General features: G+C 43.1%; 1 long non-coding RNA gene across 2 annotated transcripts; it reads left to right on the top strand.

Moving 5' to 3' along the window:
- The first annotated feature begins 43,498 nt into the window (after positions 1 to 43,498).
- LOC143412710 (uncharacterized) lies at positions 43,499 to 45,958 on the top strand. Of its 2 annotated transcripts, none has more exons than XR_013093247.1 (3): positions 43,499 to 43,638; positions 44,567 to 44,715; positions 45,418 to 45,958. It is a non-coding gene; the product is annotated as an uncharacterized LOC143412710 (long non-coding RNA). The 2 variants fall into 2 exon arrangements; XR_013093248.1 differs by lacking the exon at positions 43,499 to 43,638 and adding an exon at positions 44,325 to 44,448.
- The last annotated feature ends 26,131 nt before the right edge of the window (positions 45,959 to 72,089 follow it).

Below are 72,089 nucleotides of genomic sequence, written 5' to 3'. Positions count from 1 at the left end.
TAGGTAAAAATGAAAAAGGTTGAGGTTTTACATTTAGTTCAGTATTACCTGTTGCCTGTGTCCTCGTCTTTTGGGAAAATACTTTACACAAGTAATGGCTCAAAGAGGATTCCTTCTTACTGTGCTGCAATTGTTTACTGGATTATTTGTGCCATTAATTAGTGTCAACTAATTTTTATTCAATCTCCGCACAGGATATGCTTGTGAAGATGGAATATGGGGGAGAGCAGAAGTGCGTTGAAGTTCCACAAAGGGATGAATGAAGGACATGCATATTGTATTGAAGAAATAAGTGATGAGAATGCTGTTATTTGCATTTACCAGCTCACCTATGTCAGACCTTTTGATAAACAAAATTCTAATGAAAGTGAGAACATGTATACTGTTACATCTTTCAGAAAATGTTTTGAAATTGTGGTGCACAGTTCAGAATAAATGTTTTTCAAAAACCATTGCGTCTTTTTAGTAAATGTTTATTTCCAAAAGAAATTTCTAGAAGTTCAGAACAGTAAAATTCCCGCTTTTTAGAATGAATTAGAAGATAACTCTTACGTAGTTAAACTAAAATACTCTTTGAGAGTTAATATATAAACTCTTAACACCAAGTGTTAAATTATCAACTCCAGACAGATTTGGTGTTTAACACTAAATCAGAGTTAACGTACCAACTCTCCAAAAAGAGTTAAATTAACAGTCTCTGGTGTGGACCCATAGACACTTTAATAGTGTTGAAATCAAATCCGACAGTGTTAATTTGGACATGCTGGATTTGCTGTGTACAAAGGAGCAATAATATTTTATATTTGCCGACATAGAGGAAACCTAGTTAATGTCTTTGCAAGATATTATCCACCTGGTAATTGGAAATCTAATAATTATTTTGAGAAAATGGCTGGGATTAAATCCTGCTCCTGTAAAGCCCAAACAATGAAAACTGAACCTTCTGACAAATTAGATAATGTTAGGATCCAAGTGATTTTGTAATGTTTTTCCACTGCCTGCTTGTGTTTACTTGTGCCTCCCTTCTTCATCTCACCCTATTCACCTGACATTGTTATGTGAAGGCTGTATGCAGGCAGGAATGGTGGACCCAAAGTGTAGACGCTTGGAGGCACAATGTAAACTCAAAACAGCTTTAATGCTGAACTCAAAAAAAGGTAACAAAATTGAGACTTCAAATGAACTCAGGCAAGCAGACAGAACACAGAGCATAGAAAATGGTAGATCGTAACATGGACACAGAGAAACACAGGGCTTAAATACACAGAGGGAGCAATCAGGGAATGAGTAACAGGAGGGAAACACAGCTGGGGCAAATCAGGCCTAACGAAACAGGGGAAACAAAACCAGATACTTTGGTCGTGTCCAAATTCATGGGCTGCATCCTCCTGAGGACCCAGCCTTCGCGGTCTACGTGGGCTGGGTCCTCAGAAGGTCGGGTAGGCCGGAGGTAAACGGGCGTGAAATTGGACGGTTTAGCCTTCAGATTAGCATCACCGCTGTCTCGGTGGACTTTAATAAACCTGGCCGTCTGCTCCTTGCTATCTAAAATATAACAGGACACTGGCGTAAATTCTCGACTGTCTCATACTTCTGTTTAATCAGTTTTGTGTTTGACGTTTAGTCAGCTGTGTAAAAACCAAGGAGGAACCCACCCGGGGGATTAATAAAGTTTTATTTTATCTAATCTAATCTAATAACTTTAATCTCAGCCAAAACGATTTACTCACGAACAAACAAAACACTGAAAAAAGCCCAACAATAACAGTTTTAGGTTGTCTAAGTGACTTATATATTACGTTTAACCCGAGCAGCGAAAGTCCGCGGTGATCTGAAAATGATGTGCCGGGAGTTGTGCCGTTCTCAGCCGCATCAGTAACCCTCGAGCTCCCGGCTAGCTATCGAGCTGGTGGGTAGCAGACGTCTCCGAAAACGTCGGAGCACTTTTGCAAATATGCAATATCTTGATAAACCGAGCAGATATTTGATGTTTACACAGCTACTTTCTCGCCTGAAAATATGTTAAAAGTTTATTTTGTGACCCAGAGTAATTTTAAAACTTAGTAGCGGCCGCCATTGTTGGAAACTGGAGTTTGGCTGGGCCGCGCTATGAATTCTGGGATATGGTAGGCCACGAAGGACACACCCGACCCATCCTTCAAATTCGGGGAAAAGGAGGACGCATTTGTCGGCTGCATTTGGAGGAGTCTACGAATTTGGACAGCCTTCGGCACGTCGCTGTGACGTAATCGGTCTACAAGTGCGGCCTCAGGAGGATGCAGCCCATGAATTTGGACACGACCATTAACATCAGACATGGACCTTCAAAATAAAACAGGAAACAACACAGACTGAACTAAAGACACAGACTCACATGCAGGCACTGCAACAGAGGGAACCGAGACATAAAGCATAAGACAGAACACAGACAAAGAAACCAAAGACTAGAAATGATAAATAATATAATAAACTCAAACCTCTGGGTCAATGACCCAGGCATCCTAACAGACATCCATCAACAGCAATGAGCGAGGCTGTAGAGTACATGAGACCAGCGCTGCCATCATTTCTTCCCTAGTCTGTCAGGTATCACATGGTGGTAACCAGGCTTCATTGCATCTTGTGTTTTGCTCATTACTTACCACGGTTTACCTGTGTCAACAGTTCTCATCATCAAGTCACTGCTTTGCTCACCAGCAGAATACCCATATAAGATCCCATATCATATAAGTATATGCACCCCACCCACTTATCATCCTCTCTGAGATTGATATAAGACTTATGTTATTATTAGGTGATAGCATGTCAAAATGCTCCCTGATGATATTTTTCACCTTTTTGGTGGCTCCATAATGTGCCTACAATCTCCTTGCAAGCTGGCCTCATTTATCTCTGGTCATGTAATATTCTGAAGAACAATACAGGCCTGAACACAGGCTTCGTTTGGACACGTCCCCCTTTACTTGACACAGGACTCAGGACTTCAGTGTCAGACGTAACATCACTACTCACTCACCTTTCAACCTCCGTTTTTCCTTGTTTCCAGTAAAATGTATTGATCTTATCACTGTTTGTGCTTTGTCTGAGCTTGGGTCCACTGTCATGTACTGGCCTTTTTGACAGATAAATAATCATTTGCATATGAGTTTTAATTTGTCTCATATTTGGTGGCATTTTTTTTAACTTATTGCTTAAAATGTTTAGTGCAATTTATTTGAAATGGGGAAAAAAATCACACCACTTATTAGTGATGGGATTTCCGGCTCTTTTTAGAGAACTGGCTCTTTCGGCTCGGCTCACTAAAAAGAGCCAGCTCTTTCGGCTCCGAACCAGCTCTTCAGGTTGTTTTGTTGCTTTAATTAATTTATTATTTAACAATAATGTAAAATTATGTACAAAAGGAATTACTAATGTAAAAAAAAAAAAGGTTTTATTTATATATATTTTATATATAAATATATGCGGTGGCCCCTAGAGACAAAGCACATCCAAATTCCAAAGCACATACAAACTCCAAAACACATTTCTAGTGTTAACTGAACTTCCTAAGCAGAGCTACCTAGATCACTTAAATTACACAATTGAAGGCACATGTGTATGGTTTGTGTATTTATACACAAGCACTCATATATATTCAAATAATTAAAAAAAAAAGTTCATTTACCTGTTACTACCACGCACCAAATCCGGTCATTGTAGTGATGGGATTTCCGGCTCTTTTTAGAGATCCGGCTCTTTCGGTTCGGCTCACTAAAAAGAGCCAGCTCTTTCGGCTCCGAACCGGCTCTTCAGGTTGTTTTGTTGCTTTAATTAATTTATTATTAACAATAATATAAAATTATGCACAAAAGGAATTACTAACGTAAAAACAAGTGGTTTTATTTATATATGTTTATATATAAATATATGCGGTGGCCCCTAGAGACAAAACACGTACAAACTCCAAAACACATTTCTAGCATGAACTGAACTTCCAAAGCAGAGCTACTAGATCACTTAAATTACACAATTTGAAAGCATGTGTGTATTGTTTGTGTATTTATACACAGGCACTCATATATATATTCAAATAATTTTAAAAAAAGTTCATTTACCTGTTATTACCACACACCAAATCCGCTCGTTGGTACTTGCTGGCTTGTGTAGCCACAAGATAACAAAGGCTCAACACTGCGCCCAGCATCCTGGAGCACTTCTGTTGTCTTTTGTATGTGTTTTGAGTTTTTATGTGCTTCTGAGTTTTTATATGCTTCTGAGTTTTTACGTGCTTCGGAGTTTGTACGTGTTTTTACGTGTTTTGGAGTTTTTACGTGTTTTGGAGTTTGTACGTGTTTTTACGTGCTTCGGAGTTTGTACGTGTTTTTACGTGTTTTGGAGTTTTTACGTGTTTTGGAGTTTGTACGTGCTTCAGAGTTCGTACGTGATTTGAAGTTTGTATGTGCTTTGTCTCTAGGGGCCACCGTAAATATACTTTTATTTATTCACTCCACATAAAATGTAATAAATAAATCATATAATACAAAAATCAACTATTCACATTTCAAGTTTTAACTATTTAAATTTTCAGCTTTTTCCTTTCACAAATTTAAAGTGAAAAGAACACAAAACACTGCAAACCACAACACAATTAAATATAAATTATAATATGAAAACTAAAAGAACATGCATATTCTCTGTCATATGGACCTGCATGAATAAACTTTCTCAATCCTTTATCATCTGCAACCGAAAATAGTTGTGGATGATTACTATACCTTTCTAATGTTGTTGTCCCTGCCTCTCTTTCTCTCTCTCTGGCTCTGTTCCTGTGCTACTGAGTGTAACTACCGCCCCTCCCCCCTCTGCCCAGCGTAAAGCACAAGGCTCGCGTGCAGAGTGAAGCGGAAAAAAAAGTGCGAGAGAGAGGCTGAGAGAAAGAAAAAAAAAAAAACCCCACGTGACGGCTCGCGATAAGGAGCCGGCTCGCGTCGTTCACGTCAAAGAGTCGGCTCTAAGAGCCATTTCGTTCGCGAACGACCCATCACTAGGTCATTGGTACTTGCTGGCTTGTGTAGCCACTAGGTAACAAAAGCTCAACACTGCGCCCTAGCATCCTGGCACACTTCTGTTGTATTTTGTACGTGTTTTGGAGTTTTTACATGCTTCTGAGTTTTTACATGCTTCTGAGTTTTTGCGTGTTTTAGAGTTTGTACGTGCTTCAGGGTTTGTACGTGCTTCAGAGTTCGTATGTGTTTTGAAGTTTGTACGTGCTTTGTCTCAAGGGTCCACCGTAAATATACTTTTATTTATTCACTCCACATAAAATGTAATAAATAAATCAAATAATACAAAAACCAACTATTCACAGTTCAACTTTTAACTACAGGGTGGGCCATTTATATGGATACACCGTAATAAAATGGGAATGGTTGGTGATATTCCTGTTTGTGGCACATTAGTATATGTGAGGGAGGCAAACTCCTCAAGATGGGTGGTGACTATGGTGGCCATTTAGAACTCGGCCATCTTGGATACAACTTTTGTTTTTTCAATAGGAAGAGGGCCATGTGACACATCAAACTTATTGGTAATGTCACAAGAAAAACAATGGTGTGCTTTGTTTCAACGTAACTTTATTCTTTCATGAGTTATTTACAAGTTTCTGACCACTTATGAAATGTGTTCAATGGGCTGCCCATTGGTGGCGTTGTCACTTGGTGTTCGCTCGCTCTGCGGTAGAGTATCACTTCCTGTTCCTGCTCAAACACAGTGGTGTTTCTGAGTAGCTTATTTGCTTAGCAATTTAAATTAACAACTTTTAAATACATTCTTTTTTCATAGTATAATCTTCACGTGCTTCATCCGAAGCACACTTTCTGTGTACTCACTACCTAATTTATAGCCAAAGTATTCACTCACTGTCTCTGTACTGTTTCGCTAGCTTAGCTCATAGCCGACTCGTTAGCACCATGGCTACTTCACCTGTCCCTCCTGCACTTTCTTGCTCATTGTGTCAGATGTTTAGTTACTCCTCAGCCTCCTTTAGCAGTAATGATATCTGTAACAAATGTAGCATATTTGCAGCTCTGGAGGCCAGGATTACTGAATTGGAGACTCGGCTTCGCACCCTTCATTCACCCGTAGCTAGCCAGGCCCCTGTAGCTGGTGCAGCCGAAGATAGCGTAGGCCCCGCTAGCTGTTCCCCGGCAGACCCCAAGCAGCTGGGGAAAGAGGGCGGCTGGGTGACGGTGAGGAGGAAGCATAGTCCTAAACAGAAGCCCCAGGTACACCACCAACCCGTTCATGTGTCTAACCGTTTTTCCCCACTCGGCGACACACCCGCCGGGGGTCAAACTCTGGTAATTGGTGATTCTGTTCTCAGACATGTGAAGCTAGAGACACCGGCGACCATAGTCAATTGTCTTCCAGGGGCCAGAGCAGGCGACATTGAAGGAAATTTAAAACTGCTGGCTAAGGGTAAACGTAAATTCAGTAAAATCATAATTCACGTCGGCAGTAATGACACCCGGTTACGCCAATCGGAGGTCACTAAAATCAATATTGAATCGGTGTGCAACTTTGCCAAAACAATGTCGGACTCTGTAGTTTTCTCTGGTCCCCTCCCCAATCAGACCAGGAGCGGCATGTTTAGCTGCATGTTCTCCTTAAATTGCTGGCTGTCTGAGTGGTGTCCCAGAAACGAAGTGGGCTTCATAGATAATTGGCAAACCTTCTGGAAGAAACCTGGTCTTGTTAGGAGAGACGGCATCCATCCCACTTTGGATGCAGCAGCTCTCATTTCTAGAAATATGGACAAATTTGTTAAACCCCCCAAAATATGACTATCCAGAGTTGGGACCAGGAAGCAGAGTTGCAGTCTTACACGCCTCTCTGCAGCTTCTCTCCTCCTGCTACCCCCCCCAAAAACCCATCTCCATAGAGACTGTGTCAGCTTCCAAAAAGACAAAAAACAAATTAAAAACCAGCAACAAACAACTTAAACATAAACAATTAAAAAGAAAGAACAATACAGTATCCACATCTGAACCACAGAGTAAAACAGTGAAATGTGGATTATTAAATATTAGGTCTCTCTCCTCCAAGTCTCTGTTAGTACATGACTTAATAATTGATCAACAAATTGATTTACTCTGCCTTACAGAAACCTAGTTGCAGCAGGATGATTATGTTAGTTTAAATGAATCAACACCCCCGAGTCATTCTAACTACCAGAAATCTCGAAGCACAGGCCGAGGGGGCGGTGTGGCAGCAATTTTTCACACCAGCCTAATAATTAATGAAAGACCAAGACAGACTTTTAATTCATTTGAAAGCCTGATGCTTAACATTGTCCACCCCAGCTGTGAAACTCAGAAACCAGTCTTACTTGTTATCATCTATCGTCCACCTGGGCCTTACACAGAGTTTCTGTCTGATTTCTCAGACTTTATATCTAATTTAGTTCTGAGCTCAGATAAAAATAATTATTGTGGGTGATTTTAACATCCATGTAGATGCTAAAAATGACAGCCTCAACATGGCATTTAATTTGTTATTAGACTCAATTGGTTTCTCTCAAAATGTAAAAGAACCCACCCACCACTTTAATCACACTCTAGATCTTGTTTTAACATATGGCATAGAAACTGAACATTTAACAGTGTTTCCTGAAAACCCTCTCCTGTCTGATCATTTCCTGATAACATTTACATTTACACTAATTGATTACACAGCGGTGGAGAGTAGACTTTATCACAGTAGATGTCTTTCTGAAAGTGCTGTAACTAAGTTTAAGAATATAATCCACCCACTGTTATCATCTTCAATGCCCTGTACCAACATAGAGCAGAGCAGCTATCTGAATGCTACTCCAACAGAGGTCAATTATCTTGTTAATAATTTTACCTCCTCACTGCGTACGACTCTGGATACTGTAGCTCCTGTGAAAACTAAGGTCTCAAATCAGAAGTACCTGACTCCGTGGTATAATTCTCAAACACGTACCATAAAGCAGATGACTCGTAATCTGGAGAGGAAATGGCGTGTCACAAATTTAGAAGATCATCATTTAGCCTGGAGAAATAGCTTGCTGCTTTATAAGAAAGCCCTCCGCAAAGCCAGAACATCTTACTATTCATCACTGATTGAAGAAAATAAGAACAACCCCAGGTTTCTCTTCAGCACTGTCGCCAGGCTGACAAAAAGTCAGAGCTCTTTTGAGCCAACCATCCCTTTAACATTAACTAGTAATGACTTCATGAACTTCTTCACAAATAAAATTTTTATCATTAGAGGAAAAATTACCAATAATCATCCCACAGATGTAATATGATCTACAGCTACTCTTAGTACCATTGATGTTAAGTTAGACTCTTTTTCTCCAATTGATCTTTCTGAGTTAACTTCAATAATTACTTCCTCCAAACCATCAACGTGTCTTTTAAACCCCATTCCTACAAAACTGCTCAAAGAAGTCCTGCCATTAATTAATTCTTCAATCTTAAATATGATCAACCTATCTCTAATGATCAGCTATGTACCACAGGCCTTCAAGCTAGCTGTAGTTAAACCTTTACTCAAAAAGCCATCTCTAGACCCAGCAGTCTTAGCTAATTATAGGCCAATCTCCAACCTTCCTTTCATATCAAAAATCCTTGAAAGAGTAGTTGTCAAACAGCTAACAGATCATCTGCAGAGGAATGGTTTATTTGAAGAGTTTCAGTCAGGTTTCAGAGTTCATCACAGCACAGAAACAGCTTTAGTGAAGGTTACAAATGATCTTATGTCCTCTGACAGTGAACTCATTTCTGTGCTTGTCCTGCTAGACCTTAGTGCAGCGTTCGATACTGTTGACCATAATATCCTATTAGAGCGATTATAACATGCTGTAGGTATTACAGGTACTGCACTGCAGTGGTTTGTATCATATCTATCTAATAGACTCCAATTTGTGCATGTAAATGGAGAGTCCTCTTCACACACTGAGGTTAATTATGGAGTCCCATAGGGTTCAGTGCTAGGACCAATTCTGTTTAGATTATACATGCTTCCCTTAGGCAGCATCATTAGAAGACATAGCATACATTTTCACTGCTATGCAGATGACACCCAGCTCTATCTGTCCATGAAGCCAGATAACACACACCAATTAGTTAAACTGCAGGAATGTCTTAAAGACATAAAGACCTGGATGGCCGCTAAATTTTTGCTTCTTAATTCAGATAAAACTGAGGTTATTGTACTCGGCCCTGAAAAGCCTAGAAATTTGGTATCTAACCAGATTCTTACTCTGGATGGCATTACCTTGGCCTCCAGTAACGCTGTGAGGAACCTTGGAGTCATTTTTGACCAGGATATGTCCTTCAACGCACATATTAAACAAATATGTAAGACTGCGTTCTTCCATTTGCGCAACATCTCTAAAATTAGAAATATCCTGTCTCAGAATGACACTGAAAAAATAGTTCATGCATTTATTACTTCCAGGCTGGACTACTGTAATTCATTATTATCAGGATGTCCAAAAAACTCACTGAAAAGCCTTCAGCTAATCCAAAATGCCGCAGCAAGAGTGCTGACAGGGACTAGAAAGAGAGAGGATATTTCTCCTGTTTTGGCTTCCCTTCATTGGCTTCCTGTTAAATCCAGAATTGAATTCAAAATCCTGCTCCTCACATACAAGATCTTAAATAATCAGGCCCCATCATATCTTAATGACCTTGTAGTACCATATCACCCTATTAGAGCACTTCGCTCTCGCTCTGCAGGCCTACTTGTTGTTCCTAGAGTATTTAAAAGTAGAATGGGAGGGAGAGCCTTCAGTTTTCAGGCCCCTCTTCTGTGGAACCAGCTTCCAGTTTGGATTCGGGAGACAGACACTATCTCTACTTTTAAGATTAGGCTTAAAACTTTCTTTTTTGCTAAAGCATATAGTTAGGGCTGGACCAGGTGACCCTGAATCCTCCCTTAGTTATGCTGCAATAGATGTAGGCTGCCGGGGGATTCCCATGATGCATTGAGTTTTTCCTTTCCAGTCACCTTTCTCACTCACTATGTGTTAATACAGGGAGTGCAGAATTATTAGGCAAGTTGTATTTTTGAGGAATAATTTTATTATTGAACAACAACCATGTTCTCAATGAACCCAAAAAACTCATTAATATCAAAGCTGAATGTTTTTGGAAGTAGTTTTTAGTTTTCTTTTTAGTTTTAGCTATTTTAGGGGGATATCTGTGTGTGCAGGTGACTATTACTGTGCATAATTATTAGGCAACTTAACAAAAAACAAATATATACCCATTTCAATTATTTATTTTTACCAGTGAAACCAATATAACATCTCCACATTCACAAATATACATTTCTGACATTCAAAAACAAAACAAAAACAAATCAGCGACCAATATAGCCACCTTTCTTTGCAAGGACACTCAAAAGCCTGCCATCCATGGATTCTGTCAGTGTTTTGATCTGTTCACCATCAACATTGCGTGCAGCAGAAACCACAGCCTCCCAGACACTGTTCAGAGAGGTGTACTGTTTTCCCTCCTTGTAAATCTCACATTTGATGATGGACCACAGGTTCTCAATGGGGTTCAGATCAGGTGAACAAGGTGGCCATGTCATTAGTTTTTCTTCTTTTATACCCTTTCTTGCCAGCCACGCTGTGGAGTACTTGGACACGTGTGATGGAGCATTGTCCTGCATGAAAATCATGTTTTTCTTGAAGGATGCAGACTTCTTCCAGTACCACTGCTTGAAGAAGGTGTCTTCCAGAAACTGGCAGTAGGACTGGGAGTTGAGCTTGACTCCATCCTCAACCCGAAAAGGCCCCACAAGCTCATCTTTGATGATACCAGCCCAAACCAGTACTCCACCTCCACCTTGCTGGCGTCTGAGTCGGACTGGAGCTCTCTGCCCTTTACCAATCCAGCCACGGGCCCATCCATCTGGCCCATCAAGACTCACTCTCATTTCATCAGTCCATGAAACCTTAGAAAAACCAGTCTTGAGATATTTCTTGGCCCAGTCTTGACGTTTCAGCTTGTGTGTCTTGTTCAGTGGTGGTCGTCTTTCAGCCTTTCTTACCTTGGCCATGTCTCTGAGTATTGCACACCTTGTGCTTTTGGGCACTCCAGTCATGTTGCAGCTCTGGAATATGGCCAAACTGGTGGCAAGTGGCATCTTGGCAGCTGCACGCTTGACTTTTCTCAGTTTATGGGCAGTTATTTTGCGCCTTGGTTTTTCCACATGCTTCTTGCGACCCTGTTGACTATTTTGAATGAAACGCTTGATTGTTCGATGATCACGCTTCTGAAGCTTTGCAATTTTGAGACTGCTGCATCCCTCTGCAAGATATCTCACTATTGTTGACTTTTCTGAGCCTGTCAAGTCCTTCTTTTGACCCATTTTGCCAAAGGAAAGGAAGTTGCCTAATAATTATGCACACCTGATATAGGGTGTTGATGTCATTAGACCACACCCCTTCTCATTACAGAGATGCACATCACCTAATATGCTTAATTGGTAGTAGGCTTTCGAGCCTATACAGCTTGGAGTAAGACAACATGCATGAAGAGGATGATGTGGACAAAATACTCATTTGCCTAATAATTCTGCACTCCCTGTAGACCTCTCTGCATTGAATCATATCTGTTATTAACCTCTGTCTCTCTTCCACAGCATGTCTTTTATCCTGTCTTCCTTCTCTCACCCAATCCGGTCGCAGCAGATGGCCGCCCCTCCCTGAGCCTGGTTCTGCTGGAGGTTTCTTCTTGTTAAAAGGGAGTTTTTCCTTCCCACTGTCGCCAAAGTGCTTGCTCATAGGGGGTCATATGATTGTTGGGTTTTTCTCTGTATCTATGAAGCGCCTTGAGGCGACTTTTGTTGTGATTTGGCGCTATATAAATAAAATTGAATTGAATTGTGTTGGATTGTCAATGCAACCCTCTTCTCCCACTCTTCACACACTGATAGCAACACTGCAGGAGAAATGCCAGCACAGGCATCCAGTATCCGTAGTTTCAGGTGCTGCACATCTCATATCTTCACACCATAGACAATTGCCTTCAGATGACCCCAAAGATAAAAGTCTAAGGGGGTCAGATCGGGAGACCTTGGGGGCCATTCAACTGGCCCACGACGACCAATCCACTTTTCAGGAAACTGTTCATCTAGGAATGCTCGGACCTGGCATCCATAATGTGGTGGTGCACCATCCTGCTGGAAGAACTCAGGGAACGTGCCAGCTTCAGTGCATAAAGAGGGAAACACATCATCATGTAGCAATTTCAAATATCCAGTGGCTTTGAGATTTCCATTGATGAAGAATGGGCCCACTATCGTTGTACCCCATATACCACCCCAAACCATCACTTTTGTTGTTCCAACAGTCTTGGAGGGATCCATCCAATGTGGGTTAGTGTCAGACCAATAGCAGTGGTTTTGTTTGTTAACTTCACCATTCACATAAAAGTTTGCCTCATCACTGAACAAAATCTTCTGCGTGAACTGAGGGTCCTGTTCCGATCTGGGTCACCCTCGTTGAGATGCTGCAGTAGCTGGAGTTTGTAAGGGTGCCATTTGTGAGTAGCTAATATCCGCCGAAGGGATGTTCGACTAATGCCGCTCTCCAGTGACATGCGGCGAGTGCTACGCTGTGGGCTCTTGCTGAATGAAGCTAGGACAGCCACTGATGTTTCTTCATTGGTGCCAGTTTTCTTGCGTCCACATTTTGGCAAATCCAACACTGAACCAGTTTCACAAAACTTAGCAAGCAGTTTGCTAACTGTAGCATGGGAGATGGCATTTCTCCTGCAGTGTTGCTATCAGTGTGTGAAGAGTGGGAGAAGAGGGTTGCATTGACAATCCAACACAATGGGCAGCCCATTGAACACATTTCATAAGTGGTCAGAAACTTGTATCCAAGATGGCCGAGTTCTAAATGGCCACCATGGTCACCACCCATCTTGAGGAGTTTGCACCCTCACATATACTAACGTGCCACAAACAGGACTTTAATATCACCAACCATTCCCATTTTATTACGGTGTATCCATATAAATGGCCCACCCTGTATTTAAATTTTCAGCTTTTTCCTTTTAAGCATATTTAAAGTGTAACAACACAAAACACTGCAAACCATAACACAATTAAATATAAATTAAAATATGAAAACAAAAAGAACACGCATATTCTCTGTCATATGGGCCTATATGAATAAACTTTCTGAATCCTTTATCATCCACAACTAAAAATAGTTGTGGATGATTACTATACCTTTCTAATGTGATGTTGTTGTCCCTGGCTCTCTTTCTCTCTCTCCCTCCCGCTCTTTTCCTGTGCTACTGCTTGTGTAACTACCGCCCCTCCCCCCTTCTTCCCAGCGCAAAGCACAAGGCTCGCGTGCGGAGTGACGCGGGGAAAAAGTGCGAGAGAAAGGGTGAGAGAAAGAAAAAAAAAAAAACCCCCACGGCTTCTGATAAGGAGCCGGCTCGGTCGTTCACATCAAAGATCCGGCTCTAAGAGCCATTTAGTTCGCGACCGACACATCACTACCACTTATGTAGAAGTCTCAAAAGCTCACAAACCATCATAACCATCATAGCAGAGCATCTCTCCCACCGTCTGTGACGGTTTTCACATGCATGGAATTTGTTTTTAACTGAAATTTTTAATGAACAGAAATTAAGTATTTTATATTCCACAATAATGGAATTGTAAAGCGCTTTGGGTGCCTTGAAAAGCGCTATATAAATCCAATCCATTATTAGTATTATTATTATTATCCGGGAAATCAGTGCCCCAGGCCTGTAATCCTGGTGGCTGTTAAGTACAGGAACGAGCCATGACATCTTCCACGGCACTGGGACCCTTTGCAGACTCAGACTTATGAACAATTCATGAAACCCCCCCAAAGCTGTGGGGCACAGGCCCTGAGGAGGTCCAGCAGACTTGCCTGAGTGGAGTCTTCTTCATGAGGAAAAGTGACAGGTGGTGTAGGGGTGTCGGGACTTTTACAGGAGACTATGGTGCAATGTGAAGAGGGAGGGAGTAAGTGAGGCTACGTCCACACTAGCCCGAATAGATTTGAAAACTGCGTTTTTTTCTGAAAACGGTCCGCATCCACACTAGCGTTTTCAGTCGTTTTCACAAAGTTGTGCATCCAGATTGATGTCCATTGCCCTCTGTAGTGCTCCAAAACGGCCTTTTAATCATCCAAAGGCACACTCGATCACCATTCTGCATTTACATAATGACAACCCAAAAATACTGTTCCTGATGAGAAGCCCCTCCACTAACATACTCTTTCATAACATATGGCAGTGGGGGGTATGCCGGGTCACTGAGGAGGAGAAAAACAGGAACAGGATCCTCTCCCTCCACAATTACGTTTGGACAAGAAGGAATCTTGCCATCTCTCAAGTAGGCGCTGGTGTTAGAATTAGCAAATATGTGGGCATCATGAATGCTCCCAAATAAACCAATGACATTTTGACTGATCATTATTTGTATCCTTCTGTAACTGTACAGAACTGTACTGAGATAAAACCTCCAAAATTTCAGAAGCAATACGTCTTTGGACGGGGGAACAAATTGTGGTAGAATCAGCCTGGTATTATTTGTATCCCACTGTAACTTTACTGTATAAAGAGCTAACATCTCCAAAATTTCTGGAATAGTTAGTCATTATAAGAAGTGTTTATGAACTAAAAATCATGAATGTGGGATACTGTTAGTCCATAATTTCGACAGGCCAGTGTATGCTCCCGACGCAGGGGAAACTGAATGAACTGGATCTGAGGTGATTCCGAAGATCATCACGAGTTTGAAAGGAGATTGTAAGCACATTATGGAGCCTCCAAAAAAGCAAAGTTATATGATCTGCATTTTGGCTGCAAAGAGCAAGGGACCAAGCAAGACAGAGACAATAAAAACATGGGAGGGTGTTTAGGAAAGTGGAGACAGCTGAGAACACAGCAGGCACAGATCAGGAGTAACAAGACTACGACATGAATGCTTTAAAAGCATCAACATCAGCTCTTCTCTGACAGCATGGTGGGAGTTTCTAAAATTGACGGCGTCTTCATTAATCCCATGCAAACGTACACCTATCTGGAACAACCCTGACATATTACAAAACAATAATATGATAAACTTTTCAGATTGGAGTGGTAAAGGAATCAAATATTTAGAACATATACTAGAAGGAACAGAATTTATTTCATTTGACCGACTAGTTACACAATATGGAATCAACAAGAAAAGATTTTTAGAATATCAACAAATTAAATCCATAGTAAAAAAGAAATTTAAACCAGGTCAAGTTGAACTACAAACACCACCAAGTGTGGTTCAATTTCTTACTCTTAAAACCCCCAAATTACTATCCAAAATATACAGAATGCTTTCTAAAACAGATGAATCAATATCACTTCCTATTGCAAAATGGGAAGCGGATTTATCAGTTAACTTAGACCTAAACTTCTGGTCTCAGATTTGCTTAAAAACCTTTCATCTAATTAGAAATCCCAGTCTTCAATTAATTCAATACAAAATATTACATAGAGTGCACTATACAGGTCATCGGATGTTCAAGATGGGCTTTACGTCTACCAACAACTGCCCACACTGCCAAACCAATTCACCGGACAATTATATCCACGCTCTTTGGTTCTGTCCACCAGTTCAGAAGTTTTGGCGCGAGATATGTGAAGACTTATCGAAGTGTCTGAAATGTAACATTCCAACTTCCCCCTTAGTGTGTTTGTTGGGCAGCTTAGATAATGTCACTTCAGAAAAGAATATCGCCCATATGGTTTTCACTGCCCTATGCATAGCCAAGAAAACAGTCCTCATGAACTGGAAAAATAAAAATAATCTTAATTCTAACCAATATAGAAATTATCTATTAGATTACATTAGTCTTGATACAGCCTCTGCCACCACATCAGATCAATTGCTCTGGGCTCCTTTGATCAGCTCCATCACCTAGTGGGGGTGGGGGGTCATAGTTTGGTCCCGCCTTCACTGTTGTGATTGGTGTGGGGGTAGGGACAGGCTTAGGGCGTCGGGGGGTTCCCCGGAGGCATCTTCCTTGGGGGGCTCAACCCGGGGTAGCGGTCATGTCCGGTTAGGGGCTCTGTTGGCTCTCAGGTGACTGTTTCCTCACGGCTGCGTGCAGCGGGGCTAGGGGAGGGTCTGTGCTGACGGACGTGGGTTACTGACCTGGTAGCCTGGCTGCCCCTGGGTGGGTCCGGGATGGGCGTGAGGTTCTGGGGGCGCTCCGTCTCTGGGCTGGGGCCCGGGCCGGGCCTCGGGGGCTTGGGTCCTGGTTGGTGTGTGGGCGGGTGGGTGCATCGAGCCACCTGGGGGGCTCTTCAACTGGTGGGGGAGATTGTCACATCTTGCAGGAGCTTTCCTCTCCTCGGGAGCTCTCTCTGCAGGAGGGGGAGATACAGGAGAGGTGGAGGAAGACCTCAGCCTGGGTGTTTATTGTCTTATGTAGTCTGGAAGATGAGTGGATGGTGGGGTGGGTGCAGTTTTCTCTGTGGTGGGGTTGGGTGGACTGTCCCGGGCTCTGTGGGGCCGGGGGGCGCTGCTGCACTGGGCCCCGGTCTGGATGGGCCTGGGCCCCCTTTCCCTGGCGGGTCGCGGAGTATGGGGGTGCCTACTGGGGTCAGCGGGGGAGCTGGCCCCAGGGAGGGGTCACCTGCCCCTCCCTTCCTTCCCTCCCCATCTCCAGCTGCCTCCCTCTTCCCGCTCCACCACAACCACCCACACATGCAGGACCTTGGAGTAGGGGTATGTCACCAGGGTGCAGAGGAGGCATCCCCCCCCCCTTCTGGCTGCCTCTGCCTCAATTTTATCCCACAACTTAGACATTCACATTACTCACACTCTCATTACACATACATATAGGATCTTGGGGGTGGGCACGATACACGGAATCCAAAGTACCATCAGGGTGTACACCCCACCCCTGGCGTCGTTGCCCACCTCTCAAGGTTAAATACACGTAGACATTGAGGGCTAGCAGGAGGGACCATGCGCTTACCTGCTGCTCTCTGGCAGGTAGCTCCATGCCCTCCTGGGTTTTAAATGCACCTTAGAACACACATGCATCAACACTACAATGAGCGGGTGGAGGGAGGTTTGGAGTCTTCTCTCACCCCCGTTCTCTGCGACCTGCTGGAGCGGGGGGGCTAGGAGGAGGAGTTGGCCGTCCGACTGTGGTCTGGAGTGTGGGGCCTCCCTGCTGCTGCGGAGTCGGGGCCGTCTGCCTCCCCCCACCGCAGGGAAAAGGGTAACACCACCTGGGTCTGGGTGCAGTTCCCCCTCCAGGGGTAAGGGTACCTAGACCCGGTTTGTAGAGTACGCTTGGGGAGTGTGATCGTGTGTATGTCTTTATGTCTGTCTCCACGTTGGTTGAGTGTGGAGTAAGTGCATATGAAAGCATGAGGGTGGGAATGGATGTTTGTATCCGTGTGTGCCTGTATTTCTGTGTCTATATGTCAGGTTGGGTGTCAGGCGCCACCTCTCTGGGGACATCTCAGGCCCTCCAAGGTTTGGAGGCCTATCTCCCCCTACCACCACTTCCCCTGCCAGTGGCGGACTCCCTCAGGTGTCGGTGCGTTGGTGGTTCTTTGTGTCCGGGGGTGGGCGTCCAGGTACACACCGGCTCACTCCTTGGTGGCCGCTTATCGGGGCCTGGAGCCTGGGGCTCGCTCGGGCCACTTCGGAGGTGGGGTGCCCCCGGCCTCTCGGCCTGGGGCTCGGTCACTCAGGCACGGCTGGCTGCCGGCGGAGCTCACGGGCGCGTCACTGCAACTCCCCCTGGCTTCTGCTCCGCGGCTGCTGAGTGAGCCCTCATCTGGGACTCTCCTCAGCTCTTTCTGGGAAAGTGGCGCGGCTGCCCCTCTGTTGGTCTTCCTTGGTCTCTTGTGTTCTGGGGGCCTCTGGATGTCTGGAGTTTTGATCTCCTCCATACCTGCTTCATGCCCTGGAGGATGGGGCTGTGGCCCCCCCACACCCTCTAGCAGATCATTACATGAAGGAACCTTTTAAAAAACAAAAAACAAACGCGTCCATGCTCACAGGTGTACACACGGGTGATCACACCCACAAACTACACCCTTTGTGGCTCCTACCTCAAAGCACACTGTTCTGTTGATCTTATGTGCTGCACAATAATGTTTAATATTTAGTATTTACTGTCCCATATATCATTGTGATGCTGTTTATTCTATTACTCTTGTTCTCTTCTGCTTGTTTTCTTTTTTCTTTCTCAGCAGGTGATCCAGGTGATTGATATATGCATTTTTTATTTCTTTTTTTCTTTTTCTGCTCATTCTGTTGGTTTTTGTTTTTTGCCCTTCTCCCCCGTCCCTCTTCTCAGCTGTTTCTCTATCCCTCTTTCTTTCTCCCCTTCTTTCCCCCAGTCAAGTCTGTCCCATATTCAGTAAGTGAAAATAAAATAAACAATAAAAGGTGAATCAAATGGACCATTACGGCAAGGCTGGGATGGTCAATTTGGTAAAGTAAATCCGTTGGGCATCTTTCTTTGCCTTTAGACAACAATTCTGATGGCAAAAGAGCCAAACGGGACAGGCAAAAAAAAAAAAAAAAAAAAAGGAGTAACAAGACTAGGGAAGCAAAATAGAACATAGTACACACAGGAGAAGAGGCTCTGAAAATAAAACAGGAAGTAACAAACACTAAGACCAGGACTAAGACACACAAACCATGGACACGTAACAGACATGATTGAAATACAGAGGTGAACAGAATGGGAATGCAAAATAAACCTAACAAAAGCAAGCAGGGAACAAAACATGATAACTAAATATTACATAAGCAAGATAACGAGAAGCTAAAATAACAAACTCAGGAGTACTATGAAAAACAAAAGGAGTCAAACCCAGACAAGTCTAATACACAATGCAAACTAAAAAATAGGTGAGAGGGAGGATCATAACTTAATATAGATGGACGGAACAGACACAGCATGGTAAAATTTTGCTGTGAAAGATTCCTAACTGATGAAGTGATCTAGTGACAGGTGAAATTCCAAAAGACGACAGACTAAACCATCCTTTATGAAAGCCAAGTAAACAATTTCACTTCAATGCACCACCCAGCTGTTCAAAAAACAAACCACTATGATGCTTGATAGCAGGTTCCATGTTGTTCTGAGGCTGGTTACTGGCAGATAGTTAACTGGATTCATCCGTTCTGGGGATTCTTGAGAATTAGGATTGTCCGGCCTTCAGTTAGCTATTCTGGATGCCAGTCATCAGTTAGCAGCTGGTTTATTGTATATATATCTTGTCTGCCTTCACACGTTTAGGGTTTGATATAAAGTTGGCCCACTCTTTGCAGCTATAGCAGCCTCAACTCTTCTGGGAAGGCTTTCCACAAGGTTTAGAAGACTATTTATGGGGATTTATGACCATTTATTCATATATGCATTTGTGAGGTCAGACACTGAAGTAGGACAAGAAGGACTGGCTCACAGTTTCCACTCTAATTCATCCTAAAGTTTTCAATCTGCTTGAGGTCATGACTCTTCAAGCCAGTCAAGTTCTTCCACAACAAACATACTGTTTCATGTGTTTATGGACCTGACTTTGTGCATGGTGCATAGTCATGTTGGAAGAGGAAGGGACCGTGCTCTTTCCACAAAGTTGGGAGCATGAAATTATCCAAAATGTCTTGGTATAAGGAAACAGTAAGAGTTCCAGAATTTCCTTAGGGATTAATAAAGTTTTCTGATTCTGATGATTCCCTTCACTAGAACTGAAGAAATGAGCATAATCCCTGAAAAACAACCCCACACCATATTCCCCCTCCAAAAAAAAAGCGTCACACTTGGCACACTGAGGTACGACAAGTATTGACAAGTACTGACAAGTACTCTTCTCTGGCTTGAATGTGTAAGATCATCAAACAGATTTAAATATTAGACAAGGATGCCACAACAGTTAACATAAATTAACTGGTGTATCACATCTTTGGGAAGCTGAGTTCAATTTTCATTCATTCAGATGTTGACACACTGAGCTAATAGTTGTTTTGATTTTTGTGTAGATGTTGGGTCTTGATGAATCCATAGGTCCCACATCTTTTTCATCTAACTACTTTTAATGGAGACCAAGGGTTCCAAGGGTTAGGGATTCTGCAGGTGACCTAGTATTTAAGTGACTGCTTGTGGAAGGTGAAGAGACAGAGTGGGACTGGCCATCCTACCTGTGTCAGGAAAAAAAGAGCCTGAGTTAGAGCTAGGGCTTCAAATTTTATCATTTGTTTTTAACCTAAATTCCTTTGTATATGTATTAAGAGAGGTGGGTTATCAATGTTCACATTTTCCTGGTTGCTTAAAGTGCCTAAACCAGGAGTTAATCCTGGTGATAGACTGGATGAACTGAAAGATATGGTCAAATCATTCATACAGTCTCAGGCAACAAGAGACAAGAGAATGGACAAAGAATCAGCCCGACAGGAACAAAGATAGACGAGCATGCAACACCAGTTTCAGCAAATTCAAGCTCAAGTGAAAGAAATGAGAGAAGAGCAGCGGGGATAAGAGGACTTCAGGAGGGATAATGGCAGCCAAAATGAGGAGAGAGGTGAACCCAATGAGGGGGCTGGTCTGACCAGATGTGGTCCCTGCCAAGAAAGGAAACAATCCATCAGAGAGATCCCAAGTTATTACCACTCACTCCAGATGACAATATGGAGGATTTCCTCACTACTTTTGAGAAAGATGGCTCAAGTCTGCCGTTGTCCTAGAGAAGAGCGGCAGTTTGACTGGTATGTCTGCTCACACGTAAAGCACATAGTGTTTATGTGCATATGGACACTGCTGATTCTGAAGTCTATGATAAAATAACAGATACCATTCTTGCAAAGTATGAGATAACCGCTGACACCTACAGGTTTCTGTTAGATTTGTATTGTTGATTGTCATATATGCTTAGAGTTGTATAATCAATGTCATGTTGGTAGAGGTTTGATCATTAATAGGCTGCAAAGACTTTGTGTGCATTCCAGAGTGCTCTGGCACCCACATCCTGGGAGCATGGGAGAGGTCGTACCTTCTCTTATTGTTTTGTGGTAGGATAAACGTATCTATGTCTGTTTTAGGCTAAGTGCCTTTTGTTTAGATGAACTGCTGGACTTCCAGACCAGCAGGTTTAGGGAAGTCGTTTATGGGGTCACACTCTGACCCCCCCCCACACACACACGGTACTCTTTGTTTGTATGTAGACGTCATATGTTAATGAACCTATGCATATTCATGTAACCTCAATAAAAGAGCAGTGTTACGGGGGAGCGGATGAGAGAAACTGGGGTCAAGCGAAGGAACGGCGTTTGTCCAGTTCTCTCCCGTGCACGAGAAACATGAAGAACTTTGCCTACTCGGGTCCTGCTTTGCTGTATAATTAAATTGTCCTGAACGTTCCAGCAGATAGGTTTGTAGAATAAACCTATCAGTTTCGAGCCGTGGATATTCACCCAGGTGAAACGTCAAGGGAACTCTATATGCGATTAAAATATGTTTTACATATGGGCAAAACCTAAAAAAAAAAAATCTACAGTGAAAGATATTTCTGAACTGATGATCTTGGAGCAGTTTCTGAGGATGGTTCACCCAGATCTGGAAGTGTAGATTAGGGAATGTTCCCCCAAATCTGCAGAGGAGGCTGCACAGCTAGCAGAGATCTTCATTTCTGCAAGAACAGGGTCCATAAGAACCACCTTTGGCCGAGATAGTTTTATTGCTGGACAAAGTAAGTCTGATGGGGGTGTAAGGGGTGGTGGTACAGGCCAGAGTAGAAGCTATCCTAGTGGCAGACATTTGTTTCTGGTAAAATTAATATGAATGTGACTTGTGCTAACCATGTAACACAAGTCACATTCATGTTCAAATATCACTGTAATTGTCACACATTGGAAATTTGTGTTTGTTTTATTTTGATTTTGTTTGCATGATTTTACTTTGATATTTGTATTGCATGTTTATTGTGATTTGCACGATATTGTTTTAATCCACTGTGGGCTGGTTTGAAAATAAACACATATATAAAAGAGTATAAAATGTGTAGTGAGGGGTTGGCGACTTATCGTGGTTATTTTTTAGAAGGTAAATACCGCAATAAACGAGGGACCACTGTACTGAGATTTTTCTGGTTGCTTCCTTTGCAGGATGTGGAGCAAGGGAGTAAAAGCAACTCAATCACATGCTTATGAGCTTCTGAAGTAAACCAATGTGCCAGGTTAGGGGAGTCTTGGTTAAGGTGTTTTTAGTTTATAGGTAAGTGAAGTCTCTATGTCATTGGATCACTTATAGGACTTGGTATGAATATACACTCAACAAAAATATAAACGCAACACCTTTGTTACTGCTCCCATTCCCCATGGGATGGACGTAGAGACCTAAAATTCATTCCAGATACACAATATAACCATCCCTCCCAAACAGTGGTCACAAATCAGTCCAAATGTGATGCAGTGGGCACATCTGCCATATTGAGATAATCCATCCCACCTCACAGGTGTGCCACATCAGGATGCTGATCTGACATCATGAGTAGTGCACAGGTGTACCTCAGACTGCCCACAACAAAAGGCCACCCTGGAATGTGCAGTTTTTTGCGCTATTGGGGGTCTGGGGACCCAGAACCGGTCAGTATCTGGTGTGACCACCATTTGCCTCATGCAGTGCAACACATCGTCGCATGGAGTCTATCAGATTGTCAATTGTGGCCTGTGGAATGTTGGTCCACTCCACTTCAATGGCTGTGCGAGGTTGTTGGATATTCGTGGGAACTGGTACATGCTGTCGTATGCGCCGGTCAAGCACATCCCGAACATGCTCAATGGGTGACATGTCCGGTGAGTATGCTGGCCATGCAAGAACTGGGACATTCTCAGCTGCCATCTGCCCTGAACAATGTGAACCATGATTCATCCGTGAAGCGCACACCTCTCCAACGTGCCAGACGCCATCGAATGTGAGCATTTGCCCACACGAGTCTGTTACGGCGACGAGCTGGAGTCAGGTCAAGACCCCGATGAGGACGACGGGCATGCAGTTGAGCGTCCCTGAGACGGTTTCTGACAGTTTGTGCAGAAATTGTTTGGTTGTGCAAACCAATTGTTCCAGCAGCTGTCTGGGTGGCTGGTCTCAGACGATCTTGGAGGTGAACCTGCTGGATGTGGAGGTCCTGGGCTGGTGTGGTTACACGAGGTCTGCGGTTGTGAGGCCGGTTGGATGTACTGCCATATTCTCTGAAACGCCTGTGGAGACGGCTTATGGTTGAGAAATGAACATTCAATGCACGGGCGACAGATCTGGTTGACATTCCTGCTGTCAGCATGCCAATTGCACGCTCCCTCATTGCTTGTGGCATCTGTGGCATTTTGCTGTGAGACAAAACTGCACATTCCAGGGTGGCCTTTTGTTGTGGGCAGTCTGAGGTACACCTGTGCACTACTCATGATGTCAGATCAGCATCCTGATGTGGCACACCTGTGAGGTGGGATGGATTATCTCAATATAGCAGATGTGCCCACTGCCACACATTTGGACTGATTTGTGACCACTGTTTGGGAGGGATGGTTATATTGTGTATCTGGAATGAATTTTAGGTCTCTACGTCCATCCCATGGGGAATGGGAGCAGTAACAAAGGTGTTGCGTTTATATTTTTGTTGAGTGTATGTCTTTCATGTGTTTTATTGTGGTCTGATGTTTGCTTATGTAGGTGTTTTTTTTTCTTATTTGGTTTGCTAACCCCAGACCTGGGCTATCCCAGATTACCTGAATCAGGTAGAGTATAAAAGGAAGCCAGTTGCTTTTAGAGGGGTTAGGTTCTTTGTGTGTATGTTGGCACGGAATCTTTAATAAAGACTACCAGTTGATGGAAAAAACTTCATTCCTGTTTTACGCAATTTTTTTTTTAACCTACACATGACTGCCGGCCAAACTGACACCCCTTTCCCCTGGGATTACATGCTTAGTAGCAACCCAGTAGTTCATTATTCTTGTCCCTGGTCCACACATGCCACCTTGTTCTAATAGCCCACATAAACACAAGGAAAACATACAAACTCCACACAGAAAGGACCAAGGCTGGATTTGAACCCAGGACATCCTTACTGTAAAGTAACAGTGCTCTCCACAACACCAAGCAATTCATTTTCAGTTTTCTTAGATATACCATTTTAATATGTATGCTACTATTTACACAAGCATTTCAAGCAATGTTAAAACCACGACTAATCTGGAATATTATTTGCCTTTAGTCACTTGTCAGTGGCATCATATAATTAAGATTTTAGCTCTGATTTTAGCTCTTTAACTGAAAGTACATTGTTATTACTCGATTCCTACTGTAAGTTTAAGGCTTGTGGTTTCATTGTAGTGTTAGTGGATAATCAAGATTATCATTAAGTACTTACTCAGTAGTTCTAGTGATTACCACAATCTGATTCATATAATAGGCTATAATTTCACATTTGGGATGTACGGTTTGACAGTAATAGCACCCATGAAATGTGGTTGTAAAGACTGAACTTCAATTTTACACTGAGAACTACACTGCAGTTGTCCCTCCATTCATTCGTTCTCTTCTCTTTATTCTTATCAGGGTCGTGTGGTGACTGGAGCATATTCCAGCTACCATAGGCCGAGAGGAAGGGTACACCCTGGACAGGTCTCCAGTCTGTCAAAGGGCTAATACACAGAGATAGACAATCATTCGCGCTCACATTTACACCTATGGGAAATTTAGAATCACCAACTAACCTAACCGAACTAATTGTATGTTTTGGGCTGTAGGGGGAAGCAGTTAATTAATCTAAACAAATTGACTGGTGTTCTTGAAGTTTAAGATTTGCCCAAGAAAAGCGACCAGCATAAAAACCAGTTTGCTTTGTTTATTGTTTACCATTTTTTTCCATCTGACTAAAACTAAATCTGCCGCTGTGGTGAGAGAGTGCAAGGCATGGGTTCTACATGAGAATTCGACGAGAGCTTAACTCTAGATCCGTCCAAGGCTCTCTATGTCATGAATCGCTGTGTGGCAGGCAGGAGTTGGACCCAAAATGCAAGACTCACAGACTCAGGGGATGAACTCAAAAATCACAGCTTTATTTGCTGGTAGGACAAACATACAAACTAAACTAGGAAACAACAAACTAAGAACTCACAGAGAGACACAGGGCAATCCACACAGCATGAGGGACGACGCGACACTGACTCAGAGAAACACAGGGTTTAAATACACTGGGAAGTAACGAGGGGAATGAGGCACAGAAGGAGGGCACAGCTGGGAGAAATCAGGACTGACGGGACAAGCAAAGCAGGACAAGCAAAGCAGGACACATTCACATAAGACACGAACCTTCAAAGTAAAACAGGAAGGATCACACAGAGACGCGAACTTGACACAGTGGAGACAGCAACTAAGAAACACAGAGACATAAACCATAAGGCAGAGGACTCTAAGAACCGAAAGACACAGAGGGGAACTCAAACATGCAGACACAGACTTACACAGAACAGAGGGGACACAGACAAACATGAAGGGCAAGGGATCGAAACTAGAAACCATAGAATAACTCACACAAGTACAATAATACAAACATCACAAAGAACTAAAAACGCTGGGTCAGGAGACCCAGGACCGTGACACTCTAGCATTGCATCTCTTTTTTAATGACATGCCAAAATGACTCAACAGTAGCTGTCAGTGTGACGTACTACAATTACATTTAAATAATCAAGCATTAATATCCAAAACAAAATCACAACCCATGTCAACTGATAAATGATAGCCATAACTAGTACCAGTTGCTTTCAGATGATTTTGTTACCTGTTCATAGCAATCAAACAGGTAGAGTATGATGTTCCAAAGATTCCTGGGGATTAACTGATGAGTGGAACAAATAGAAAACACATTTCCTCCAACTACCTTGGGACAGCATTGGAATATCTAAAATCAAGCATGTCTGTCTCACAAAACACACTCATTAAAATTAAAAGCTAAGAAGAGCCTTCAGCATCAGTTCATGTATTTTAAAACACAATCATGGCAGACTTCTTTTTTTGCTGCAACACAATGGCAGATTAAAATATAAATGAGGCACTCAGATCTTGCTGACAGCATAAAAGATGCAGGTATGATTTTAAAAATAAATAAAACAAATATACAGCTCAGATGAATATAAGGTTTGATGTGATGGGATAATACAGGAAATGTAGGAAAATTAAAAAATGTCTTTTCTGAGCTAAAACAAAATCCTGTTGTCAAAAAACTACCGACAGCATACAAAATAATGATCAATACTTACATTTGGGGTAAGGTTTATGACATGTGATGAATAGGATGTGATGAAAAGGTCCAGTAATAAACCTCTTTTCAATTATATTTCAAATCTGCTTAACTCTTAACTGTCCCTGTTTCTGGAGTTGGAATTGAAAATCCAGTGGACATATATGCTATATTGCCAGAAGTATTAATTCACCCATCCATAATTGAATTTAGGTGTTCCAATCACTTCCATGGGTACAGGTGAATAAAATCAAGCACCTAGTGATACAGACTGCATCTAAAAACATTTGTGAAAGAATAGGTCACACTCAGGAGTTTAGGGAAATCCAGTATGGTAATGTGTTTGAATAAGATGGATAGGATGCCACCCGTGCAACAAGTCCATGAAATTCCCTGGCTACTAAATATTCCACACTCAACTGTTAACAGTCAAAATGTAGTACACAAAGCTTATTTCTAATGACAGCTACTCAACCACAAGTCAATGCATGCTGAGGCGCATAGTATGCAGAGGTTGCCAACTTTCTGAAGAGGCAATAGCTACAGACCTCCAAACTTCATGAGGTCTTCAGAGTAGCTCAAGAACAGTGCTTAGAGAGCTTTGTGGAATGGGTTTCTATGGGCAAGTGGCCACATCCTTGTCTTGGCCCCGAAGGAGCCCCGAAATTTGAACAGGATTTGATTATTCTGGATTCCTAAAATGCCCAGAAACTCCACACATTATACACAACTTGATTTCTCATCTGAGTGGAGAATGTTGATGACACAGCCTAAGATGGACTGAAAAGCCAAAATTGGCTAGTGAACAATGAGAGATTTACTTAACAGAAGCTTCTGAGACTTCGTTTCTCCATGAAATGACCTGAAGTGCACTGTCTCATAATAATCATTTAACCAGAGGTGGGTAGTAATGAGTTACATTTACTCCGTTACATTTACTTGAGTAAGTTTTTGAAAAAAAAAAGTACTTTTAAAGTACCTTTTTTGCACGGTACTTTTTACTTTTACTTGAATACATTTGTGAAGAAGAAACGGTACTTTTGAAAAAATAATTAGTTTAACACATTAGATAACATGCCGCCAGTGGAGTTTCCGGTAACTTTCCGGTAATCAGATGTAGCCATGCAGTCACATGACCAGTTTGAAACTGTGGCGGGCAGAGCCGCCCAAGCGTTTCAAAGTAGCGGACACACGGAAAGAAGAAAACATGGCAGAGCTAAAGCAGAGCTGAAGAGGATGAACACCCTTGGCCTCATATACAAAGAATGTTTTGCATAAAAGCAGTACAAAAGAACAGCTTTGTCTTCAGTGTCGGTGTCTTCAGTGAGAGCCAAAACAAACCAACTTTTCAGCGTGAAAAAACTTGAGGTTACTCTATTCCGTAACCCCTGTTCTCTGATAACATGAGTGAGGTGTCTCACTATGGGGAACGCTCTCTCAACCCTCCTCCCTGTAAAAGGGTGTGACACAGCGTCACCCGTCATTCAAGATAAGCTCACCTCTTCCTCGCTTCGTGCAAGGAGGGTGATCTGGTGAGACACCTCACTCATGTTATCAGAGAACAGGGGTTACGGAATAGAGTAACCTCAAGTTCTCTTTCAAACATTCGTTTCGGTGTCTCACTATGGGGATATGCAGACTCCCGTATTGCCAGATAAGCCCATCTGAATGACTGACTGCCAATTTAGGAGGTCTCGTGGGGACCCACACTTAACACAGTGTGGGCTAGAGATGGTGCAGTGACATCCAACCTGTAAAACCTTGCAAAGGTCAAAGGTGAAGCCCAGCTCGCAGCTGCACATATCTCTTCTATAGAGACATCCCTAAAAAGGGCCCAAGAGGTTGCCATCCCTCTGGCAGAATGAGCACGAAGTCCCTCCGGGGGGGGCAGACCCGTGCTGGAATAAGCCAATTGGATCGCCTCAACAATCCAGTGGGAAATGCGTTGTTTGCTAACGGGCTTGCCAAGATGTGGTTTAGCACAGGAAACAAACAGCTGATCCGATGTCCTGAAAGCCTTCGTTCTCTCTATATAGGTACATAAAGCCCTAACTGGACAGAGAGCATGTAGGCGCTCCTGTTCAGGGGAGGAGAAAGGAGGAGGGCAAAAAGCTTCCAGCTCCAATGGGGTGCATTGGAGAAAGGATTTTTGGGCACAAAGGCCGGATTTGGCCTGAGTGTGACTCTAGAGTTATCCCGCGTGAATCGGGTGCACTCTTTGTGTATTGACAGCGCATGAATATCACTTCGAGATGCGAGAGCCAGGAGCAATGCAGTCTTCAAAGACAGGATTTTTATTTCCACCTGGTTTAGTGGTTCAAATGGTGGCTGTGAAACTGCCCCCAGCACCAGGAATAACGAGAGGTTTAGACACTGGGTGGAGCCGTCGTGCCCCTTTCATGAAACGGCAGACTAGCGGGTGGTGGCTCACGAGGCCATCCACGAAGCCCACATGGCAGGCTGAAATGGCTGCTAGATATACTTTAATTGTGGAAAAGGCCTTTCCTTTATCTAACAGTTCTTGGAGAAAGGAGAGAATTGTTGTCACAGAGCACTGAAAGGAGAGAGTGTGAGACTTTCCACACCATTCCTCAAATACCCTCCACTTGTTTTCATACAATGATCTTGTGGAGGGGGCTCTAGCACTCTGAATAGTGGCTATAACACCCTGGGGGAGTCCTGCCGTACTCAGATTCAACCTCTCACGGGCCAAGCCCACAGGGCGAGGCGCTCGGGGTGAGGGTGAAAAATCTCCCCCCTGGCTTGGGAGACTAGGTCTCGTCGGAGAGGGAGAGGCCAAGGTTCACTCCACAAGAGGGGCATAATCTCCGCTAACCAATGGGACCTCATCCACCTTGGGGCGATCAATATCATTATTAGCCCTCTCTCTCTCACTCTGGTTAGAGTGGGAGAAATTAAGGCCAGTGGTGGGAACGCATAAAGCAGAGCATGTGGCCAGTTGTGAGCTAATGCGTCTACCCCTAGCGGAGCCTCCTGGTCCCTCAGGGAGAATCGCTGAAATTCCCTCATATGCAGTCTGCCTAGTGGAATGACTGCCAGTGAAGACGCCATTAATCCCAGCATCTGCAGGCATTTTCTGAATGGGAGAAATCTTCCCAACTGAAAAATGCCGGCATGTGATAGCATTCTTTACTCTGTCCACAGAGAGACACGCTCTGTACGAGGCAGAGTTTAGAGCTATCCCTATGAAAGAGATGGCCTGAGCTGGCTGCAGGACACTCTTTTGGTAGTTTATGGTGAAACCCAGAGCCATCAGATGATCCACTGTCAGCCTGGTGTGCTCTCTTCCCATTATTTCTGACTCTGATAGCAGCAGCCAATCGTCTATGTATGTTGCTATGCGGATGCCCCGCCTCTTCAGTGGGGCTATGGCTGCCTCTGTGCATTTCACAAATACCCGAGGGCTCAGTGAGAGACCAAACGGCAGGACCTGATACTCGTACATTCTGCCCTGAAATGCAAAGAGCAGGAATTTTCTGTGAGGCGGGTAAATAGGGATGTGAAAATATGTGTCCTTCAGGTCTATTGATGTAAACCAATCGCCTGGGTGCACTACATGCAGCAGAGCGGTGGTCGTCAACATCCTGAATTTGTATGACCTCAGATGCTGATTCAGAGCCCGTAGGTCCAGTATCGGATGCAGTCCCCCTCCCTTCTTGGGCACGAGAAAATACTTTGAGTAAATGCCGCATTGGCTCTGCTCCTGGGCTATTTCTCGTACTGCTCCCTTTGATAGCAAGGTAGTTATTTCTTCTTGCAGGATCCTGGCTGATTCGCCTTTTGCAAGAGAGAAAATCACTTTGTGAAATCTGGGAGGGGTGGTTGCGAATTGCAAACGATAGCCTCGCTCTAATGTCCTCACAACCCATTCTGGCGCAGCAAGAGCTCGCCATCTCTCTATTCTTGCTGACAGTGGCCCCAAAGACAGGCACTCCAAAGTAGACGGAGCTCTGGCTCCCTCTTGTGGCAGAAACCGGTCCTTCGGGCCAGACCCGACTGCGCATGCGCGGGCGGCCCGCGCTTGACCAGCACTTATGGGGCCAGACACCACTGAGGGAATCAACCCCGGTGGTGTCTGGGTGCGTGGGGGCATTATGTTTTTCAACATACTTTCTGTGTTTTTCACACATTTTTCCCATGCCCTTGGCAACATGCCTGGATGCAACGGGTGAGTTTTTAATAAACAGTGTGTTTTGTGAGACAGACATGCTTGATTCAGCTGAACAGTGTTTCGTCGTCTCTTTGTTGAAATACGCTCTGTGGGATCCAACTCGAGTCCCAGGCTCTGAAAGGTGGAGGCAGAACACACTTCTCCGAACGGGCTCCGGAACTGAGCCCTGGAGTGAACTTGGAGCCCGGGCTGGTCCGGCTCCGATCACCCCGTGGGGGATGTTAGGCAGTCCGCTTCTTCTTGCGGTCCGACTGCTTGGCTGGTGGTGGGGCACCCTGAGCGGCAGCAGGCGGGACGTGTTTCTTGGGTCAGTGGGTCTTAGGGTTCTGCGATCCTAGGGGACCCTGGGCCGCGACCTGCGGGGCTGGGCGGCGAGGGATTTTAAACGTCGGCTGGACGGCTGGTGACCTGAGCGAACGTGTGGCGACCGGGTGGAGGCGCAGCCTGGGTCTTTCTAGGGAGACACAGCTGCAGGGCCTCTCCCTCTTTCTTTTTCTCCTCGCGCCGTCTTTGCATGGTGGCAACGGCGGTCCCGAAAAGCCCAGCGGGGTCGATGCTTTCGTCCAGAATGTCACGTTTTTCTCTGTCCGAAAGCCCCGACAAGTTCAGCCATCTTGCCCTCTCCTGTAGGACGATGATGCTGAGGGCTCTGCCCGCCGCTTGTACTGCTGCTCTTGTGAGGTGGAGACACTGGTCCGTAACTACGCCCAGCTCTTCCCACAGTTCGCTAGCATCCGGATTCGCAGCAGCCTGGTCCTGGAGCTCCGCCGAGTAGGCTAGCAGGAGCCTACTCGGTGCCCTCGCGGTGGTGGCAACCGATTTATATGCTTTGTCAGCCAGGGAGGACTGCAGGCGTTCGGCCTTGGAGGGCAGGGACGGGCCAGATGATCTCCGTTGTCACCGTGGGCCATGGGATTGCCAGCTTTTCAGCTGCCCGTTTTGCAACGTCAAATAGCTCCATGCCGCGGGACTGTGTGCCAGGGTTATCACAATCGGCCCCTTGTGTCGCAGAATTCCGACCAGAGGGGGCAAAGAAAACGTTGTCATCCTTGCCCGAGACGAGATGTTCCGACGCCCCCTCAGAGGATTCGCTGAGTAGCTCGTCATTAGCCTCGAGGGAATCAAGCATAGCTTCGCAGCTGACCTCGGCATCATCCACCAGCGGGAGGACGATATCCATCTCGTCGCCCCAGCTGGTGCCTGGTGTGGCGAACTCAGTGTGCTCCATCGGTGGGCCGATTGGAGACAGCATTGGGTCCTCCTTCGACAGGTTAGCCTGGCGGGCTAGCCTTCGGCGAAGGCTTTTTAGGGTGAAGCGAGCGCAATGTTCGCATATACCCGGTGTGGAAATAGCCGCTTGGGCGTGTTGCAGCCCGAGGCACATCACACACGCGTCATGTGTATTTGAACCTGAGATTTTGCAACCGCAGGGGCAAATTCTGGGCAGCGGTTTGCAGTCTGCCATATTAAGGAAGCTTGGTGTAGCTAGCTTGGAATGGCTGGATGGCTAACGCTGATCTTTTTTTCTTTTCTTCTCTCGGTCGGGTAGCTATGGTGAGGTAGTATGACCTGGCTAGTGTGGTGGCTAGCGCTTGTGCTACTTGGCTTGGTGACCGTGTGTAGCAAAGACAGTTAGCTTGGTCAGCTAACTGTTGTGCTAGATGCGTGGTGGCAGCTAACACACTCTCCGACCTGGCTCTGTGGTGAAGAGCAGGCGACTCGAAACGCGAGCCGTGCTAGCGCCCGGTGACCAAGGTGTTAGCTTGCTCGTGTGGACAGTTAAGCTAGCACTCACGTTCACAGTCAGGAGAGATGAGGTTTCTAAGAAGCGAGAAGAGGAAATTGAATGACGGGTGACGCTGCGTCACACCCTTTTATAGGGAGGAGGGTGGCCCCTCCCTTACGCAAGCGTCACAACTAACAGCCAATACTGGCTGGAGTAATGATATAGAGGCTTCTGAGGACAACGCTGAGAGAGCGTTCCCCATAGTGAGACACCAAAACAAAACGAATGTTTGAAAGAGAACTCAGCTCGTGTAATCTGAGGAAACGGTAAGTTTTCTCTAAATATCTTTTTAGCTGTGGTTAGCTGGATGTCAGTCTTATGTTACAGCAGATGTGTCGAGCTCGAGCTGCGAGTCATATTTTCGGAGCTACTTTGTAGTGAGATAAGTTTGTGGGTGTTTTGTGCAGCTTTGGATGTCTTTTTAACTGCTCGCTGGTTAGCTAGCGTGAGCTATAAGCTCACAGCTAGCCTGGTTAATGACGCTAGAGTTCAACGCACATGCAAACTGCTCGTCTCTACTGCTTTAACTGTTAAAACAGAAGGCAATACTGCGGGTGACAGGGTTTATTATGTGAAAAAGCAGCTTGTTTATTTTAAACAGTCTGCATTAAGCTGGGCAAACACTGTGCGTCGGGTTAGTCAGCTCCTGCTCAAACTGTACAATTGGGGTTAGAAGTTCATAGGTCACGATGCAGGGTCTCACACTATACGGCCTGATGCTCTGATGCGACCTGAGTGCTCAAACTGTGCGTCCATAACATGAAGCTTATCATACAAAATCTGTCCCTCGCTCTCCCTCTCTCTGTCTTACAGACACACACACACCACCACCATCAACATTGCTAAATTACTAATGGAAAACATTGACCAGGCCACTGCAATTGAGCAGCAGTGTCCATCCAACTCTTTTCATGGTTGTTGTAGTCGTCACAATTTTGTGAGGCCACATTGAAAAGGCTCGGATACGGAAGCGTGGAGCTGCCATCCAGGCAAAAGAAAAATAGAAAAGTATATTGTTCTAACAATATACTTTTCATGTTTGTACAACATACTATCATGTTAGTACAATATACATAATTATCACGTTCGTACAATATAAATGTTATATAGGCTACATCGCAGCTCCAGTCTCGGCTTCCATCAATGTCGTTCTCGTCTTTTCCCAGAGTAACAGCCAAACAGGAGGACCCATTGGCTAGCACTGCTTAGCCTTGCACGCATTCTTATTTTAAACTTAATCTGGAATTCATTGCAAACTGTTTGTGCGGGATATGAATGACAGGATTTTGTTTTTCTTCAAGAGTTAGTAAAAAACATCTCTTCTTGCCAAACATCTGCAGTTTGGCAGTGTATGCAGCACTATAATGACCAGACCTAATTCTTTTGAAAACCATACATCTTTCCACAGGTCTCAACTTCATCAAACATCACCTAGACTCAGAGCTGGATGAGGCCAGCACAAACAGCGGCCTATTCGATGAAGATGATGGATCCATGGGGTCAGGAAAGCCAGAAGCAGGGGAACTGGAGAGGTACCTTTCATGTCCATTCACTGGAGGCGTGGTTCTATTGCATGGCATTCCTCACATCAAGAAGCTGTCGATCAAAATCAACACAGCTCTTCATGCATCTGGAGCTTGTGAAGGACTTCTCAGTCATGCAGGACTCCTGTTCACTGCTAAGCAGTTACAGCTTCACAGAATGAACCTTGAGAGCAAACTGCTGCTGAAGCTTAACCATCACTTCACTGAGTAAAGAAATGGCACATTTTTGATAAATATGCAGAAATAGATGCACACCCATACAATTTATTGTAAACTGAGCTGCCTTGTATGTACATATGTTGAAGATGCCTCGTTCTGTTTTCTCTGAGGCTGCTGTGCCATTTGGAGCCAAAATGAATATAGGTTTACAGCATATCTTGTCACTGGAAATTGTTTGCACTGTTTATATATTTATATTATTTACTGTAGGTATTGGTGAAAAAAGCTTTATGTTGTGAAAAACTGAAATGTGGAAATTTTTATTTTGTTGATCTTTTTACATATATTCTTGTTGAAAATACTAAAATTTGTATATTTAGTGTGAATGCTACATTACATTTAAAACATTTTCAGCTATTTTCCAACTTCCTCTCTGTGAATGTCAGCTTTTAGCACTTCAGCACTTTGGTTTTCAGGTGAAAATTTCTGTATTTTTCATCTCGTTCAACATTTTTAACTTAAATTCAGCAATTAATTCATTTCAGTGCATACATTCAGATTCAAGCATTCACACTGCAGTTTCTTCAGAAAATGCACTTTCTAGTTATTTATTTTTGTTTGTCTGATAGCATTTATTTAAAAAATAAATCAGACATTTTGAACAGTTACTTGCTACTTGAGTAGTCTTTTCACCAAGTACTTTTTTACTCTTACTTGAGTAACATTTTTGAAGACTACTTTTCACTTTTGCTTGAGTAATAATATTTTAAGGTAATGCTACTCTTACTTGAGTACAATTTTTGGATACTCGACCCACCTCTGCATTTAACTATATACATCTATACAGTCCCTGACACCAAAACAAGCCCCTATCCTAATTAGGACATACATTCAATCTTTCTCTTAATAGTTATTTGAGAACATAAAGCCAACACAAAACACAACACAAAGCAACAATGAAAACCAGCACAAAAAGACTTCTGTAAAGTGATTCATAAAGTGATCACCACAGAAAAAATGAATGCAAGCCAAACTATATCTAGTTGGTATCCCCCAAGACCATGCACCAGTGTAGGCTCCTTCCTCATTATAGAGGTGAAAAGTGCAGTTAAAAGTATAATAATATGCATATTTTATTTTTCTTTCTTTAACTCACATTGATTACCTAAACATGCAATTTAGATCAGTGTGGTATCAGTACAAAGACAGCACGCCAGTCATGTCACATGTATCGCTGTGTGATATGACCAAAATCTCATATCCCGATATAAGAATTCTATCGTCCCGATAACGATATAAATCACAAAAATGTAACATTTTCTGTAAATTCTGTGAATCTCAGGCAGCTCGACTTGCGGGAAGTGTTTGCAGCTGCGCGTCATGTAGTTGGAGTCAAGTGTTTTAACCGATGCATGAAACTATACATTTTTAGACAAAAGTTGTAACGGCCGCCGTTTTCTTTGTGAGTATTTATTACACGGCGTGCTGCGGGGAAAAGCCTTTTCTAAGGTTTGAGTCTAAGGTTTATTTTTTAGCACCAGGCAGCTCTTTTTTTTACTTCTCATCCGTAAATAATCTGCTCTTTCACGTGATTCAGTTTATTTTGAAAAGTCTCGACAGGATCTTGAGCTTTATTGTGAAAGGTTTGTGTGGAAAATAAACAAGCGGACACGCAATGGTTTTACCGTCGTTGTTGTTAACGACAACGCATAAAAACAGGCGCTTGTCCATCCGTAGTTTGGTTATATAAAATATAAGAGAAAGAGAGAACTTTAAGAAATTAATATAGCAACTACAGTGACCATCAAAACGATGAAAAAATATTACCGTAAAGAGTTTATTTTGCGACACCACGAACCAAAAGATAGCGTAAAATGAAACGATAGACGTTTTTATATCGTCATCCGATGTATATCGTTATATCGAACAGCCCTAGTCACTAGTGATGTGTTTTACCCATTACATTCATTTAGGTTTTTCCCGCTGTACAAGACGGTTGCTTCCCTTTGCCTTTGGGTCTAGGAAAGGAAATTGAATGTCATTTGTGCCTATCCGCCAAACAACAGTTTACAGTGCCCAGCATCCTTACAGTCACTGGTAGGGGTTCTGAACAGTGTGTGTGAGGAGTTCGGAGAGACCATGCAACAAGACTTTCAGTTGGAAGAAGGAGTCTTTTCAGGCTTGGTTAGCCTGCAGGACTCCAGTGGAGCTGACAGGTACCAGCAGGCTAAGCAGCGTGGTGCTCTGGCAGTTGCTAATGCAAAAGCTCGGGCATGGGAGGAGTTTGGGATAGCAGGAATAGCTAAACTGCCCACTGCTTCACTGAGTGAATGGGTTAAATGCAGAGAGGAGTTTCCCCACGGGGATCAATAAAGTATACATTACACATTATCATATTTGATGAGACTAAAACCACTTCAAGGCCAACCAAAAGTCTTTTTACAAACTATCAGTCATGATCAGTCATCATCAGTTAGTCCAGTAGTTTCCAAACTTTTTTTGGCTAGGCCCCCCTTTCCTTTACAAGAAAAATGTTTGCGCCCCCCCCACCACCTAAACCCCCTGCACAAACACATCCTCCAACCACACACACTCATATTTTGTTTTCAAACTCCATTGCGGTTTATTTCACACCTCAGACATTTAGTAAACTATTTTTTTATTTTTTTATTTTTATTTTTATTGATTAGCATTCAAATATCTCAGTGAAAACAGAACAAAGATCTACCACAAAGCAAGAAAGCATGAGACAAGGCTAATCAAAAGGTATTGGCTGAAGCATTTGCTTATTACGCCAACCCTTTCCACAAAATATCTTTTTGCATGCAGTGCCAAAAATAATAAATTTTGTTTTCTTTATATTTAATGATAACTTATTTACATCAAACCAGTTTTTTATATATTTAACTCCTTTTCCGCTGTAGTCAGAAGCTGTTCTAGATTTTTACCTGAGCAGTACAGAGTGGTATCATCAGCAAACAATACACATTTAAAGATAAAGATGGCACCTGTGAGGTCGGCTGCCGTCACGACTGCTCCGACCACTTTTTCTTTGTTTTTTAAGTTAGTTTTCAGCGTTTCTAAATCGGCAAAATCATCACCATTGGGTACATTAGGTATGACAGTGACACTCTTGTTTCTATTGGTTTACAATGTACTCACAATTCGAAGTTCTTAACTCCGGATCCGAGCTGGCCGAGTGAGATCTTGAGGAAGAACAAAGGGAAGCGGCGGCCTAGAGGGAGCCGGTGTCAGGAACAGGCTGAGAGCTCGTGCACACTGCCTAGCATCCTGCTCGCCAACGTCCAGTCACTGGAGAACAAGCTTGACGACCTCAGGGCCAGGGTAAAGTTCCAGAGAGACATTCGGGACTGCAATCTCCTCTGCTTCACCGAGACATGGCTGAACCCAGCGGTGCCGGACCACGCCATCCAGCCGGCTGAGTTCTTCTCGGTTCACCGCATGGACAGGACACGGGACTCGGGGAAGTCAAGGGGAGGCGGCGTGTGTTTAATGGTGAACAACAACTGGTGCAACAGTGCAAATGTTGTTCCTCTCACACGCTCCTGCACACCAAATCTGGAACTACTGTCCATCATGTGTCGTCCTTTTTATCTACCTCGGGAATTTACATCGGTCATTATAAGTGCCGTTTATATTCCACCACAAGCGGACACGGTCACCGCCTTATGCAAGCTGCATGAGGCACTCACACAGCACCAGACACAACACCGGGACGCTGCGCTTATTGTGACGGGGGACTTTAATAGTGCCAACCTCAAACGTGCAGCGCCGAACTTTTATCAACACATCACCTGCCCCACCAGAGGTGAAAGGACACTGGACCACTGCTACACTACGGTCAAGGACGGTTACAAGGCACAACCCCGCCCCCCGTTTGGCAAATCTGATCACGCCGCCATCTTCCTCATGCCAAAATACAAACAAAGGCTGAAACAGGAAGTTCCGGTTCAGAGGAAGGTCGCGCGCTGGACTGATCAATCGGTGGCCGCGTTACAGGACGCACTCGATGACGCAGACTGGGGCATGTTCAGAAACAGCTCCGATGATGATGTCAACGTGTTTACGGAAGCGGTTGTGGGATTCATCGGGAAACTAGCGGATGATACCGTGGAGACAAAGACTATCACAACGTTTCCCAACCAGAAGCCGTGGGTGGATAAAACCATCCGCGACGCTCTGAGATCCCGCACCACTGCCTACAACACGGGACTCACGACGGGGGACATGGACCCGTACAAAGCCGCGTCATATAACGTGCGGAGGGCGGTGAAAGAGGCGAAGCAGCGCTACGGGAGGAAACTAGAGTCACAACTCCAACAGAGTGACTCTAGGAGCCTGTGGCGGGGACTAAGGACAATAACGGACTATAAAGCACCAACAACCGGTATGACGAACGCGGCCGTGACTCTGGCAGACGAGCTGAACACTTTCTATGCTCGCTTCGAGGCTGCAGCTAAGGACTCCAATGATGCTAGTGTTAGCGGCGCTAACGGCTGCAGACAGGAAGATACTGCCAGCACCGGAAACGTGCTCGTCATCTCCGAGCATGAAATAAGGAGAGCCTTCAAAAGAGTGAACACCAGGAAAGCAGCAGGACCAGACGGCATCCCAGGTCGTATCCTCAGAGACTGCGCATACCAGGTAGCTCCTGTGTTCACTGAGATATTCAACATCTCTTTATCTCAGTCGGTGATCCCCACATGCTTCAAAGAGTCCATCATTGTTCCTGTCCCGAAGAAACCCCACCCTGCTTCTCTCAATGACTATCGCCCTGTAGCCCTCACCTCAGTAGTGATGAAGTGCTTTGAACGCCTGGTCAGAGACTTCATCATTTCTTCACTACCAGACACACTGGACCCACTACAGTTCGCTTACCGTCCAAATCGTTCCACAGACGATGCCATCTCTCATCTCCTCCACACATCACTCACTCACTTGGACACTAGAAGGGGGAATTATGTTAAAATGCTCTTCATAGACTACAGCTCTGCATTTAACACCATAATTCCCTCCACACTCACCACCAAGCTGGAGCATCTGGGACTCAGCTCATCTATGTGTCAGTGGATCTCCAACTTCCTAACTGGCAGACCACAGGCAGTAAGGATGGGCGGACATGTCTCAGCCTCCACCACTCTCAGCACTGGAGCCCCCCAGGGGTGTGTTCTGAGCCCCCTGCTGTACTCTTTGTACACATATGACTGTGTGGCCACTACCAGCTCCACCACCATCATCAAGTTTGCTGACGACACCGTCGTGGTGGGCCTGATCTCTGATAACAACGAGACGGCCTACCTGAAGGAGATTAGGAATCTGGAGAACTGGTGCCAGAGGAACAACCTCCTTCTAAACGTCAGTAAGACAAAGGAGCTGATAGTGGACTTCAGCACTAAGCAGGAGAGGAACTACCAGACCCCCGTCATTAACGAGTGCCCAGTGGAGAGAGTGGACAGCTTCAAATACCTCGGAGTTCACATCACGCAGGACCTGTCATGGTCCTGTCACATCAACACCATGGTGAAAAAGGCCCGTCAGCGTCTCTACCACCTCAGACGCTTGAGAGACTTCCAACTGCCCTCCAAGGTGCTCAGGAACTTTTACTCGTGCACCATAGAGAGCATCCTGGCGGGAAACATCTTAACCTGGTTCGGAAACAGCACCATGCAGGACAGACGAGCTCTACAGAGGGTTGTGCGGTCAGCTGAGCGCACCATCCGCTCCAAGCTCCCTGACCTGCACTCAATCTACAGCAGGCGGTGCTGGACCAAGGCCAGGAAGATCGTGAAGGACCTCAGCCATCCCAACAACAGACTGTTCTCTCTGTTGAGGTCAGGAAAGCGATTCCGCTCCCTGAAGACCAACACAGAGAGACTGAGGAGGAGCTTCTTCCCGCAGGCGATACGGTCTCTCAATCACACCACCACACAGTCCTGACCCACACATACAGTTCTTACACACACTGGACATTCTGGACATTGTTTTCACTTCATTACTTAAATCACGCTGCTGTTATTGTGTATATATTTATTTATATTTCTTCATACATTCTTATATAGTTCTATATTGTGTATTTTGTTGTACAGTTATTTTATTTTCAACTTTAATTTATATATTTTATCTTATTCTTTCCCAGTTAAATTTACCCTTCATTCTAATTTGTGTTGTACAGTTATTTCCTTTTTAACCTTAATTTATATTTTATTCCTTCCTAGTAAAATTTACCCTTTTTAATTTTTCATATTTATTTCCCTTTTTAATTTTTCATATTTATTTCCCTTTTTAATTTTTCATATTTATTTCCTATCTTATTCATAGCCTTTTCCTTTTTTGTTTTCTTTAGGTCACAAGCAGTTGTCCAAGCATTTCACTGCATATCGTACTGTGTATGACTGTGTACGTGACAAATAAAATTTGAATTTGAATTTTGAATTTGACATTTTAACAGTTTGGAAATGCTACATATGTCATTTATATATAATATAAATAATTTAGGGCACAGAGCCCTGAGGAACACCACAAGTTACCTTCAACTGCTTAGATTTTACATTATTGAATTCGACATATTGATATCTTTCATCCAGGTAACTTTTCATCCACTTGTATGCTAACCCTCTTATGCCATATCTCTCTAGTTTATTCATTAATATAGACTGATCAATTGTATCAAACGCCTTTTTTAAGTCTATAAAAACACCAACAGATATCCCTTCAACAAGTTCCATCACTGCCATCGAAGTGAACCTTTTCACTCTAAAGCCATATTGGTTATCACTTAGGAGATTATGCTTCTCAATATATTTATCAAGTCTATTAACAAATAACTTTTCTAAAATTTTGAGAACTGTGGGAGTAGTAATATTGGCCTATAATTGGTAAACTGACATCTCACTCCGTTTTTATGGATTGGAATAACTTTTGCTATTTTCATTTGTGAGGGAAACACACCAGTTTGAAAGGACAGATTACAAATGTATGCGAAAGGTTGTACTATATATTCTATAATACTTTTAACTAATATCATGTCAATACCAAAACAGCAAATACAAGTAAACTGCAATAAATTACAGGTAGTAATAAAATACACTGCTAACTCTTTTACGCTACGTCCACACCTACACAGGTATATTTGGAAACGCAGCTGTTTCTGTGCATTTGGACCTTTCATCCACACGTGAACGGCGTTTCGAATCATCGAAAACTGAGATTTTTTTTAAAACTCCTTTTTTGCGTTTACGTGTGGACGAGGAATACAGAGTTCATCACGCAACATCAAAGGTATGTGCCTTTTTTCACGTCACGCTGTGTGCCACATTATTGTTTACATGAGATGAATTGCAGAATGGCAGATAGAGACAAAATACTGTTACTGTTAATCCTACTATCTTCTGTTTTTACGCGCTTACATTTACACACGCAATTACTGTCCCTCCATTTAGAAAGGCAGAGGCATCATGGTGTAATTATTTTACGTGTAGTTGTTTTTTTCCTGTATAATAATGTTTAACATTACTAACAATACATTTTTCAAAAAATGCCTCTCTGTGCAAAAACATAAACAACTGTGAGATGCTGTTTGTCCGTGATTTGAACCCGGGGAACAAATCATGGCAGGATCAGCCTGATATTATTTGTATCCCACTGTAACTTTACTGTATAAAGAGCTAACATCTCCAAAACGTCAGTAGTTAGTCATTACAAGAAGTGTTTGTGAACTAAAAATCAAGAATGTGGGATACTGTTTGTCCATGATTTGGAGAGCCCAGTGCGTGCTCCCGACACAGGGAAAAACAATTCTGCAGAGGAGACCTACCTTGGCACTTGTGCAGGTGAAGTCAAAGGGAAGATATGCTTCACCATATTTTCAAGTCTTTGGCTTGGAAGGAAGTTGGTTTGGAAACATATTTGGCGATGCTTCATCTTCTGCTTTGCGTTTGTGTGGGCACCCCTTCAAAAACCTGTCCATTATGCTAGCAGTGTCCAAGCATTTTTTTTTTCCATACCACGCCCCCCCTGCAATGGCTCTGCGGGCCCCACACTTTTCGAACCTCGAATTCAGGAGGAACAATGTGGCTTTTGTCTTGCCCATTGACATTAGATAAGCTCTTCATCCCATCAAAGATATTTATGGCTGCTGGGGAGTTTGTTCAACTAATCTACATGTGTTATGTGGACTTGAAGAAGGAATTTGACTGGATCCCTTGGGGTGCTTCGGGAGTATGGGTTATCTGGCCCATTGTTACGGGCCATTCAGTCCCTAGTTTTTATAGATAGATGTTTCTAGGCATAGCTGTTCATTTTTCATTTTATATATAAATGATATATATAATGTTACCAAACTGTTAAATTGTGTTTTGTTTGATACCAATCTTTATTGCTCAGGTCAAAACCTTGAGCAGTTTTTGACTACAGTGGAAAAGGAGTTAAATATAAGGCTGGGCGATATGGCCTAAAATCCATATCACGATATAATTTGAAGCACGTACGGTAATGTTATATATATCACGATATATTCTTTTCTTCTGTATAATGTATTTCCCACTCTATAAGGCGCACTTAAAATCCTTTAATTTTCTCAAAAATCAAGAGTGTGCCTTATGTATGAATTCTGCACTCAGAAAAATTATGGTTCTTAAATGGTTCTTCAGATGTCTTCATGGTTCTTTAAAGAACCATCATACGTCAAAGAACCTTTTTATTTTGTGGATGGTTCTTCAGCTATTACAAATGGTTCTTTAAAGAACAAAAGGTTCTTCATCCTTAGCAATCTAAGTTTGATGGTGTAAATGGCATACATATTTACTCACTATAACGAGGCTGTGAATTATACTGTGTGTTTTCTTTGTGTGCATGTGTGTGCGAAGGGGAAGGGCGGGATACCTGGCAATTACCCTTTAAGAGAAGATGGTAGGAAACTGAATATTCAAATAAAAGTTAGAAATATTTGCTTAAAAATATACTGGTGGCAGGGGTGGGGGGCCAAAGCCTAAAGACCCTAACCCCCCCCACACACACACACACACACACACCCCTAACCCCACAAACACATTATGAATATGGCGAGTTAACAAACAGTAGACACAATACACACATTCAAATACTGTACTTTAGTTTTAAATTTTAATAAAGCATTACTATTTTCTACTCCAAGGCATTACTTTTGAGATTATTATATATTTTTGAAAATATAGCATAATGATAATACTAGTTATTGTAAACTTTACAAACCACCCAGCAGTATGTAAAGTCAAATTATAAAATACAAGTAAATAACAGTTGCAGAACAGAATGTCAGTGTAATGAACACACTTCGTTTTGACAAAGCACACAGCTTAGGGAAATGATCTGAGTAGTTGTTCATCACTGAGCAATTTGTTAATGTGTTTCGAGCCAAATAAATGACAGGGAGCGAGAGAGTGACGTCAGAACACGTCATACTATAACCTCCCAGGAGCGGACGGAGGGGGTCAGTCGTTGGGATGCGCATGCGCAGAGTGTGCGAGCGGCGGGCCTTGACCTTTCGGGAAAAAAAACTCACGGACGGTGACAGCGAAACGGATAACAGTCTTCAGTACCTGCTGGACTTTGAAGCTCTGGATTCTGGGACTGTTAGAAAAGGTAAAACATTTTCATTAAAACCTTATTACTGTTTTATTTTTGTTACTCGTCATTGTAGCTTGCTGTTAATGTTGTGCTAACAGTAGCGATTAGCTAGATACGTTAGCCGTTGAGGTCAGCGCAATTTAGTATCCAACTGTTTTCCTAACAAAACCACTGTTATAATTAAGTGAAGGTTCTCCCAGCTAATTTGAACCTTTGGCTTCTAAAATATGTGGTTCAATTGCGTGCTGCGTACATAACCTAATGTCAGCTAGACCGAAATTAAAATTTAATATATTGTTAAAGTCACTAACATGGCGCCTGAAGCCTGTTGTGACGTGAGCTCTGTGTCTGCTCTAAAAACTCTGAAATTCTGTAGATCTGAGCCGTACATTAAATACTCACATGAACCTGTACTTTGAATTCTGTAAGAGCTGTATAAAATACAGCTATGCATAAGTGTTTTGAATGAATAATTAGATTAGATAACTCTTTATTGTCTAATCGAATTATATAGAAATGAATAGAAACGTGACATGAGAAGGTGTCTTTGACTGTTCCTGCATAACTTAGTTTCGGACTAGTTGACAAGTTATGCTCCGGTCATTTGATGTTTCCAAGATATATGTTCTTTTGTAATATTTATTTTTTTAATTAATAATTAATAATTTTTTTGTATATTTCATTTATCCGCCATCATACATAAAAGCTAAGAAGAGGTCGTTATACTAACAAGAGGTATCAACGCCGGGCCAAAGTTCAGCACATGGTTAAAGTTTGTAATCCAGCCAGGGTGTAAATATCACTCAGCAGCCAGAGCTGAAGCAGGTAGCATCAACACATAAATCTACTCTACCCGGCTTAAATCACAAGAGCACCTCTGACCAAAAGGCTGTAGATTTTTCTTGTTTGCACAAATTAATCCAGATTCACATTGTGTTCACAGCTCCAAGAAAATGAGGAAGAGGAGGGGGAGAAACACAATTAGATTGAATTACAATTGGATGGAAGTTGAGGACAAGGAGAAGGAAGTTTAGGATGAGGAGGAAGAGAAGCAGCAGGAGCATCTTTAGGGATCCCTATGATGTCATTGAGGTTTGTTTCATTAATATGGTCCTCTCACAAAGAAAGATGACTTGTTTTAGTTCACCTACTTCCTGTATTAAATAGTGATGTGCAAAATGTTGTGAAAAACCACGGAGCAGGTACGTATAGTGCATCTGCAGGTAAATGAACATCAAATCTCTAAGACAGACTGAAATCTGTATATTTATCACCCTTATGATAAAACCCATGTCAGCCATTGATTTATGGACTTTGTATTTTGAAGCCTCAACATTTGCTTTATTGTTGTTGCTATGTTGGGACCATATTAGGATGAGGGATCAGAATCTGGAGTCATGCACACTATTGTTTCATTTAGTGTGTATCCATAAGATTCGTACAGCAGATCCAAGTTGTGCCTTGAAAACAGGAAAGTCGTCTGCATAGAGGAGAACTGTAATAGCAGGCTTGTACAAAGTGAGGCTTTGTGCACTCGTTTTACTTCTGTCACCCTGATTTGATGCAGATTTCACTTGAAATCAGGCAAGAACTGGACTTATTTTTTTATAATGTGTTCTTGTGAATTGATTGTGTATCGCATATGTTTGATTTGACTTTCTGCAAGACAACAGTCGTTCGCTGGCCAAAAAAGTTTTCCAAATACCTCCACGTGATCAAGCCTGGATTTAGAAAAGAATAGCAAAAAAAATCTGCTCCTTCTGCTTCAGATGCAATTTGTGTTTCTGTGTTCAGAGGCAGCGGCGAGAGGGGAGACCTCGGCTCATCCAGCTGGAGAGCCTGACCAGGAGGAGTCAAACATTAACTCAGCTCTTCCAGGGCACCCTGCAGACTCGGCTGTTGGCATCGACGAGGGATGACGTGAACATCAAACTGGTCCATCACAGGTCAACTGCTACACGCCATACAAGCAGGGCTACAAAGCTGTCTCACACCCGGCTTTTGGGAAGTCTGACCACAACGCCATCTTCCTCATTCCCCAGTATAAACAAAACATACGGAGGGAAGACGTGACCACGAGGGAGGTAAAACGGTGGACTGCCCAATCAGAAGCTACGCTACAGGACGCACTCAACGACGTCGACTGGGACATGTTCAGAGCATGCGCAGTCGACATCAACGAGTTTACGGAAGTAGCAGTATGCTTCGTCAATATGCTAGCGGAGGAGATTATCCCCACTGCGAGAGTCACCACATTCCCAAACCAGAAACCGTGGATGGACAGATCGATCCGCACTGCAGTAAACGCCAGGACCGCCTCCTACAACGCGGGTCTCGCCACTGGCAATATGAGCGCCTACAAAGCGGCCTCATACGGCGTGCGGCGCGCGGTGAGAGATGCCAAACGCCGGTACCGGGAACGTGTGGAGTCCCGCTTCCACCAGGGCGACACACGGAGTATGTGGCACGGACTACGCACCATTACAAAGCCAGGGACACTGCGCCGATCAACGCCGACTCTGCATTCACCAACGAGCTGAATCGGTTCTACGCCCGTTTCGAGGTTAACCAGGCGGCTAATGCTATCTACCGCCTGGCTACCGAGGACAGTGACGTCATCAGCGAGAGACCGGTGACCAGCATCGCGGAGCATGACGTCCGAGCGGCACTGAGGAGAGTGAACACAAGGAAAGCGGCGGGGCCAGATGGCATCACCGGCCGTCTGCTGCGCTGCTGTGCTGACCAGCTAGCAGGTGTGTTCACTTACATCTTCAACGAGTCCCTGGCGAAGTCTGTGGTCCCCACATGCTTCAAAAGATCCACCATCATCCCTGTGCCCAAGAACAGCAAACCCTCATCCCTGAACGATTACCGGCCAGTTGCACTGACCTCGGTAGTAATGAAGGTGTTTGAGAGGCTGCTGAAGAACATCATCTCCTCCTCCATCCCAGACACCATAGATCCGCTGCAGTTCGCCTACAGATCCAACAGATCCACAGAGGATGCCATCGCTCACGTCCTACACACCACACTCAGCCACGTGGACAAGAAACAGGGTAACTATGTGCGAATGCTGTTTGTTGATTACAGTTCAGCGTTTAACACAATAGTGCCCTGCAGACTGTTCACAAAGCTCAGGGATCTGGGAATCAACAGCCGTCTGTGTGCATGGGTGTTGGACTTCCTCACTGGCAGAACTCAGGTGGTGAGGGTGGGCAGGTGCTTCTCCAACAGCATCACCATCAACACAGGAGCACCTCAGGGATGTGTCCTCTCGCCACTGCTCTACTCCCTCTACACTTCAGACTGTGTGGCCACCCATGGCTCCAACACCATTGTGAAGTTTGCTGACGACACAGTGGTGTTGGGTGCCATCTCCAACAACGATGAGGCGGCCTACATGGATGAAGTGAAGAATCTGGCATCGTGGTGCCAGGACAACCACCTCCAGCTGAACGTCAGCAAGACCAAGGAGCTGGTGGTGGACTTCAGAAGGGGTCAGCACAGAGACTACAAGCCCATTATCATCAATGGAGCTCCAGTGGAGAGGGTGCAGTCCTTCAAGTATCTTGGTGTCCACATCTCCTCAGACCTGACATGGGCTGCCCACATTCAGGTCCAGACCAAAAAGGCTAGGCAGTGCCTGTATCACCTTCAACAACTGAGGAAGTTCAGGGTCTCTCCAAAGATCCTCAGGATTTTCTATACAGGCGCTGTGGAGAGCATCCTCACACAGAACATGACATCGTGGTTTGGGAACAGCTGTGTGAAGGACCAAAAAGCTCTCCAGAGAGTGATCCGTACAGCAGAACGCTGCTGCAGGATTGCTCTCCCCCCGCTTCAGGACACCTACACCAGGAGATGCCGGACTAGAGCAGCGCAGATACTGAAGGACCCGTCCCATCCTGGCAACAAACTGTTCCAACTTCTGCAATCTGGTAGAAGGTTCCGCATCTTCCGGGCAAGGACAGAGAGACGCAAGAGGAGCTTCTATCCCCAAGCCATCCGTGCCCTAAACACACACACCCGCCCTCTCACATCATCTATAATTGACTGAGACAGGACTCTCTTCCAGACACTAAACCAAGGCACAATGTACATTCCAAATTCCTTTAATTTTAAATATGTTTATATTGTCTATCCTGTAAAATAGTCAGATGTCTATTCATATTAATGTACAGAATTCACCTGCTTGCTGCTACTACTGCACATTCACCCAGTGTATATACTATATATATATATATATATATATTTATAATGTTCTTCCTCTACACCCCCCCAAATTTTTGCACATGTCGAGGAGCGCGTCAGGCTACATTTCACTGTGTGTTATACTTGTATAACTATGCATGTGACAAATAAAGAACCTTGAACCTTGAACCTGCAGGTATGCGAGTCAGACCTTCTGAGGAGGGTTTCACTTTTCTCTCTTCTTTATAATTGACTCTTTTCTCTCTCTTTCAGCTCCTTGTCTCAGAGTGGGAGGGATTTGAAGCACAAAGGGAGGAACTTGTCGTTTGGTTGGCTGATATGGATGTCCGCCTGAGTGAGGTTGACCAGCTGACAGGAAACACCAGTGAAAAACTGAAACAACTGCAGGTGTGGGCTTGTTTTGATATGACATATATTTGATATGATACATACGTCAGAGACATTATCCTAAACTGGACTAACAAAGGACCATGAGTACAACATGAAACGTACATTACATAGCGTAAGGCTGAAGTTCATTGATCATTTTAATCATAAACTTGTTGTTGAAATGATTTTACTGAACATGCAAACATCTGCTGATGAAAATGTGTTGATTTATTGGTCTGTTATGAAGCTATTGCTATTTCTAATGTGTTTTATCACTTTCTGATGTTTTATTAATTAAACAATACATGTATTATTTGTTGTGTTATCTGTAGCTATAGTATTTATATATATTTATTTATAGTATAGCAAATATATTTAATTATTACTGTTTAAAACACTAATATGTGACATGTATTAGTAGTGGTGATGTGCTGAGGGTTAAAATGCCTTTTTGTCTTTTGGTAACTACAAAATGACAATAAACCATTAATATATGTCTATGCTGTGCTCGTATTTATTTTACCCTACTCAAATTCAATTTGATGCATTTTATTTTGAAAGATTTAAAATGGTTTTTTAAAGAACCACTCAAAAAAGGTTCTTTAAAATGGTTCTTTTAAAGAACCATTTGAAGGACCTTTTTAAAAATGGTTCTTTAAAGAACCATTTTTAAAAAGGTTCTTTGAAAAACCATTAAAGGTGCCCCAAAGAACCATTTCTTGATGGTTCTTTGGGGCACCTTTAAAGGTTCTTCAATGAACCACTGAAAGAAATGGTTCTTCAAAGAACCATTGTTTGAAAGGTTCTTTGTGGCACCAAAAAAGGTTCTTCTATGGCATCAGTCTAAAGAACCACTTTTGGTTCCAGTTGGCACCTTTATTTTTCTGAGTGTGGTTGTGCTTACTGACCTCGAACTGATTTTGGCAGGCAGAAATCTGTTAAAAAATGTTTTAGTACAACTTTGGTAAGCCACTGCTATGACTGTCGCCAGGCATAATTTGCAGATGATAATGGTTGTAGCCGCTGCGATGCTTTCAACCAAAACAGGCGCAGCTTGATGACATCATCAACATGCGCTATTGCGATAGAGCGGTATAGTCAAAATCTCTATCGTTGGCCAAATTTATATAGTTTCTATCGTATATCGTTTATATCGCCCACCCCTAGTTAAATATATGAAAAATTTGGTTTGATATAAATAAGTCATTGTTAAATATAAATAAAACAAAATGTATTATTTTTTGGAACCGGACAACTAAAAAATATGGTTAAAATGGAATTGAAATTGAAAGAGTGTGCAAAAATAAATTTCTTGGAATAATAATAAAAGTTTTTTTGGAAGTCTCATATAACCCATGTGAAAACAAAATAGTCAAAAACCATTGCTATTCTCCACAAAACAAAGCATGTCCTAAACAAGAAATCATGATATACGCTTTATTGTTTTTATATCCATATATGACATATTGCTTAGAGATATGGGGCAATGCCTATAAAACCAATGTACTTCCTATCTTTAAGTTACAAAAAAGAGCTATAAGAATTATGAATCAATAAAACTATAGAGAACCAACTAACATTTTGTTTATTAAATGAATTGTATGATCTAGTTGAATAATAAATGGCACAGATAATGTACAAAGCACAAAATAAAATGATTTGCTGCGGTACTCAGAAGCGGTTTAAGCCAGAGTGAGTCAATATTACTTGAGGGGAACAGATTAAAAAAAATAATACAAAAACTAGATAAGAAAATAAAGCAAAGATGTGTTTGTGTTAGAGGTGTCAATTTGTGGAATAGTTATGACAGTGACTTAAAAAGGTGTAGTTCACATTCCTCGTTTAAAAACATGTTTAAAACTACAGTATTGGAAAAATATATAAATGAAGAATGAAGAAGAGAAATCATGACAGTGCTGAAATTCTTGGTTCTTTTGCCTGGATTATTGTTATAAAATCTAAATGAATGTATTTTCTTATCTAAGATGGAAGTCTTATTATTGTTTTGTTTTGTTCTTTTGCTTCAAGCCTTATGTAAATGAGCTGCTTGCAGAACAATCTTTCATTAAAAAGTTTGGCATAACAAGCATGTGCTACAGCAGATACCTTTGATTAGCCTTCTCTTGTGTTTTCTTCTGTATTCATTGAGAGATTTGAATGGTAATACATAGAAAATAACAAAAATAAATACTAATAATAATAATAAAGAAGGAAGTGATTTCTTCCAGACAACTCCACAGTGTTCCTCAGCAGCTCCCTGTAGAATACTAACATCATTCCTTCTCTCCTCATCCTCAATGTCTTTCTTTCTTCATTGACTGTTCAGCTTTTGACAGTTTTCTTTTGGCATAAGATCCTCTTTTACCCACTTTGCTAAACTTATATGTTATATATATATATATGCTTCACATATACAGTGAAGTTTCCTCATCTGCCGTTATTTTGTTGTTTCTCCATTTCACAAACATAGGCTACATTTGTGAATGTTAGAAGTGAATATAATAGAAAATTAAGGGTAAAATGTGTTTTACCCTTATATTTAATTTCCACTGGCACTATGGGATATTTAATGTCCCCATGCACACACATCTAACTTCCACCCATTCTGCCTTCAGCAATGGCCCCTGGCAAACCAGGATTTGATGGACCAACCATGGTTTACATTTGTGAGTGTTAGAAGTGAATATAATAAAAAAAATGATTTAGAAAAATTAAATTTTTAAAGTTCATAATGTGACCATAATGTGACTACTGTTACTGAGACTGATTCCAATGATGATTCAGGTTATCTACCCTGTTCCCGTTAAAATAATCCAGCATCTGACTTTAAAGGACTATGCACTTCCACTTACACACACTACTGTTGATATCTTAATTTGCATCTTCTAAGTAAGTTTACTGCTCCACAATTTTGCAAAGAATTATGTGCCATGCCTTTTTTTTATTCAGCTCCAATCTCAATCGAAATAATTCGGCTAAGGGGAAAGAGAGAAATCTTATTAGACTTGGTTTGCTTGCTACATAGGCCTGTGTGCCTGTCAAGGAAAATGGAATGCACTCACAGGTAAAACCTCCTTGACATTTGCTATTTTTTGACAATATTTTCTTCTTTAGTATTTACACTGAGACCAGAAATTAGACAGGGGTCATATCCACTGACTTCCAATCATGATAGAACTACGGTGGCTGGGAAGTGCAAATTGCAACAAATTAAAAAAATCGCAACAAGTTACAAAAACCCGCAACAAATTACAAAACCCCGCAACAAATTTAAAAAAACCCACAACAAATTAAAAATCCTTGACGGAAAGGGATTGTCTGAAATACCGGAAGTGACACAACAATTAGTCTTACTCCATATTTGTAGCTCAGAAAAGTGATTCGGGATGTCAACAAACGTCGAGAAACGCACTCCTCACAGCGCTTCCTCATTACCCTGACGGTGCTCGCTGCACTACATAGAGAACTGGAAAATGTTTTGCCCGTTTTGTGGCTTTTCACCCCTTTTTGTGCTTCCTGTGGACAGTCTCTGGAGCTTTTGCGGGACACAGACCAGGCTGAAGGATCAGAGTCCCCAGGGACATCAAAACAAACAGAAAATTCTGAACAAAGTAATTTTGATATATTACTCACTTTTTGTTCTCTTCAGACAGTCTATGCTATTTCAGTTAAATAGCACGTTTATTTACCATTTTGGCTCCGGTTTCTTTTTATGTTTGCTTATACTTTATTCTCGTCTACGTTTAGTAATGGAGAGTGCTTATAACCCTGTTTTGATGTTAAACGTTTTTCATTCAACCAAAACAAACATGTCCGTCATACAAGCAGTTCATGGAGTACAAAAAATCAAAATCCAAAGAGCGTCAGGCCTTCAGCTGTGGAGCAAAATTAAAACTCAAGCAACAGAGTAAACCTGTCAAGGTAAGCCATCACAGGTAAATTTATAAACAAGGATTTGGCAATTATTCTTAAAGTGATCTTGCTTGTATTATTTGTTTCTAGATCAATATAGGAATAATGGTGTCACTTAAAACCGCTAAGAGGGAAAACACTGCCCTTATTTATTAGCCCCGAAATTACAGCCCCTGACCTCTTGAAGCAGGCTGTAGAAAAAATTATAACATTCAACAAGGACTTGGTGGAGGGACCATATGTCCTTTTGTATCCTGACTGCACAGAGGTGATAAATGTGCCTGGGACAGAAAGGCCATTCCGATTGGCAGACTACAAAGAGGAAATAGGAAAGAACTACAACAGGATTTCTCTTTTCATTTGCCCAGAGAGCCACTTCAAACAAGGTTTGTTAATTTTATATTTTGACGTGTTTACATATACAACAACTAATAATGTGTTTATTTTCTCAGCTCTGATTTCAGAGGATGGTACCTCAGACTCAGACCTTGAGATTGTGATTACATCAAGAAGCACAGCTGAGTTCAACCAGGCAGACACATTGGTGTGTACTTTTTTACCCCTACACCATGCCAGAGGCCTGTGAGTGGCCCTGGCTAAGTGCTCTATTTTTTTTCTCTATAATGATCATAATTCTGTAACATCCATGGGTGGATTATTTTCATTGTGTGATTGTATGTTCTTTAAAAAAAAATTATTATCTTTTAAGTATTGATGAACTATCTAAACGCGATACGAAGTTGGTGAAAGCTTTAAAAAGTGCATATTTTTCATCTTAGGTTTTCAAACCACAAGACCAGAGTACCCCTAATGGTAAACATGCAGAGAAGGAGTAAGTTATTTCAGAGCTTGTTCTGCTATACAGTGGGGCAAAAAAGTATTTAGTCAGCCACCGATTGTGCAAGTTCCCCCACCTAAAATGATGACAGAGGTCAGTAATTTGCACCAGAGGTACACTTCAACTGTGAGAGACAGAATGTGAAAAAAAAATCCATGAATTCACATGGTAGGATTTGTAAAGAATTTATTCATAAATTAGGGTGGAAAATAAGTATTTGGTCACCTCAAACAAGGAAAATCTCTGGCTCTCACAGACCTGTAACGTCTTCTGTAAGAAGCTTTTCTGTCCCCCACTCATTACCTGTATGAATGGCACCTGTTTGAACTCATCATCTGTATAAAAGACACCTGTCCACAGCCTCAAACAGTCAGACTCCAAACTCCGCCATGGCCAAGACCAAAGAGCTTTTGAAGGACACCAGGAAAAGTAATGTAGACCTGCACCAGACTGGGAAGAGTGAATCTACAATAGGCAAGCAGCTTGGTGTGAAAAAATCAACTGTGGGAGCAATCATCAGAAAATGGAAGACATACAAGACCACTGATAATCTCCCTCGATCTGGGGCTCCACGCAAGATCTCATCCCGTGGGGTCAAAATGATCATGAGAACGGTGAGCAAAGATCCCAGAACCACACGGGGGGACCTGGTGAATGACCTGCAGAGAGCTGGGACCAAAGTAACAAAGGTCACCATCAGTAACACACTACAACGGCAGGGAATCAAATCCCGCAGTGCCAGACGTGTTCCGCTGCTGAAGCCAGTGCATGTCCAGGCCCGTCTGAAGTTTGCCAGAGAGCACATGGATGATACAGCAGAGGATTGGGAGAATGTCATGTGGTCAGATGAAACCAAAGTAGAACTTTTTGGTATAAACTCAACTCGTCGTGTTTGGAGGAAGAAGAATACTGAGTTGCATCCCAAGAACACCATACCTACTGTGAAGCATGGGGGTGGAAACATCATGCTATGGGGCTGTTTTTCTGCCAAGGGGACAGGACGACTGATCCGTGTTAAGGACAGAATGAATGGGGCCATGTATCGTGAGATTTTGAGCCAAAACCTCCTTCCATCAGTGAGAACTTTGAAGATGAAACGAGGCTGGGTCTTCCAACATGACAATGATCCAAAACACACTGCCCGGGCAACAAAGGAGTGGCTCCGTAAGAAGCATTTGAAAGTCCTGGAGTGGCCTAGCCAGTCTCCAGACCTCAACCCCATAGAAAATCTGTGGCGGGAGTTGAAAGTCCGTGTTGCTCGGCGACAGCCCCAAAACATCATTGCTCTCGAGAAGATCTGCATGGAGGAATGGGCCAAAATACCAGCTACTGTGTGTGCAAACCTGGTAAAGACCTATAGTAAACGTTTGACCTCTGTTATTGCCAACAAAGGTTATGTTACAAAGTATTGAGTTGTATTTTTGTTATTGACCAAATACTTATTTTCCACCCTGATTTACGAATAAATTCTTTACAAATCCTACCATGTGGATTCATGGATTTTTTTTTCACATTCTGTCTCTCACAGTTGCAGTGTACCTCTGGTGCAAATTACTGACCTCTGTCATCATTTTAGGTGGGGGAACTTGCACAATCGGTGGCTGACTAAATACTTTTTTGCCCCACTGTATATTAGAGTTGGGCAATACAATATTTTCTCATGTCACAATATTTCTTTGTTTTATTTCAGGGAATATTGATATACATCACAATATAAACAGCTAGATTTGTACATATTAAATGTGCCGTTGCTCATAAGTAGACGTGAAATCCTCAGAAGCTTGTTTTGATTTAAATATTTATTTCCTGTCATAAGTTCAGACAGACAGATGTATTAACATATTACATCCGTTTCAGATAACTAAAAAAAGGTAGATGTTAAAAACTAGATAAAAAGTCAGAGATAAAGATTTCAAAAGACAACAAACACCAGATCACTCAATTGCTTGGTCAATTACATTTAAAAGCAAAAAAGAATGATTCTATTTTTTTTTTTTTTTTTTTTTTTTTTTTTAAATGACATCAGAAACAGCAGTATGCGACATTACGTGATGGCAGAGCTTCAGTTCGAGCCCGAGCGAGCCCCAGGCCCCAGGCCCCGACCAGCGGCCGCCAAGGAGTGAGCCGGTGTGTACCCGGACGCCCACCCCCAGATACAAAGAACCACCAACACACCGACACCTGAGGGAGTCCGCCACCGGCAGGGGAAGTGGTGGTGGGTGGAGATAGGCCTCCAAACCTTGGAGGGCCTGAGGTGTCCCCAGAGAGGTGGCGTCTGATACCCAACCTGACATATAGACACAGACATACGGGCACACACAGACACAAACATCCATTCCCACCCTCATGCTCTCATATGCACTCACTCCACACTCAACCAACGTGGAGACAGACATAAAGAGACGCTGTACACACAATCACACTCCCCAAGCGTACTCTACAAACCGGGTCTAGGTACCCTTGCCCCTGGAGGGGGGAATTGCACCCAGACCCAGGTGGTGTTACCCTTTTCCCTGCGGTGGGGAGAGGCAGACCACCCCGACTCCGCAGCAGCAGGGAGGCCCCACACCCCAGACCGCAGTCGGACGGCCAACTCCTCCTACTAGCCCCCCCGCTCCAGCAGGCCGCAGAGAATGGGGGTGGGAGAAGACTCCAAACCTCCCTCCACCCGCTCATTGTAGTGTTGATGCATATGTGTTCTAAGGTGCAATTAAAACCCAGGAGGGCATGGAGCTACCTGCCAAGGAGCAGCAGGTAAGCGCATAGTCCCTCCTGCTAGCCCTCAATGACTAAGTGTATTTAAAATTGAGAGGTGGGCAACGACGTCAGGGGTGAGGTATACACCCTGATGGTAATTTGGACTCCGTGATTGTGCCCACCCCCAAGATCCTATATGTATGTGTAATGAGAGTGTGAATAATGTGAATGTCTAAGTTGTGGGATAAAATTGAGGCAGAGGCAGCCAGAAGGGGACGGGGGGGGGGGGGGGGGTAGCCTCCTCTGCACCCTGGTGACATACCCCCACTCCAAGGCCCTGCATGTGTGAGTGGTTGTGGAGGAGCGGGAAGAGGGAGGCAGCTGGAGATGGGGAGGGAAGGAAGGGAGGGGCAGGTAACCCCTCCCTGGGGCCAGCTCCCCCGCTGACCCCAGTAGGCACTCCCACCCTTCGCGACCCGCCAGGGAAGGGGGGCCCAGGCCCATCAGACCGGGGCCCAGTGCCGTAGCGCCCTCCGGCTCCACAGAGCCCTGGACAGTCCACCCAACCCCACCACAGAGAAAACTGCACCCACCCCACCATCCACACATCTTCCAGACTACATAAGACGGTAAACGCCCAGGCTGAGATCTTCCTCCACCTCTCCTGTATCTCCCCCTCCCGCAGAGAGTTCCTGAAGAGAAGAAAGCTCCTGCAAGATGTGACCATCCCCCCCACCAGTTGAAGAGCCCCCCAGGCGGCTCGACGCACCGGCGGCACCCTGCTCCAGGGCCGGGCCCCCATGCACCCACCCGCCCACAACCCCGGCAACACACCAACCAGGACCCAAGCCCCCGAGGCCCGGCCCGGGCCCCAGCCCAGAGACGGAGCGCCCCCAGAACCTCACGCCCATCCCAGACCCACCCAGGGGCAGCCAGGTTGCCAGGTCAGTAACCCACGTCCGTCAGCACAGACCCTCCCCTAGCCCCGCTGCACGCAGCCGCGAGGAAACAGTCACCTGAGAGCCAACAGAGCCCCCAACCGGACGTGACCGCTACCCCGGGTTGAGCCCCCCAAGGAAGATGCCTCCAGGGAACCCCCCGACGCCCTAAGCCTGTCCCTACCCCCTCACCAATCACAACAGTGAAGGCGGGACCAAACTATGACCCCCCACCCCCACTAGGTGATGGAGCTGATAAAAGGGCCCAGAGCAATTTTTTTTTTTTTTTTTTTTTTTTCTAAATGACATCAGAAACAGCAGTATGCGACATTACGTGATGGCAGAGCTTCAGTTCATCCTTTGTCATTTTTTTTTTTTTTTTTTTTTTAATAAATAGGACAGGGGGAATGAATGAGAGAGAGAGGGGGAGAGAAAGAAAGAAAACCAAAGGGGAGAAGAGACGGTGAGAAGGGGGGGGAAGAGAGACAACAAAAAAAAACAAACTCCTGGGTCACCTGTATGGAGAAAAAAAACAAACAAACAAACAAACAAAAACAAACAGAGGAGACAGCAAACAACAAAGAGCAACATAATAATAGAGAAAACAAAGCACCATCACAATAAACTAGCTAGTCATAGATATCAGTATTTACTAAGTAATAAACGATATTGTGCAGCACGCAAGATAGACAGCGCACAGTGTGCTTTGAGGCAGCAGCCAAGAAAGCTTTAGTCCGCGTCTGTGAATACCCATGTGTGCATACCTGTGTGGATCAGCATGCTTGCATTCCAAAGGTTTCTCCATGTAATGATCTGCTAGGGAGTGTGGGGGGGCCACAGCCCCGTCCTCCAGGGTGTGAAGCGGGTATGGAGGAGATCAAAACTCCAGACATCCAGAGGCCCCCAGAACACAAGAGACCATGGAAGACCAACAGAGGGGCAGCCGCGCCACTGTCCCAGTAAGAGCTGAGGAGAGTCCCAGATGAGGGCTCGCCCAGCAGCCGCGGAGCAGAAGTCAGGGGGAGTTGCAGTGACGCGCCGTGAGCTCCGCCGGCCCCCAGCTGCGCCTGAGTGACCGAGCCCTAGGCCGAGAGGCCGGGGGCACCCCACCTCCAAAGGGGCCCGAGCGAGCCCCAGGCCCCAGGCCCCGACAAGCGGCCGCCAAGGAGTGAGCCGGTGTGTACCCGGACGCCCACCCCCAGACACAAAGAACCACCAACACACCGACACCTGAGGGAGTCCGCCACCGGGAGGGGAAGTGGTGGTGGGTGGAGATAGGCCTCCAAACCTTGGAGGGCCTGAGGTGTCCCCAGAGAGGTGGCGTCTGATACCCAACCTGACATATAGACACAGACATACAGGCACACACAGACACAAACATCCATTCCCACCCTCATGCTCTCATATGCACTCACTCCACACTCAACCAACGTGGAGACAGACATAAAGAGACGCTGTACACACAATCACACTCCCCAAGCGTACTCTACAAACCGGGTCTAGGTACCCTTGCCCCTGGAGGGGGGAATTGCACCCAGACCCAGGTGGTGTTACCCTTTTCCCTGCGGTGGGGAGAGGCAGACCACCCCGACTCCGCAGCAGCAGGGAGGCCCCACACCCCAGACCGCAGTCGGACGGCCAACTCCTCCTACTAGCCCTCCCGCTCCAGCAGGCCGCAGAGAATGGGGGTGGGAGAAGACTCCAAACCTCCCTCCACCCGCTCATTGTAGTGTTGATGCATATGTGTTCTAAGGTGCAATTAAAACCCAGGAGGGCATGGAGCTACCTGCCAAGGAGCAGCAGGTAAGCGCATAGTCCCTCCTGCTAACCCTCAATGACTAAGTGTATTTAAAATTGAGAGGTGGGCAACGACGTCAGGGGTGAGATATACACCCTGATGGTGATTTGGACTCCGTGATTGTGCCCGCCCCCAAGATCCTATATGTATGTGTAATGAGAGTGTGAATAATGTGAATGTCTAAGTTGTGGGATAAAATTGAGGCAGAGGCAGCCAGAAGGGGACAGGGGGGGGGGGGGGGGGGGGTAGCCTCCTCTGCACCCTGGTGACATACCCCCACTCCAAGGCCCTGCATGTGTGGGTGGTTGTGGAGGAGCGGGAAGAGGGAGGCAGCTGGAGATGGGGAGGGAAGGAAGGGAGGGGCAGGTAACCCCTCCCTGGGGCCAGCTCCCCCGCTGACCCCAGTAGGCACTCCCACCCTCCGCGACCCGCCAGGGAAGGGGGGCCCAGGCCCATCAGACCGGGGCCCAGTGCAGTAGCGCCCCCCGGCTCCACAGAGCCCTGGACAGTCCACCCAACCCCACCACAGAGAAAACTGCACCCACCCCACCAACCACACATCTTCCAGACTACATAAGACGGTAAACGCCCAGGCTGAGATCTTCCTCCACCTCTCCTGTATCTCCCCCTCCTGCAGAGAGTTCCTGAGAGAAGAAAGCTCCTGCAAGATGTGACCATCCCCCCCACCAGTTGAAGAGCCCCCCAGGCGGCTCGATGCACCGGCGGCACCCTGCTCCAGGGCCGGGCCCCCATGCACCCACCCGCCCACAACCCCGGCAACACACCAACCAGGACCCGAGCCCCCGAGGCCCGGCCCGGGCCCCAGCCCAGAGACGGAGCGCCCCCAGAACCTCACGCCCATCCCGGACCCACCCAGGGGCAGCCAGGTTGCCAGGTCAGTAACCCGCGTCCGTCAGCACAGACCCTCCCCTAGCCCCGCTGCACGCAGCCGCGAGGAAACAGTAACCTGAGAGCCAACAGAGCCCTCAACCGGACGTGACCGCTACCCAGAGCAATTGATCTAATGTGGTGGCAGAGGCTGTGTCAAGACTAATGTAATCTAATAGATAATTTCTATATTGGTTAGAATTAAGATTATTTTTATTTTTCCAGTTCATGAGGACTGTTTTCTTGGCTATGCATAGGGCAGTGAAGATCATATGGGCTATATTCTTTTCTGAAGTGACATTATCTAAGCTGCCCAGTAGACACACTAAGGGGGAAGTTGGAATGTTACATTTCAGACACTTTGATAAGTCTTCACATATCTCGCGCCAAAACTTTTGCACTGGTGGACAGAACCAAAGAGCGTGGATGTAATTGTCTGGTGTATTGCCTTGACAGTGTGAGCAGTTGTTGGAAGATGTAAAGCCCATCTTGAACATCCGATGACCTGTATAGTGCACTCTATGAAGTATTTTGTATTGTATTAATTGCAGACTGGGATTTTTAATTAATTTAAAAGTTTTTAAGCAAATCTGAGACCAGAAGTTTTGGTCTAGGTTGACTGATAAATCTGCTTCCCACTTTGCAGTAGGAAGGGATATTGATTCATCTAATTTAGAAAGTGTTCTGTATATTTTAGATAATAATTTGGGGGATTTAAGAGTAAGAAAATGTGCCGCACTTAGTGGTGTTTGTAATTCAACTTGACTGAGGTTAAATTTCTTTTTTACTATGGATTTAATTTGTTGATATTCTAAAAACCTTGTCTTGTTGATCCCATATTGTTCAACTAGTCTGTCAAATGGAATAAATTCTGTTCCCTCTAATATATGTTCTAAGTATTTAATTCCTTTACAACTCCATTCTGGGAAATTAATCATATTATTGTTTTGTAATATGTCAGGGTTATTCCAGATAGGTGTACGTTTGCATGGGATTAATGAAGACTCCGTTATTTTTTAGAAACTCCCACCATGCTGTTAGAGAAAAGCTGATGTTGATACTTTTAAAGCATTCATGTCTTTTGATGTTTGAGCTAATAAATGGTAGGTCTGAAATCTCTAGATCCTTGCATAGTGCCTGTTCAACATCTAGCCAGGGCTCAACTAAGAAGGTATGTTTTAACCATTCTGAGATGAACTGAAGCCTGTTGGCTAAGAAGTATTGGTGAAAATTAGGCAGATCTAATCCTCCTCTATCCTTGGTTCTTTGTAGCGTTTTTAAGCTAATACGCGGGGGTTTATCTTTCCAAAGGAATTTGGAAATATATGAATCCAGAGATCTGAACCAATCTTGTGATGGTTTGTTAGGGATCATCAAAAATAAGTAATTTATTTTTGGCAAGATCATCATTTTTATAGTGGCGACCCTTCCCATGAGTGATATGGGTAAAGATTTCCATCTAGTCAGATCGCCTTCTACTTTCTTTAGAAGTGGGATGTGGTTTAGTTTAGTTAAGTCTGAAAGCTTAGGAGAGACATTAATACCTAAATATTTAATATTTCCGGATTGCAGTGGGGCAGAGGAAGAATTATGGAAGGAGCAGTTAATGGGGAGAACTGTAGATTTTGGCCAGTTAATTGAATAATCTGAAACTCTTGAAAACCAGTTTATTAAAGTAATTACCTCAGAGAGGTTGGTTTGTGTGTTTTGCAGAAAAAGCAACACATCATCCGCATAGAGACTGATTTTATGTTCTATGTTCTTACATTTTATGCCCTTAATTGTTGTAGCCTGTCTAAATGCTGCTGCTAGAGGTTCGATAAAAATTGCAAAAAGTGAAGGGGAGAGTGGGCATCCCTGTCTGGTGCCCCTCAGGAGACAGAAGCTGGAGGATGTCTGGTCATTTGTTCTGATACGAGCCGTTGGGGAATTGTATAATATTCTTATCCAGTTTATGAAAGAGTTTCCAAAACCAAATTTGTGTAAAGTTGCGAATAAAAATTTCCAATTAACTCTGTCAAATGCTTTTTCTGCATCTAGAGATAATATTATGGTTTCGATGTTTTTATCGTATGAGTAGTCTATTAAATTAAGTAATCTACGAGTGTTTGTTGAGGAGTGCCGACCTTTTATGAAACCAGTTTGGTCAGGATGAATTAAGAGGGGGGTCATTTTCTCTAATCTCTTTGAGAGAGCTTTGCAGATTATTTTAAGGTCTACATTTAAAAGAGAAATTGGACGATAGCTTGAGGGAAATAAAGGGTCTTTGCCTGGTTTTAGCAAGAGACTAATGTTGGCAGAATTCATATTTGGTGGTAGTCTGCCCTTTTCCTCGATTTCCTGCAACATGCTGTGGAATACTGGTGCCAAAATTGTCCAGAATTCTTTGTAGAATTCTGCAGGGAAGCCGTCTGGACCTGGAGCCTTATTATTGGGCATACTTATCAGGGCTTCCTGGAGTTCACTTGGCGTCAGTGGCGAATCCAGTTCCATTGCTTGACTGTCTAGTAATTTTGGAAGAGTTACGTTGTCAAGAAACAGATCAATTTCATTTTTAGATGGGTTTATTTGTGGTGAGTATAAAGTTTCATAGAAGTCCCTAAAAATGTTGTTTATTCTTCCAGGATCATATATTGTGTTCCCCGATAAATCTTTAGCAGCACATTCAGTTATTTTTTCTTTATTTATTTTTAGCTGGTTAGCTAGAAATCGACCTGATTTGTTACTGTGTTCAAAATTCTGCAAGCGAAGTCTTTGTATAAGGAATTGTGTTTTTTTATTAATAGTTTCATTTAATTCTAGTTTTGTTTTGCATATTTTGTTCAATGTTTCCTGATCTTGGTGGGACGCGTAGGCTTCTTCTAGTGATTTGATGTTTTTTTCTAATTCCTGAATATTTTTGTTTTCTTCTTTCTTTTTGTGTGATGAGAAAGAAATTATTTTACCTCTCATCACAGCTTTCCCTGCTTCCCATAGAACAGAAGCAGATATTCCGGGAGTGTCATTAAAGTCTAAATATGAAGTCCATTCCTTTTTAAAGTATTTAATAAAGTCTTCATCTTTAAGTAGTGATATATTAAATCTCCAGTTTTTACTTGGCGTAGTATTATTCTTGTGCATTAGTGTTAAAGATACAGGAGCATGATCGCTGACAGCTGTAGGATGAATCTCAGTGTCTGAAATGTCACACAGCAGTGAGCTGCTGACCAAAAAATAATCCAGACGAGAGTAAGAGTGATGAACATGCGAGAAAAAAGTATATTCCTTACTGGTGGGGTGAAGAGAGCGCCATGCATCGCAAAGACCAAAGTCGTTCATATACTGTTTGATTATATTTGTGGACTGCCAATTACGCTGAGTTCCTGTTGTGTTGAGCCTATCCATTTCTTCATTTAGTCCAAGGTTGAGGTCACCGCCAAGAATGAGTGTGCAATCAAGGTGTTCAGAGAGTGCACTAAAAAAACCGTGGAAGAATGAGGGTTCATCAACATTTGGACCATATATACTAACAATACATAGTTTTTTGTTCAATATTGATAGTTTAATAATTAGAAATCTACCCTCTGGATCTATAACTGTATCGAGTACTGTAAAATTAACATTTTTATGTATTAAAATTGCTACTCCCCGTTGTCTAGAATTATAACCGGCTGCAAACACGTTAGGAAACTCAGGTGTTTTAAGTTCATTTAAACCTGTGACAGGTTTGTGAGTTTCTTGTAATAAAACAACATCTGCCTGTAGTTTTTTAAGCTGGTTAAATATTTTTAACCTCTTTCCTCTGGTGCCAGCTCCATTTACATTCCATGTGACAAACCTCAGCATGCCCTTAATTGTGCGTGTATGTCTAATGATGTATGCTGGGTGTTTCGTTTAGACAGGTGGAGAGAATATGGAAACATCCCTTGTTTGTAAATAGAAAGAGAAAAAGAAGTGTGGTGAGAGACTCCATAAGTCTGACTATGTGTGTGAATATTCACTAATATGAACAAGCGTGGCTTGCTTATGTGTCCTGCAAGTCTGTGCGTGCTGTGAGGTTGTTGTGAATGTGCTGCCGTTGAGCTGATGTGTTTGCGTGATCGTGTTGTGAAAATATGGAGAAATAGAGGTTGTTGTTTGTAGGTGAGTGGGGAAGTAGGTGATCACAGCAGTGAAAGACAAGAGAAAGAAAGAAACCACATGAACTGTGAGCAACAACAACAAAAAAGAAACGAAACGGAAACATTCCAATTAAAGCAATGACGGAGGGTGACGGTGTTATATCTGCTATGACATCATATTGATATTACTAGCTTAAACTCATGTTAAAGGAGAGAGTGTGAATGAATAAGAAAAGAGTGTAGCGGGTTCTTATCTGGAGTGCAGTTAATATAACCACGGTGTGGTGCCGAGGTCGCGGTAAAGCTGTCCGTCCACGTAGAGCCGGTCCACGGCGATGATAGCACGGGAGCCTTTCTGGATGAAGCTACGTCGAACTGGGAACAGGACCTTGCGTCGTTCCAGGATCTCTTTGGGGAACTGGTCGTTCACGCTGAAGTCCGTTCCTTTCAGCTCTCTGCCGCGACTCTTCACCTGTTCCTTCTGTTTGAATTGACTGAATTTGGCCACAATAGGCCGTGGTCTCCCGGTCCGCGACCGCGCGCCCCCCAAGCGATGTACTCTATCGAAGTCGATGTTCTTTACGGTGTCCTCCGGCAGCTTCAGGTGGATTTTAATGAAGTTTTTCACCGTTGCCTCTGCGTCCTCTCCGGCAGTTTCTGGAATACCAGAAAACACAAGATTATCTCTCATGCTACGGGCTTGTAGATCGATAACGGACTCTTTTATTTTTTTATTTTCAATGTTTAGCTGGGTCACGTTATCGGTGAGAGATTTAACCGACTCCCGTAGCGTGGCATTTTCAGCGGCAAGCGTTTCCACCTGCCGCTGGCTGAATTCCAGGGATTCTCTCAGAGATTTAAATTCCCGGTGTAAAATCTCCACCAGGGACAGCCTCGCATCGAAACTGGACAATCGCTTGTCGATTGACTCCAGGATTTCTGCGATGTCTTTGCCGGCAGGCGATGTTGTACCGGGGGAGTCTGCCTGGCGACTTCTCTTCGATGACGACGTCTCGATTTTGGCCGGGGAAGATGCACTCTGGGCCTTATGCATTACTAAATCTTGAAAACAGCGGTCGATGTAATCTTGGAGAGCGTCTAAACTCTCCCCGTTGTCCTCCAGGGTGTTAGAGATGATAAAACAGATGTTGTTAGTTATATGACAATTGATTAGTATATTTGGTAATACTGAAGCTTGGAAAACCTTTGTTAAACTCTATGCTACCATTTGCTTTTTCTCCGCCAAAATCTCCGGCGTCTGACGTCACCTACAACATCACTTCCGTCACTTACCGTTCCCTTCCGTCACTTACCTCCCTCCGTCACCCAAGTCCAGTGATTCTAAAAATAAATCTTAGTTTACAGTAAGTTTTACAGGAGAAGAGACATAAAATTTTTTGTCAATATCATATGAATAAGCTAAGAAATAAAAGCAAATTCTCCTAATCTCTCCTTGTATATTTATTTTAATGGTTGGTTTAGATGCAAATGGTGCCCAAACATCTCCACGTGTGGCGCTGCTACTTCACTGTGCTGCAGGTAACAAGTCACCCTAACTGGACATGACGCTGTTCCCAGAGCGATTGGTCACTGCGCTACCTGATAAGGATTGACTATTCTTACGTCAATGAAAAAAAGAGGGATTAGAGGAATAAGCAGCATATAAAATGGATGGATGGATGGATGGATGGATAGCTCTATTGCAATAGTCTCATATTTCCATTGAGGAAAAAGTATACTGCAATACATATTGTGGTTATTTTATTCCCCCACCCTAATATAAATATTTATTGGTTTCATAGCATTTTTATAATGTTGGTATCATAAAAAATATTAAATTGTATGAGCTACTTATCTGGACATTTTAATTCCAATACTCTTATTCTGTTTCAGACATGCTCCAGGACCTTCATCTACCATACAGCCATGTCAGGGATTTGGGCAATTTATGTCAGCATGAGGTTTTTTGCTATTGTTGAAATAATACAATGCTATGTATGTTTATGTACAGTATGCAATTTTTGTTGTTGTTGTTTTTCAGATTGTAATATCTGATACAGAGGATCTTGATCACCAAAGTGAAACAAATCCAGTCATAAGTCCCTATAGGTAAATAAAATTGTGTCTTATAAGTAATTTTAAACCTGTAACTAGAGTACACGTTTGGGTTTAGGGATGGGTATCGAAAACCGGTTCTTGTTGAGAACCGGTTCCCACTGTTTCAATTCCTTGGAATCGTTTGCCATTTTTGCAAACGATTCCCTTATCGATTCCAGTCGCCCCGAATGACGTCACCACGTTGCGGAGCGTCATTTACCTGGCAGGAAACATGGCGCCTAAGCGGCTCAAATGCTCAAAAGTTTGATTATACTTTATGAGAACCGATGACAACAGGGCAACTTGCAAAGTAGATATTTCATTTAAGGGAGGAAACACTACGAATATGCAAAAACATTTGCTCACAAAACACGTGATGACACGTGTTTTTAATTCCGCTCCGGACTCGTGAATCTCAACCCAGCAGCAGCGGTAACGTTTGCACGTCCTCTCCCGTTAATGCGGCAGGTAAATAATCAACTAACAGTGCATATTATGTTAGCGCGATCTGCCTTATTACAAGACCTGCCATTACTGTACATGTAGGTGACCATGATGAGAGAGACAGACAGAGTCTGGCTGGCGCTCGCTGGCAGTTCTCGCTGCAGTCTACAGGTAGCGTCTCCTTTCAGGCCAGGACAGACGAATGTCACCGAGCAGTGACTCAGTTTGTGGTCAAAGGCTTGAACCCATTTGCCACAGCAGATGCCCCCGATTTTTGGTAAGTGAATGTGTTTAATTGTAGGCAGGGACATTACTGGATATTCTTGTGTAATTGCCACAGAACAATTTATGTTATACTTTGTTATTGCTACAGAAGAATATTTATTTTATTATTTTACATTTACAATTTTTTTTCCTGGGGACCCTGTGACACCACATTGAAGAGCCGTAGGCTGGATCTCTTAAGATCTCACTGCTGGGTTTGTAAGGCCATGTTACTCCTAAATTTCTATCTTGTTCAAAGAGAAGATATAAAACAAAGTTCTAAGCTAATCGACCTTAGTGTTCTCCTTTTTAAAAAAAAAAAAAAAAAGAATCGATAAGAGAATCGATAAAGAATCGAATCGTTAAACAGAATCAAAAATGGAATCGGAATCGTTAAAATCTTATCAATACCCATCCCTATTTGGGTTAGTGAAATGGGTAAAGATAGTTATAGGGTGAATACAAGTTTTTCTAATGTTGGAATTATAATTTCTCAACAGACCTGTGTGCCCCCTGCATTGAGGACGAGGATGAAGAGCTGGTTGAAGTTGCTTCACCGATTGATTACAAAGCACTGTAAAATATCAAATACTACTTCAAATAACAACGCTAAATTGTATAGTCTTGCATGATTACAGGGAAGACGTTAACATTACTCTACCTGACATCGTTGCAAATTTATCCAGTGCTACTTCATCAGAAGTGTCAGCAGATTCAACATCTCAAGAGCAAATGTCTGGGATGGAGCAGTCAGGGGTTTCAGGCAGTTGTCATACTCTGAAACCAATGACATGCTGGTTAAATTTACTGATGATGCTGGTATTCTAGAAGAAGGACTTGATGCAGGTGGCCCAAAACGAGAGTTTTTGAGTCTGCTAATGAAACACATGAAAGATCGTCCCATTTTTGATGGACCAGAAGGACATCGATTCCTCGTCTACAATGCAAAGGGTATGCAATGATCAGATGTTTGATAAACTTAATTTAAAGACATTTTTGGGACTTGTAAATCAATTTGTTTTTAATTATTATCAGAAGCAACTCATAATATTTTTTTGGTTTATTTCAACACAGCATTAGTCTGTCTGTCTATCTGATCGATCGATCTGACATCGATTGGCTCTGATCGATCGATAGAGAGAGTTGTGTGTGTCTAAGAGATTTTATCATTTACTGTATTCATTCACAGCTGTAAGGGAGGGTGACTACTACCTAGCAGGAAAGATGATAGCCGTGTCAGTTGTGCATGGTGGTCCAGGACCCCATTTCCTGTCAGAAGAGTTGGTACATTATCTTGCAGGCCAGACTTCAGTAAAAGCAGCAGTTGCCTCAGTCACAGATGACGACATAGGAAAAGCTTTACAAGAGGTGAGGACAGCACAGGATTTGAATGCAGGATAGAACTATAGCTTCTTTATCTGTATGAAATTAAAATATTCTTTCTTTGTGTAGGGAAAAAACAGGAATGAAAATCAGACACGTAAGCTTACATTGTGTATGTCCATTTTTATGGGTTTTTCAGATCGACAGTGCTGGTTCAGTGGATGTCCTGCGTGACTGTGTCATAAAAACAGTACTATGCTACAGGTGGCTGGTTGTCTAAGGCATGTTTCCACAGTTGAAGAAAAGAAAGACATTGTGTCTGACTATCTCCGGTGGTATATAATTGCTCGAAACTCATCTGTAATTGACAGGTGAGACTATTATAGAAGAGACTATAGAATTATTGTTATGACGGTGTTGTGCATAATTTCCGACTGAAATGTTTTACATTCTCCAAGGTTTCCAAAGTTCAAAGTGTGTCCATAGTTTGTGCATGTATTATGAACTGGTAAATGACACAAAGTTCTCCTCATTCTTTAGATTTAAAGAGGGTCTTTCAGCACTTAATTTCCTGAGTGCACTCCAGCAACACCCTACTTTGCTTTCCCCAGTCTTGTGTCACATGGAAAAGAAACTCACAGCTCTTGAACTTGAGAGACTTTTCAAACCTGACTTCAGCCCATCTGGAAGACGTCTGGAAAGTCAAACTGTGGGCTACTGGTCAGACTTTCTGTGAAGGCTGTGAAGGTATTTATTTTAGTACTCATTACAAGACAATGTGCTACATATACATATATATATATATATATATATTTTTTTTTTTTTGCAGAATCACAAACTGCTGTGTCGGTGGGCGATGTTGTGATGTTTGCAACTGGGCTAACATCACTGTCACCTTCTGGATTAGATCCACTACCAAGCCTACAGTTCCTGGATGACTCTTTATTCCCGATGGCAAATACATGCTTAAACTTATTGAAACTACCAATGACAACCTCATATTCCGTGTTTAAATCCAACATGGATTTTGGAATTCAAAACTCCCCAGGATTTGGATGTTTCTAGGATGTCTGGCCTTGTAGTTCAAACCTGCTGTTGATTTGTTTCTCAAGTTTTTAAGTCAAGATTTTTTTAAAGATGTTATGAATAGGAGAAGGTGGGACATGCTGGTGGTACAGCACAAATCCATTATAGTTTACCAGGTTTATTGTAGTTTTATTAGATAACCCAGTCACTTACAGCTGCTTCTTCTTGGCATTACATTGTAAATTCTGTAGGTTTTTTGCTACGGGACTTATCCAGAAATCAGTTATGTATTTGAGCATGTTTTTTTATTCTAAAATGTAGGTACATATGTTCAAAGGAGATTTAAAATGCAATGGCTTGATTTGTTCAAAGGTTTGACAGTGCTACTAAAACTAAAGGCATTTAAAAGTGTACTGTGTTCTACTCTTAAAAGTTGTAATAAACCCACAATACAGTGCAAGATTTGATTTTGCTTTATTATTTATCTAAATGTTGAGGACTGTATCTCAACTTCCATCTGCCAAACAAGGACCACAATTAGCAAGACATTGCAGTAAGAATGTGCTTTTACAAACACTAACTTAAACTTTTGGCATCTTCAGCCAACTCATGTAGCCTAGTCCAAAAATACAGCATATGCTATAGGTTTTGGTAAAAACAACAAAAAGCCCTTTTTTTTTTCTTTTTTTTTTTTTTTTTAGAAATGTGCAATTTCTAATAACTTCATGTAAAGTTCAGTGGCAGACTCCCAGCAGACTGGCTTTTGAAAATGATTTTGCTCCATTACAAAATTCAGATACTCCTGTATGTTTGAGTCCCCACATACAACTACTGACAGCCTAGACTCAGGAAAAGTGTCCAGTTCAGATTGTTGAATCAGGAATCCACAGTCCCTGGAGCCGTGTCTGTGGTCAATGGAAGACAATTGCATTAATATAGGTTTACACAAAGTGTCTGTGAAGGTTCTCAGTCATCCAGGTCATCGTAGTCAAAGGAGCTTGCAAAGAAAAGCGTCTGGACTTCTATAAGTTGCTTGAAGACATTTCACCTCTCACTGACATTTACACAAAGTAATTATTTGATCATTATTATCCATTACCTGTGGGGGTAGGTAGTACAGTTTATTTGGCACACCTCCTGGACATGAAGCTGTTCTTGAGGGACGAATCCGATGAGTGTTCCACAGCTTCACACATTCATCAAGATCCTTCTGAACAATGTCAGTGAGGCAAAATCTCAAAAGGCACTGATGCTCGTGACTTCCATTGACGTCTCGAAGATCCGCAAACAGCTCCAACCAAAACTGAGCCCTACAGAAATTGTTAAAAAAAATGTTTAGAAATAGTTTAGTTTGTTTACATGGCATCGTTTCACAACATGTCATCGCATGGCACTTTACAGTTCATTTTAACTGAATCATATATAGAGTCCAGTCAGTTTTCTATTGAAAGGGATTGCATACACGCAAAAATCTAAAACATTTGAGTAATGTGCAAAAGTTCATTTATTTTAGTAATTCAAATTGATATTGAATTGAATTGATATTAACTCATTACATACAAAGTGAGGTATTTCAAGTATTTGTTATAATGTTAATGATTAAGACGTAGAGCTTATGAAAAACCCAAATTCAAAGTCTCTAACAATTTGTATGTTCTATTTGTTTGGGTCCTTTTTGCATAAATTACTGCTATCAGTCTGTGGATCTGTTGAGGTGTTATGGAAGACCAGGATGCTTCAGTAGCAGCCTTGAGGTCTTAGCCACTACACTATGTGACACCCCTTTTATCCACACTTACATTAGACAAAACTTTCTATTAATGTGCTTTGATAGTCTCTGGGAACAGCCAACGTCTTTTAAGGCAGCGGTCCCCAAACCCCGGGCCTCAAGCGGGTACCGGTCCGTGAGTCGTTTGGTACCGGGCCGCGAGAGTTGAGGCTCAGGTGTGAAATGTATAGTTTTCAGGGTTTTTATCAGTTTTCAGCATTATTTTGTTATCGTTTTTATCATTTACTCGGTTTTCCTTGGTCTTTTCACGTGTGTTATGAATAAATTTTCTTTTTTTCGGTACGGGTACTAGTTTTATTTTGTTGTATTTATCCGTGACACTTTAAAGGCCGGTCCATGAAAATATTGTTGGGCATAAACCGGTCCGTGGCGCAAAAAAGGTTGGGGACCGCTGTTTTAAGGTGTTCTTTATGGAGGGTGTCAATTATGTTTTTTTTCCCCACAGCTGTCAGGACAGCAGTCATGTCCATCCTGTGAGTCCTCCTGAATTAGAAAGACCATTTAGAGGCTCAGGAACCCTTTGCAGGTAATTTGAATTAATTAGCTCATAGTAGAGTGGCACTTTAAATCTAAAATATTTAACCTTTTCACAATATTCTGGTTTTGAAGTTGGGTTTTTCTTAAGTTCCAAATCATAATCATCATAATTACTAAATGGGCTAAAAATGTCTAGTTTGGCAAATAATGAGTATTTAATATCGGTTTTACTTTTTAAGTTGAATTACTGAAATAATAATAATAATAATAATAATAATAATAATGAATTGCATTATATAGCGCTTTCCGAGGCCCTCAAAGCGCTTTACAATTCCACTATTCATTCACTCTCACATTCGCACACTGGTGGAGGCAGCTACAGTTGTAGCCACAGCTGCCCTGGGGCAGACTGACAATAAATCAACTTTTGCACAACATTCAAATTTGTTACACCTTTAAATATCAGGCAAACTTAAATGTTATATTTACCTTCCTTTTCGATATATGGACCACCAGGACTCAATTCGCTGGTTATTCGTTGATGAACCAAACATGTGACTGGAGTCTCCGCTGAAGTGGTCATCATGATGGTGACGTAGTGCACACTGAACTGCAGCCATAATGCCGTTTTCTGTCCCACAGTCAGTTCTCAGTCTCATCGGTACAACACCAAGGCTCCCAACACATGACAAGTAATAGTAAGCCATGACCACTGGATTATTATTGGTAGGTCCACATTCTAGCAACAAAACCTTGCGTGAAAATCCATCAATGCACCCTGAAATGGCCAAACCGAATGGTTTGAGCTTGTCATAACCATCAGCATGCCACATGTAGTTGGGTCCCAGCAAATGATAGGTTCTCCTAATGAATCTTCTGCGTGTTCTCATCTGGCATCCATGAGGATTAAGCTCCCGGAGTATTTTCATCACATCATCCCTCTTCACTTTAAGATGATGCTTTTGTTTAAGTACCTGCCACATTGTTCGATACCCAAACAATCGCCCAGGTCCTTGAAGCTCCGCTCTGATTGCGTTAATGATCGTTGTTCTGGAGTGAAAATGTTTTCTTCAGTAAAGTCCAGCATTATTGAGTTTACTTTTAAGACTCCTTAAACTCATCTTTACACCATGCAAACCTAACATCATGTCCATGATAACACTATATAAGTGACCTTTGTTGAAATATTTCATGCAGTACTGTAGCTTGTCTGACCCTTCAGCCTGGTCTGTGTCCTGCAAAAGCTCCAGAGACTGTCCACAGGAAGCACAAAAAGGGGTGAAAAGGCTGAAGC

The sequence above is a fragment of the Maylandia zebra genome, linkage group LG15 (assembly GCF_041146795.1).
Source record: "Maylandia zebra isolate NMK-2024a linkage group LG15, Mzebra_GT3a, whole genome shotgun sequence".
NCBI classification, from domain to species: domain Eukaryota; kingdom Metazoa; phylum Chordata; class Actinopteri; order Cichliformes; family Cichlidae; genus Maylandia; species Maylandia zebra.
This window is presented reverse-complemented; position numbering and strand designations above follow the sequence as displayed.